Raw genomic sequence first — 58304 nt, 5'->3', positions numbered from 1 at the left:
GATTGCAAAGTGACCCAGGATCAAAGGATATATTACAAAGTGACCCGCATGAGGTCTGATTCTTTCTACATCCATAAAGTTCCGTCATGAGATTCACATCCCTTCCAAATAGCCTTTATTTTACTAGTGCTAAATAACAAGAAACTCTTTAATCAAGAAAACCTCATACCAGGTAGTTTACATGTAAACATATTTAATGTACATAGTCCAATAGATTGACCTACATATACGCAAGTAGGAAGATGCAATATATCTTACATACATAAAGGATCAAGGAAATGAATGAATACCTGCTATTAAAGAGATGTATGAATTCCCTTCAACATGGATGGGTAGGCTCTAGGCACCAACCTTTTTTTTGTCTCAACATCCATTTCTAGAACAATCACAGTCCAATGTCAAAAGACTACAAGAGGTTGAATTTGAATTAAGAGTTCTAAATATTTTGCCCTCTTATAGAAATAGAAATCAAGACAGACCCATACATTGGATTAATTCATCTGAAGATTTATAACACCTGGTCATGGAAGTGTCCCTATGAAAGGTTGTTATGCAAATGGGCTACAAGTAAGTTCAGGCTCACAAAGGCTATCAAAGTGCAACTTTGATGCTTGTGCATTTTCACATTGATGCCAGTTTTGGGTTGCTGTGGAACTCCTAAATCAGCACAAACCAGATAATACCAAGAATAAAGCATATATTTCAGTTACAACTTTAAAAAAAAAATAGAACTTCAGAGTAGAAGGAAACAAACTATTTGAAAACTGTATCATCTACCTTGCTCGAGTTAAGTAAAGTGTGCATGTATCTAGTTTGATCCCTCCTTGCAGAGTCATTTTGTAGAGTAAAAAAAACCCGAAGAAAAATAAACATATAACTAAAAAATCATCAACTTTTCTGTTGATACGTTCAAGGTTACCTTAAATATAAAAATAAAATAAAATAGGAAATTAAGGGGCTAGAAAATACGCATAACAAAACAAAATTTGTTCACAATTGAGAAGCCGCGACAACTTGAAGCTGAAATTTGCTAGCCCAACCACAATTGAGGGAAAGGGAAGAGATGGGTTGCTTCGTGAGCAAAATCAAGTTCATTTAACACAGAAACCACCCCAACCACAATCGAGTTCATCGACTCGGATTTTGAAAGCCCCAACCACAATAACACAAATTAATCAACACTGGGAGCCGCCCCATTTCCCCAACCAGAATGGACTTCAATTACAACTAAAACTTGAAGCACTGATGAGAATCAACAGTAGCATTCAAAACCAATTTTAGTAAGATTCACCAAAACAATTTCAAAGACCCAACCGTAAGAGAGCCGTGAGATAGAAAGGTTGGAGAGAGAGAGATGATATCCAATTTTTGAAGTGAGAGAATAATAAACGTGGGGTTCTTTTCCTTTTTTCCTATTTTCTTTTTTCTTTTTTCTTTTTTCTTTTTTCTTTTGTTTAAAAGAAGTGGAGTCGTGGCGGCACCAGAAAAAAAGATATATTGGGTAGTTAATTTTTTTTGGTAAAGGATTGGGTAGTTAGTGAAGGCTTCTAAAACAGTCACATAAAAATCAAGGCTTATGTACGTAACTGTTTCCCTTTAAAATGTCACATATAAGCTGCTCGCATATAGAACAAGTGGTAAAAGAATACTTGTTACGGTTTAGAATACAAGAGTGACTAAAACTCTTTTAGAAACGTCACAAAAACTTTTTTCTGCCATTTGTAACCGTTTCGAACATGACAGTCACAAAGAACTTTTTAAAACAGTCACAAAAAACCCTTTTCTGTACTAGTGGCTGGGTATGAGTGTTGGCATATAACTTGCATCATCAGCTCCTGCTAAAGAGCAGCTTTGCCAACAAAAGCAACAACACTCAATGCTCGAAGAGCGGTTTGGAAGTTTGGAGCGACAAATGGTCACCCTCACCAAGGTCTTGCTGGACACAAGAGAAGAAGTGGCAGGTCACCAATTGCATAGAAGGATCATTGTAGATTCATTAGTGACATCAAATGTATGATTTTAATGTGAGACATTGTGCCTAGGGGCTTAAGCTAATTTATGAGATAACTAAATCGTGGTTTTGTCTTTGTTAACTTATTGCTTGTAGGCGAGGGATCCAACATGCTCACAATCACATGGTGATTCTTCTAGAGGGATGGAATTATGTGAATTGATTAACATGCATTGAGAAGTTGTTGCCAAGGGAAGGGCAACAAGGGCAAATATCATTCTTGATGCAACTCTAGATACCCCAATGGACATTTACAACGCCCGTGTATGCCATTTCATTGACTGCACTGAGCGCTTATTTGGATCCAAAAGAATATTCGGGGAGCTACACCTTCCTACAGCAATCAAATGGCCGAAGGATTTTACTTGTTTTCTTTAGGTACGACATTCTATTTGTCTTCATTATCATTTCTTTACTTCTTGTGTTTGTGTGTGTATGACTTGTCTTTACTTCTTGTGTGTGTGTATGACTTGTTTTTTTTTTTTTTTTTCTTTTAGTCCTGAACCATGCAAGGATAGAAATGGGGCGTAGATAGAGAATGCTTATTGTAAATATATATTAGACTATAGCTCTGGATATAATTCATAGAGAGGGATTCTGTATCAACCTGTCATTTTAATAGGAGTTTCTTGGTTCACTCAGAAAATTATGTGCAAGAAGGGAGACATTGCAAATACCTTCGATGGTTTGAAAGTGTTTATTTAGAATTTCAGACGCAATTCTTTATGTTACAGAAACTTTCTAATTTATTCATCTGCCAAAGGGACTCATCTCTTCAGAGTAAACTAGCTAGTGGAGGATCTGGAGTGTCAGAGTGTGCTAGGCACCAGAGAAGGTATATTGTCTTAAGCACTGGTGTCTAAGTCAGAGTACAAGATAGTGATATTGTTGGTTGCCATGCATGGCCCAACAACAGGTTCTAGAGGGTCAAAATGGTTTTATTTCCTACAAACATCACTTCATAAACTGATAGATCAATGCAGGGCTCCATATGTAGACACAAGTCATAGCCTGAGGAAAATATACAAATTTTGAACTTGGACGTGCACGGTTGTTTAAGTTTCCTATAGTAGACTATCATGTTTACATCCTAAATTTCTGGAAGTCAAATCTGTGGAAACTCTAAGGTTATATGAAAAAAGATAACCAACTTAACATACTTGATTTTAATTTAATGAAAAATAATACAAAGTTGCCAAGGAATACCCGAACAGTTAGGAGTCTGCCAATGAAGTCATCAGCCAATACAGAGAACGTTGGACTCTCGTATATCTCCCCACCATCGCTCCATGTTATTATGGTTGTACCTGGTTTTGATCCGCTGGTTGTTATGAAGGGCTTATCAGCAGGGACAACAATCTTTTGTTGGATTTTATTTAATCCGTAAAGATGTCCCACATGATGGACACATGTCATGTATAATTATTAGTTTACAAAACATGGGCTTACATGATAAAGTATCCAAATCCATATGAATATTTTGGCAATTAAAAATTGTTTCCAATTATAGTCTAATTTTTATGGGAAATTAGAATAATTGTCTAATTAAGGAAACTGTCATCTCCTCCCTTTTCTTTATATATACACATGCCTCATAGTTGTGTATGTTAGGTAAATAAAACACATTAGGATTAGAGAAAAGGCTTTGGGTGAGAAACAAGTTCTTCTTCGCCGTTCTACACGTTTCATTCATCTAAAGCTATGGATTAAGGTATGTCTATTTACGTTTAATTATTGATTTATGATTATTATGATGTTGGTGAGTTCATGCTATTCAAGATCCTTAGTTTAAATTTAAGAATTGGTTTGCAGTTGGTATCAGTCGCTTTGTGAATCATATGTTTCTACTATGAAGAAAACTTTTATTGAATTTATGATGTGTGTTGGATTATAATTTTGTTTTTGAATGCATTCCTATTACTATTGTATGACTTGAAGTCAACCAGCGTAAGAAAGTTTGACTTAACCATATACGTAAAAGGGTGGTCAGTTGATTATTTGCTGGTTGGTCGTGTAATTGTGTTAGATCCAATTAAAGCATTCAATTACAACATTCCAGATATGTTTTTTCATCCAAAGTTTGAGTTTTTGAAACCCAAATTCAAAGAGTGGTCGATCTATCCTATTAATTCGATCAATAAGGCGAATAATGGTGAAAACTCGTCGGAAAAGTGCAGATTGTTTATGACTTTGGTTTGGGTTTTATGAAGATTAATTTGTACCACTAGATCATGGTCAATCGGTGAAGAACGTTGCTGGAATTGTGTCAGTTCAATCTTCATAAAACGAAGGTTTACTTGATGTGATCTTAAGTTTTAATAATCAATTAAGAATGATTGTGGTTGATAGTATTAAGGGTTTAAAAACCCGTTAAAGGTTCTGTGCGTATCATTCTGATGAGAGGAAGATGATGTGACGTCATCACTCCTTAAGATTCTTTTTTGGGCTTTAAGATTTGAATTCTGCTTTTTATGCTAAATATTGATTTGTTTTACTTCCTACGGACACTTATTATGTAAGACACGAAAACAGATTAACTTTGATATTTAACGAGGTACTTAGAGAGAGAGAGGGGGTAGAGGATTATGGTACTCATGCAAGGTCTCACTATATTCTCTTAGAATCAGATTACTACCATCTCTAATCCATTTTGGCTTCATTATCAAACCCCAAACGGATTGAGAATCGATCCCTAGCGAGATGAACTCATCTCTAAGTCCATCTTACTAGCATGAGGAGTTGAACTGATATTTCATCTTTGAAATACCATCTCAACTCTTGAACTCATGAAATAGACTCCTGTCAATTAGAGGAATATGAGGTTAAATGTGACTCATGAGCCGACTATCAGTGAATTGGGTGATGACGCGAGTCATTCTCAACTTCAGGGCCTCAAGTTTGGTGGGACACTACCATTTTGGGGTAGGGTGCTACATGGGTCCTAAGTTCTAAGCAGTGAATCCTACTTCTAAAAAAACATATAAGAATCCTCACATGAGCATCATTAACCCTCCACTTTGGAGGGTTTTAGTTCATGATCCTTAGATTAATGAAAGACTACAAGTTATATATGCTAATGAGAGAGGGGAAAAAAGTAGAAGAAGAAGAATACTCAATCTTTACCTAAAGGAATGTAATTTTATTTCAATAACTAGTGAAAGGTTCGACCATTAAAATGTTATACAAGCTTGAGCACATGAAAAGAAAAAAATATGAAAAAGTGAGAGAATTACAAAAATGAGAGAATGAATGTAAAATAAAAAATGTGGCTAAGGACTTAACTCCCTATTTGCCTACACTTAAGCTTTCTCTCATTTTCTCCCTCGTGAAATCACTTCCCACATTTATTACATTTATTACAAACCTATCTTCTCAAACCAAATCATGCCAAAATTACACTATTTTGGATAACTATACATTTAACCACATGCAAGGTGTCCATTTGTGCCAATAATTTGGAACTTTTGTCTTGACATACTCCATGATTGATGACTCATCTCTTCTTATAGGCCCGAAAGGTGAGTCCATGTGCTATGTCCATTGGTGGGCCCAGACGTCGATTTCTGCAAATTCTGGCTTGAGGTAAAGCTAGTCGTACTGATCATCTGGACAACTTACTTGCCGAAATTGGAGTCCAAGTTCAAGAGATATGAGCTCCGTAAGTTTACGCTTTTCTTCTCCGTCTTTGTTGAGCTTCACACGACTAATTTGGAAGACTTCAGATATACACTGTTCCTGTGCTTTAATGCAGGTTTAACCAATATTTTTACGTCTACTGCGAAAACTTGTAAAAGTATGAGAATATAATTATTTCATGATTATTAAACACATAATTAACCAAATTGTTATGTTTATATGGGGTTTAATATTACAGTTTTGGGTGCTTATCATAGCCCAATAAATGTGTAGAGAAATAAGCACTAATAAGATCAGTTGCAATCTACCTGCATGAGAGAGTAGCTTAGCTTTCCAGTCCTTGATTCTGCTTGTTACCTTATCTATCAGTGGTTGACATTCTTTGACACCAAGTCGAGTAGAGAAAAGAGGAAGTCCTAGGTATCTTACTGGAGGAGTAACAAGTTCAATACCTAGAATCTGAGCCAAATCCAAAGAATCTTGTTGTCCCATGGCACCAGTCATAATAGTGGTCTTGTTCAAATTTATCTGTAAACCAGTAGCTGCACTGAATTCCACCAAACAATTTCTGAGAGCGTATATAGAATTCACTCCACCTTTGCAGAAAATGAGGACATCATCAGCAAATGTCAGGTGTGTGAGTTAATTCCTCCTACATTTAGAGTGATATTGTATAAGCTTGTTTTTAATACTCTCTCTAATTAGACAACCCAAAACTTCCACGATGAGCACAAACAAATAGGGAGACATGGTGTCTGTTTCAACCCCTACCTACGTGGCAAACGTCCATTAGTAGGGGTCTCTATTTTATTCATTTAATCAACAAGGCTAAAGCCCAATTCGCAATATCATGGATCAATGTACAGGCCCATTTACTCATGTGTCTAAGGCTGAACCTTAGCCACATGGCTTGCCACTAATATACGTTGATTTATGTCCAGATTCATTTCTTATCAAAGAGATAGTTATCAGTTGACAGTTATACTCTATCACAATTACTCAAGATACAAGATTACTTGAGCTACAAGGACTCTCTACTCTACCTCTATAAATATCAAACTATTTTTCATAAGGAACTACGTGGAAACTTGATCCCTAGAGAATAGATCTTGGGTACGGAGGGCAGCCATTATTTGGTTCAGTTTCATCTCCCCCAACATCAAATTCCTCTGTTTCTTAGTGCGTTCGTCAGCATTGCTCTCGTTGTGTTGAAGCAGTTTATTGCCGAAACATAATTGGCGCCGTCTGTGGGGACAGAGAATTCATTATCACGTGAAACAATCAAGATGGTAAGCACGAGAAGTAGACCAAATAGTCAACATATTCCTCCTACTAGCAAGAATCGCAACCCTCGAAATTCAAATCGGCCGATGCATGAACCGTTGAACAATCAAGTTGCTCCTAGTAGTAGAATCAATTCTCAACATCCGACTGTAGCAGCGCAACCGCCACCGCCTCCGCCTCCGCAAAAGGCAGTATAAGTGCCGCCACCCTTAGCAGCCTTGCAACAAGAAAATCGACAAGTCAGTAATCCTCCATGCGGTCCGCCGTCTGTCCATGTCGATCCTTCAGTTGACATGGATATGGACGTGGACATTATTCTCACGCCAACTAGCGGAAAAGGTGATAGTAACAGCCAATTCACCCCTAATTCGGTTGAGCGGGAGTTACGACGAGTCAAAAATTTAAATAGGAATTTGAGAAGGAAGTCGGCAAAAGGCAAAAGCGGGTGGACGATGTTGCAAATTCAACAACATCAAGGCGACCACGGGGGACGCAGCCATTCCAATGTATGGGACCGTCTTGACGATCCACTTCTTCGTCCTCAGCAACGTGCTATTTCTCAAGCACAATCAACCAGCGCACGCTCTAGGAGTAATGACCCTATTACCCGTGCTTATGGGGAGAATCGGATTGGCAGGGATAACTACTATCCTAGACATGTCCGATCTCAAAGGGAAGATTTACCTCCGAGAAGCAATTTCAGGGAAGACCGCCGTCCTCCGAGATATGTCCGACATGACTGGGAAGGCGGGCATCCCAGACAAGAGCTACAAAACATGGAGAAGGGGTATAATTATTCCGACCACCCGGCCAAGGGTGACTACCGGCCTATACAGGCTGGTTACAGGGATAGACAAAGACAATCACCGGTCGGAGCTCGATCGCGGCACCGCCAAAGATCTCTAACTCCAATAAGAGATAATGGAAGGTATCCTTCTCCACATGGGCACGACCGGGGGCGTCCAGTTGTTCGAGCCAATACTTTAACTCTAACAGAACAACAGCTGAAAGAGTTGATTGCAAAAGAACTTAATGATAGAGAGTCAAGGGATGTAAGAATGAAAAACTTGCGATCAATGATGGCGGATTATTTTTGATAAGTTTTCGGTCGACATTCAAGAAGCTTACCACCATCCCGACTTCAAACAACCCGATTTTGAACTTTATGATGAGTCGGAAGGAGATCCTGGCTTGCATGTTCTATCATTCAAAAATAAGTTGGTGTTATGGGGTGGAGATGATCCGCTCATATGTAAGCTCTTTCCATCGACTCTAAAGGGAGAAGCATTACGCTGGTTTAGTGAGTTGCCTTCAAGATCGATTCACCAATTCAATGAACTAGAGAAAAATCAGTTTGTTAATCGTTTCCGCCACAATTGCAAGACGCCAAAGGATGTCGACTCACTTCGAACATCAAGCAACAACGCGGACGGAGAAGTTACGTACTTTTGTTACTAGGTTCCGAAAGGCAGCAGCAGATGTTCCAGAAGTTTCTGATGGGATGCTTCTTTTCGCCTTTAAAGAAGCATTATATTATGAAAGAGACAGAAGTTCGAACTTCATTGTAAGGGATCTTTACCACTCTCTAATTAAAGATGTCCCTAAAACTCGATACGATCTGCATGTTAGGGCTGAACAACATATCCGTATCGAAGAGAACCTATCGGCGAAAGCAGCAAGGGACAAAGATATTCGGAGTAAAGATTTTTCTGAAAGTAAAAATTTTAAGCCGAAGCAAGGACAGTCAGATCAACAACATAACGATGGAAAGAATGACAATCAGAAGCAAGTCAATTTCAATCGTGATGGAAAAACTCTACCTGAGCTAAAACCGACCCCGCCAATGCCAAGTACTGCTATATATGAGAAGTTGAAAAGTGGGAATCTTCTTTCCCCCGATCCATCCATTTTCAGAAGATACCAAAGCGACAAGGGACAAAGCCTTGTGGTGTAAATTTCATAATGACTATGGCCATGAGACAGAACTTTGTCGCTCTCTCCGGGGTCGGATTCAGAAATTAGTGGAGAAAGGACTTTTGAACGAATATCTTACGAAAAACTCTCAACAGGCATTTGTTGCAACTTATGAGCATGTCATTAATGTCTCCCATTCTCATGTTGAGTCTCTTTCCAAAAGTCGAGTAAGAATCAAAAGCGTTTGAAAGTTAGTTATGTTGGTGAATTTAACCAGATCAACAAAGTCGATTTTGTCAAAGGAATCCGCACCGAGACTTCGAAGAAGAGCCCCTCCCATTCAACGATGATGATCTCCGTGGTGTATATCACCCTCACTATGACGCAGCTTATAATTTCTGTGTCTATAGGTGCTTCTCGCGGTTCAACGGGTAATGATCGACACGGGGCCACTTCCAGCGCCATTTTCAGGTGGATGTTATTCTCGATGCAACTTCGAGGGTATGATCATCGCCGAAGACAATCCTATCATCGGTTTTGATGGGACAACATCTTCAGCCGGTTGGAAGAATTACCTTACCAATCAAATTAATGAACAAAGAAGTTGAGCTCGATTTCTTATTGATGGACTGTCGATCCCACTATAACACAATTTTGGGCGAGATTGGATACATTCCATGGGGGCTGTCTCCACATTTCATCATCGGTGTCAAGTTCCCATTCTCTCGGGCATATTTGCAAGGTTCAGTAGTGACAGGTATCTGCCCATTCTGTCATGACAAAGCAATGGATGACTATAAAAAATCTGAAGTTCGAGGTAATACGATCCTTGCAAGTGCCCTGCCCAAGTTACAGTTACCAAGCGGCGTGCCCTCCATCTATAATATTGAGGCTCATGTGCAAGGGCCGCCGACAGTGGATCGACTTTTGGAAGTGCAAGTAGGAGATTCAGCGGATGAAACCACTTTTATTTCCGCTGAACTTTCGAGCATAGAACAACAAGAGTTGGTTTCCCTTTTACAGCGAAATAAGCGTATCTTCGCTTGGAAAATTGAGGAAATGCCGGGAATAGACCCTTCTGTTGCCTGTCATAAACTTGACATTGATCCAAGTTTCAGGCCAGTTCGCCAAAAACCAAGAAGAATGGCACCTGATCGGAAGCTCAAAGTTAAAGAGGAGATTGACAAGCTACTTGCGGTTAACTTTATCCGACGAAGTTACTTACTCAAAATGGCTTGCTAATGTCATCCGCAGTGCCAAAAAGAACGGACAAATCAGAATTTGTATTGACTTTACAAACCTTAACGCAAATTTTGTCCGATTCATCCGTATCCATTGCCACGAATTTCCGAACTAGTGGATGCCACTTCGGGATTCCAACGCCTATCTTTCATGGATGCTTCTTCAGGGTACTACCAGATCTCTTTGAATGTTGATGACCAAGAGTTCACCGCTTTCATTACCGACCAAGGGCATTTGCTGCTAATCGCTATGCCTTTTGGTCTGAAAAATGCCGCGTGCAACCTACCAAAAGCTTGTCAATACAATTTTTCCGACTGTTGGGGATAATAATGGAGGCTTATATTGATGATATAGTCGTTAAATCGAAGCTTACTGGTGATCATCTTTCCGATCTTCAACTTGTTTTTGATAGGCTTAACAAGTATAACATGAGACTCAATCCCGCCAAATGTTCTTTTGGCCTCTCTTCCGAAAATTTCGGGATACCTCATGACTCGTAGAGGTATTGAGGCTAATCCCCGATCAGATCCGTGCCATTATTGATATGCCATCACCAAAAATAAGAAGGAAATTCAACGGCTTATCGGGTCGGATTGCCGCTTCTTCATAGATTTATTTCTAAATATTCGATCGTTGTCATCCCTTCTTCGGACTTTAAAGGGGCGCAACTTGGAACATTGATTGTGAGATGGCATTGCAACACCTGAAGAAATACTTGGTTAGCCCTCCTATATTGACAAGTCCTTCAACGGGTCAACCCATTGGCATGTACCTAGCAGCCTACAACTCAAGCCGTTAGTCTTTTTTTTTCGTCGATGATGGTAGACCCGTCTTTTTATCAAGAAGACGCGTTAACCGAGCCGAGTCTCGTTATTCAAAGATGGAAAAATGGCACTTGCATTGGTTCATGCATTTCGTCGGTTAAAACCATACTTCCGGGGAGGTTGGTCGAGTTTATATCGAAAGTATCCCTTACGCAAGATCTTTCAGAATGCACGTGAATCAAGCAGATTAAATTTAATGGGAAAGTTATCTTAGTGCATATAGCATTGTCTTTGAAAGTCGCATCGCTGAAAAGGACATGCTCTAGCTTCTTTGATAGTTGATTTTCCGATTGATGATTCTCCTATTGACGATTTCTTGCGCCAAGAAGAATCTATGGAAGACATTCTGCCACCAATAACTGGGAGCGACGACGACCAACTTGCTAACGCAATTCCTAATCCAATTGACTTATGGATTGTTTATTCAGATGGCTCCCATAATAAACTGGTCTGGAATTGGATGCGTTTTTGTTAAACCCCGGAGAGAAGATTGAGAAATTCAGGCGACTTGGGCTTCGCTTCAAATAACGAAGCCGAAAGTATGAGGGCTGCCGTTTGTGCCTTGAGAACGCCTTTGAAACCGGGGGCTAAAGCTCCGCTTATACACGGATTCTCGCCTTTGTAGCCAATCGGTTTTGGTCTTTTGAAGCAAGAGATGACCGTATGGCGGCTTATCTTGGTTTGATACATAGCCTTGCTCGACAATTTGATAGCATCTCTATCACTCAAAGACTCGAAAATGACATACGCCATGCTGATTCATTGGCTTATCTATCCTCCGCCGTTAGAAGTTTAAGAGTCAAGACACATCACCGTGGAGTTCCAGAAAGAGCCAAGCATTGACTTTAAAAAAAGAATTGCATGACTTGTATGTACACGAAAGCAATTACTTGTTTTGTTTGTAACGCTAAACAAATAAAATACGACTCCACGATAATCGCACCAATCATGACTCGGAAGCGGAAAAGGGAGATGGAAAATTCACAACATGACCATACTTTGGATCTTCCATTAGAATCTGTAGATCCATTTGTTCCTCCTGAATTCGCTCCCGAAACAGATAGTGAGTTGGTACATGAAGCAGATGATAGTCCTGAAGTTCCCGATATGATACTATCAGAGCCAGTGATAATCTCCGATGCGCAAGATTGGCGTCTACCTTATATAGACTACTTGCAAGTTTCTTCGCTTCCGCCAGAACCAAAACTCGCTGAAAGAATCAAACGCGATGCATGGAAGTTTTTGGTGATATCTGTTACTGACGGAAGTTTGCACTTATATCGCAAAGGCTCGGACTTAAACCCTATGTTGCGATGCCTCTCAAAACAGGAATGACTTCAAGTTTTGGAAGAGATTCACTCCGGCTTATGCGGAAGCCACTCCAAGGGGCGAAGTTTAGCTCATAAGGCTATGACACAGGGCTATTGGTGGCCAGAGATGCAAAAGGATGCAAAACACCTATCTGAGAGGTGTGAGCCATGCCAAAAGCACGATAATATGAGTAAACTAATTGCATCGAAGTTGCATCCCATGCTAAGCCCGTGGCCATTTGCCAAATGGGGCTTAGACATTGTTGGTCCTTTTTACCTAAAGCTCCGGGTAGTATACGATTCCTTCTTGTGGCAACCGACATTTTTACCAAATGGGTAGAAGCAAAGCCTTTGGTCCAAATCCATGCTTCCAATGTCAAAATGTTTTTGTGGAGAAATATTGTTTGTCGTTTTGGCATCCTCAAGGCACTTGTATCAGATAATGGTAAACAATTTGATGTCAAGAAATTGGCCGGGTTCTGCGGCTAATTTGAAGATACGACATAACTTCTCCGCGACCTTATCATCCGCTAGTTAATGGGCAGCCGGGCCACCAATAAGGTGATTTTGGCCAACCTAAAGAGGCGCTTTGATCGGGCGCCAAAGGAAATTGGGTCAAGGAGTTACCAAATTGTCTTGTGGGCTTATAGGACAACGCAAAAGTATTCAACTGCATTATCACCTTTTAACCTTGCATATGGTGTCAAGCAGCCTTTTACCTACGTAACTGATTTCCAAGACATCTCGGTCGATTCTTTGTTGAAACAGTTCTAATGACACTGCTTTGGCTCACCAAAAGCTCTTATTGATGAGGTTCGCTCGAGGGACTACAACAGCCTTATTAAGTATCGTTCGACATGAAACGGAACTACGACAAGAAGATCCGCCCTAAGTCTTTTTTGCTCTCAAGACCGGGTTCTTTGTAGAAACCCAAAGCTTGTAGAATCAGGAAAGTTTGGGGAAAATTGGCAAGGACCCTACATCATAGATCGCCCAAAGATCTAAGGGGTCATATTTCCTCCGCACTATTTCTCGGAAGAATAATAGAGAAGCCATGGAATGCTTACCACCTTCGCAAGTTTTACCGTTAGGAAATTTTTGCAATTTTACATTACTCCATCAATAACAAATCTATCCATCTATGTAGTCCGCTCTATGTTATCCATCAATAAAGGCATTCAACTTCCATTCTCTTAGTTTGGTTGTCATTTTACATTTCTCTATTCGTCTGTACTTTTACTTTAAATAATGTCATTCATTAACGCTCATTTCTACGGAGGTCATTCATATTATGCCTTTTTCGGTCCAAGTAAGTCGCATTCATGCCTACTTGACGGAAATCTGAGTCAATAAGATGGTTATTCTTGCTCGGAACAATTATTGCAATACTCCCACAATACAATATCCATGCTAATTCCACTACTAAGGCAATGACGTTGTGTTTTAGTTTGGTCCCAGTGCACGGGTGACGACTTTGAACCTGTGACAACTCCAACAGTTGTCAGGCCGTGCTTTACGTTCGGTACAAATATTTTAACACCTGAATAGCTAGGTTCATGGAGGACGATCATGTCCCCTTTACCTTTCAATAACTTTCTCCAATGGTTCTATATTGGGAGGTTTTTCTCTCTACATGGGGGCGTCTCGTTCTTTTACATTCATAAATCAACCACACTAAGTTTTATACAGGTATGTTATCTAACATCACAATGATATTCAATAGCCAACACATACTTTATTTTTATTTTCATAAAAAGAATTTTTAGTTCTACGATATTATATACTCGCAATCACATGATCATTGGTTTGGAAAAATCTAATGGTTTCTTCCCAACTTTTTCGATATATACAACTCGCATAAATCCTTGTAATTCATCTTCTCACGCTCTAGTTCATCTCCGTTTCTATTAAAGTCTGTCAATTCTCTTACGGACGATTCACGATTGTTGCCATTTGCAAATTGATCTTGGCCGAGCCGCATTTCGCTTAAATCTGTCATTCGCTTGTTATTTTTCTACCTCTTTTTGCGACGCGTTTAAGTTCCCGATCTTTGGTCGCCACGAGTGACTTCAATTCTATCACATCTGCTTTTAAGTGTTTGTGTTCCTCCATTATCTCACGGGCTTTCCCAAATTCTTTCAGACGATCTCTCCTCCGCTTCTTCCGTCCGCTCGGTTAAGTTTTTGTTTTCGTCTTCTAACTCTCTGATGGTTCCGCTCAACGCTTTGTTTGCCTCTTCCAATTTTTGGTTGAGTATCTTCACTTTCTCTATCTCTTCTAAGGCATTGACTTCTTTCGTAACGATATTTTTCTTCGCGACTTTTTCATGAATTTCTTTGGCCCGTACTACCGCCGTTTTAACCTGCGGCCAAAAAAAAAAAAAAAATCTGATTTCATCATCTTTCAGACTTAAACACAAGTTTGCAATAACTGATTAAAAAAAAAAAATACTATCATACCTGTTTTATACTATCGAAAATCATTGACATCGCTTTCTCATATATTCTCCGATGTTCTCCGTGATTCGTCACATTTTTTGATATTTTTCGAGCCCTTCCATTGGTGTAATCCCGGGCGATCCCTTCACTTCGTCTTCCAAACTTGAACATCTCTGCTTCATCTACCAATTTCATCGGATTAGTGTTGGACACAAATTTCTTTACCGTCCTAACGCAATAGTAAAAATCAACGATCAACTTACCATTAACAGATTCTGTGGTTTTCCTCCATGAGTAGTATTACCCCTGACGCCACTTGCTAGTGGTTGTTGGATTCTTTGCTCCTGCATTTTGCTTTGCTGTTTATTTTCTTTCACCGACTTTGTGTTCTCCTCGCTGCACTATCTTTTGTAAGTATCACTGTTTCATTCTTTTCCTGTATATACCAAACTAGAACGAGATATTACATTTCACCACACTTTTACATATCTATGTTTTCTACGGTACATACCTTTTCCTCTTGATGTTGTGTATGTATTATATTTCGTCTGGGATGTTTGGTGCATTGTAGTCTCATCCCTCGAGGCATCATACATTGTAACGTTGGTTGTCTCTCTTGGTCTCCGTTCACCCGTTTTCTTGTGGCACATCTTCTTTTGTACAATTCGCTTTTTTTGCTTGGCAAACTCAGCACTAGTTCTCGCTGTGTTAACTCCATTCCATCTTCTTTTTCACTATCGCTATCGCTGCCAAATATTGCATTTCTGAGACTCTTACTCTTCTTCGCCATTTCACTATGTGTCTCCTTGGACCTATCGGCCTGTTGTTCTATACCCCCATAGTGACGGAAATCAACAATGTCATCAAAGTAGCTCAGATCTACCAATCTTTCATCAGAGCATTCATGAAAGAAGAAACAAAGGTTGTTCTCCACTTCCTTGTCCAATTCAATGTCTGGTAGTGTACTCGCGTTTTCTGTTAGACACAACATGACTCGTGTTAGTCAACAGTTTACTCGTAGTACAATTTTCAATACTTATATTTGGGCTTACCTCTAAATCTGTTCGGCACTTTAAACTCTGTCGGATTCCACTTCCCTCGCAAGCGTATGTAAATCTATCCCATCCGTGTATACTTTTTGGGAACCCTTTAAAACTTCGTTTGAATCTTTGAATTCAACTTCAAATTTTATGTACCCTTTCACAAGTATGACTTTTCGGTCAGTATCAATAGCGAAGATTTCTTGAGCCCCGAACCTTCGTTAAATTCATTTTGTAAACGGTGCGCTCTTGTAAAGATTTAACGTAACGATATTGGCAGTTGTCCCGTGCAATTTGCCACCACTCCAATAATTGCGCTTATTTCTTTGCTTTCAACGGATTGCATTTCTGCAATTTAATTGTGTAAGCCATTACTACTTCATCTTCTTCGACTTTCGTTTCAAATTCGTGACACTTCATCCATCTCAAATTTTCGACTCCTAGTATTTTTGTATTTCCTTCCGGCTGACCATCGACGCGGTTCCGTGTAGTCGCCAGATTCGTCACCTTCTTTCCACCTCACCAAGTCTGCGATCGTCATCGAAGTTTTCTTCTCGAGTGTTTTTTTTCGCCAGATAGTACGGTAGTTTCTACCTGAAAAAAAAAGAAAAATAAAATCGGGTCGAAAAGCTCAAAAATCGGGTTCACCGTGCCAAATCGGTTTAACATGTGCAAGCCTTCCTTTTACGGACCGCACCATATCACGAGTATTCTTTTTAAGTTCGGATGACCAGCCCATGTTAAAGCAAAGAAGGTACGGTGCCCTTCCTTTGTGGGAGATGCACCGTGATCATGTTTTAGTTCAAAACATAAAACAGTTTTGCAACTTTTGATACTGGCGCCTTCATCTTCTTCGTTCTTCACCATCTTTTCAACAGCATGACGAGTTCGCGCACAACACCAAAAAGGTTACTTTTTTCTCGTCTCCACATGTTCGGAACCGAGAGTTCCTAAGGACATAGTTCAGGCCAGCCGCATACAAAACAAAAAAAAAAAAACCAACAGCAGCATACCGCGCGAAGTTACCGCAAAAGTCGAAACACAACTATCTCTTGCAAAGAGGATAGCTAGATTTCGTCGGTTTTTTCTCACGTTCATTCAAGATCAAAGGTGAACAAACGTAAGGTATGATGTCTGCGGCTGTTGGGTGCGGTGTTAAGGTATGCTGTTTGGTGTTGGTGCTATGTTTAGAGGTAGATTACAAAGAGGACGGTATGCTGTTTGGTGCTGTGTTAAGGTCGATTCGCAGAGCGTGTGGCATCGTCTTTCGACTGCTATGCACCCAGCCCAACGCTGTGCCCTCCACTTGCGTTATGAGTTTTCGTTATGAGCCCTCGTTAACAAAGATGAAGATCAAGAGAGACGTACCTGCTAGTCCAAACGAAGACGGAAACAGTGCTGCGGTATGAGCCCTCGTTATGAGCCCTCAGCATGGACGCTTCTCTACTCTCTGTTTATATATTCTTTGAGCTGGTCCCGTATTGGAGTCCATGTGTGATTCTATTAGTTAACCCAAACCGACTTCATGTACACGCCTTGATGATAAGCGTTATCCAATCCGGATTTAATTTAGGAGTCCTAGTTTATGTAGTATTTTCACGTGGCATCTTTTCGTTATTTCGGAGATATATCGAATTCCAATTATTTAAGTTCACCGTAATTCGCCGATTTATGTCCGTTCCGTCGGATAATTCGCGGATTTTTCTCCATAGTTTTCAACGGTCTAATCCTAGTATTGCTATTCCGCTGGTACGCATCATCGACATCACTTTCGCTTTGTTACGACATGCATTCGGTACAGTATTAATCACTCAATTTCTTTTTGATATTTTCGCTCGTATTTTATTTATGTGCATTTTTCTTTTTATCGTGCATTTTTCGCCATTTTTTCTTTTAACTACGTCATTAAGGCGTCAAAGATTACCGTTAATTTAACATTATTTCGTTTCGATAATTCACTTCTTCGCCCGATTGTCCATTTTTTTCTCGATTCGTTCACACGACACTTTGTTATACACTCTCGCTTTACTTTTTCTTTGCCATGTGAACTTTGTTCACCGACAAAGAGGGGTGATGTTCAACCCCACCTACGTGGCAAACGCCCATTAGTAGGGGTCTCTATTTTATTCATTTAATCAACAGGGCTAAAGCCCAATTCGTAATATCATGGATCAATGTACAGGCCCATTTACTCATGTGTCTAAGGCTGAACCTTAGCTACTAATATACGTTGATTTATGTCCAGATTCATTTCTTATCAAAGAGATAGTTATCAGTTGACAGTTATACTCTATCACAATTACTCAAGATACAAGATTACTTGAGCTACAAGGACTATCTACTCTACCTCTATAAATATCAAACTATTTTTCATAAGGAACTACGTGGAAACTTGATCCCTAGAGAATAGATCTTAGATGCGCACGAGGCAGCCATTATTTGGTTCAGTTTCATCTCCCCCAACATCAAATTCCTCTGTTTCTTAGTGCGTTCGTCAGCATTGCTCTCGTTGTGTTGAAGCAGTTTATTGCCGAAACAGTGTCCCCTTGCCTTAAACCTCTGTCTTTGGGAAAAAAACCTTCAGGAGAGCCGTTTATGAGGATAGAATAAGAAGGGGAGCTAATGCGCATCTGAATCCACATTTTCATCTTCAGTGGGAACTGAAATCTATCCAGCATGTATATGATAGACTGCCAGCTCACCAAATCATAGGCCTTTCTGATATCCAGTTTCACCGAGCATCTGGGGGTGTCATGTCTTCTTTCATATCCTCTTAGAACTTCATGGGACATAAGGATATTTTCCTATATAGATCTATCTGGAATAAAAGCCGACTAATTTTCATGTACTAGCTCTGGCATCACCATCTTCAGTCGATTGGTAATGACTTTGGAAATACATTTGTAAATAGTGTTGCACAAAGCAATAGGTCTGAATTCTTCTACTTTGGAAGGGGAAACCACTTTTAGGATTAAACAGAGGAATGTTGCATTAGTACCCCGAGGCATCTTGTTAGTTCTAAACACATTCTTGATGGCGTTTGTAACATTCACCCCTACTGTATCCCAGGAATATTTAAATAAGAAAAGGTTATATCCATCAGGTCCTGGCGCCTTGTTATTTTCCATCTCAAAAAAAGCTTCCCTGATTTCTATGTCAGTCACATCAGCTTCTAATACATCACTCATACCTAGATCAATAGTATTTATGACATCCAACTCCATGAAAAAATCCCTATCACTAACTGGTGGAGTTGTAACACCCAACATCTGAGTGAAGTATTTCACAATACTCTGTGTTACTTGTGCTTGTCCATGAACTGTACTTCCAGTATCATTAGCTATAGCCCATATACCCTTCCTAGCTACCTTTTCCTTCAAGGAGTTGAAGAAAAAGTTTGAACATCTATCCCCTTCTGTCATCCACTATGCCTCAGACTTCTGGGCCAAATCTATGGCTTCAGCTCTGGCTAGATCAATATATTTTTTCATAGCATCCTTTTCACATTATCCCAAACCCACATCAGAAGAATTATTTTGGAGGAGAATATGTGCATCTTGTAGTTGCTGCCTTGCTGATATAACTCTACCATGTAAGTTGGAAATTTTTTTTCTAGCCCAATGTCTGATCCTTTCCTTAAGCATCTTGAGTTTTTGAATAAGAACATACATAGGATTAGCATATATCCTTGTATTCCAAACTTCCTCTAGAATGATTTTGAATTCCGATTGATAAACCCAAAAGTTGCAAAATCTAAATGGAATTGGAGACTAACAAAAATCATTCCATGTGAGTAGCATGGGGGAATGATTTGAAACTCCCTGAGGTAGGAGTTCAGCACCTGAGTTTGGATATGTTGTTAACCACAAACTATTCACTAAACATCTATCTATTCTTGACATAATGCTTGCAGTTCCAATAGATTTATTCCACCATGTATAGAAAAATCCGCTAGAATTGATATCCGTTAACCCAGAATTCTAGAGACAGAGTATAAAGTCATGGGCTTCTCTTGGATGCATAGGATCACCACCTATTCTTTCATTAGCAGTCCTGATATTGTTGAAATCTCCCACTACACACCACGATTTATGAATTGAGCCATGCAGCCTTATCAAATCTTTCCACAATACTAGCCTTTCTTGAAAAGAATTACTTGCATACACCACTGTAAGAAAAAATTCTTCTGCCTCAGGAAGGTATTCAACTCTACAATGAATGAATTGTTTAGTCATAGCAAGTTTTTGTATCTTCACAACAAAAGGGTCCCAACATATCCATATTCTACCTGACAAGGATTTCTCATAGTTATTCACATGCTCCCATGTAAGGCAGCAAACACAACGAATTCCATCATACTTTTCCTTCTTCACTTTTGTTTCAAGTAACCCAAACAAGCATAATTTCTTGTCTATTATCACCTTATTAATTTCCTTAGCTTTCCAAAAGTCATTTGCTCCTCTCACATTCCATATACATTTAGGACCTATCATTAATGATGATATTTTTTTTATTCTTTGATCCCTTGGGTCTCCCTTTGTTCCTACTACCTTGTTTTCTTTTTCCACTGGATGCTTGAGTCTGTTTGCCTTGACTTCGAGTTACTACTCCACCTTTAGTTGCTGGAGATAGAGGCCCTTCAGACAAAGGTAGAAGGTTTTTGTCTTTGAAATAAATGGTTTCCTCTTCTGACAAATCCCCAAGTCTTGTGCTTTCATTGTTGTTGTTGTACTCATTTTGCTCCACATCGTAGTGCATCAAAGGAGTGAACCTTATAGCATGTTCAAGGCCTTGTGTGAGCTCCACGTAAGGCACTATAGCATTAGCATTCTCTCCCAATTCCACCACTGAGTTACTCACCCTGTACACATTGCCCACCCTACTAGTCTGCTCATTCTCAGTTCTTGAACCACTTGTATAAGCTGATACCACTATATTTTGCTCATTTACCCTTTCTGGCCTTGTCTGATCACCCTGGTTCATCTCACAATTCCCATCCCTATTTTCACTGTTCAGAACTCTACTTTGCTCAGTCACAATGTCATTTTTGGCTTCTATTACTATCACTAACTCTGTACTAACCACTACCTCTATATCTGTCAGCATGTCAGCTCTATTTTATGTATCTACTACACTCTCTGGGTTCCCTGCTACCATTTCCTCATTGATGTTATTGTCTACAAATTCCTCTCTATCTAGTGGTATATCACCAGGGGCATGCCTTACTGTGGCCTCAGCAAAGCTTGTAATTTCTTCCCCTGCTTCATTTCTAAAACTATTGCTCTCGGGTATGGTGATTGAATTATCCGCCATCACCTCCTTTTGTCTCTCAGTTCCTCTTGTGTTGTCTTTTCGCAAATACCCGCCAATCTTATATCCAAATTTCTTGCAATGATCACACAACTTTGGTATCCAACCATATTCCACATAAATCTTTCTAATATCCTCACCACCCATGTCTATATCAAAGGTGTTAGGTAGTTCTGAATTAATCTCTAGCATAAGCCAATCTTTTCCTTGTGGTAGTGGCTTCATCCATCCTCTAAGGTTCACCTATTCTGCTTGCTAAAAACCCCAAGTCTTCACCAGTCCATAAATCTTTTGGCACATTATATAGATTCACCCATATCGGAATATCTTTCACTGTATTTTTCCTCTTCTCAATATCTTGAGTCCATTGGGTAACTATGAAGCACTTCCCTACCATATAGATTGTAGGGGATTTTCTGAGTTCCCACAATCCTCTGCTGATGTCTTCACACCGTGTTATAGTTCAAAGCGTATCTACCTAAACCAATAGGAGTATTTGATAATATGGACTGAATCACGAAGTGGTTGCCTACGTATCCTCTTTCAGGAATCAAGTTTGTCATAGATCTTTATGGGGCTGAATAGCATACTGAGTGGAGATGACCAGAAGTTTGCCTCTAGAGAGCCGCCTCTATATCTTGGCTATTAGGGATCCGTCCCCTATTCCCATACTGCTGCTTCCTATATATAGTGACTTATGGAAGGCCCTAGAATAAGGTTTCCTTGGCTACTAAGAAAACCATCCTCTTGCTAGGGTTTCCTCTTTTCTTGTCAAGATAGGATCAATATCAGAATCTAAGGTATCACATAGAAGGAGACATAGTTGGACTAGGTTTCCATAATAAGCCTTTAGACCTAGAAGTCTGCCCTAAATGGAACACCTCTTCTAAACACGTCCAAGAGTCCTTCTAATACTAAAGTACAATTGTACAAGGTCGTCATCCAGTTCTGGACCAATTCCGGAACTGACCTGCCTAGTTTCTGATCTACTTCGTAGAACTGACTAGTTAAACTAAAGGAACTATCATGAACTCGTAGGAATTGACCAGAACTGACCAAATCAGTTCTAAAGCTATTATCTTAGGATATATTCCCTTTCTAATAATGATCCTTCGGTGTAATCTCACTCTACCACGTGTCTTTAGGACACTGACGGAATATTACCCCTATAGATACCCCCTCTCATGTTAAGAGTCAGCTGACACCACTGAGGTGTGACTCTTAGTAGGAGATCTCATGTGAATTTTATATTTCACCTTAGAACTTTACTTTGATTGGCTTAGATCCATATTTAGCATATCTTGATCTCCAACAATAACTAGTCTAAATTCTGAGTGAATAAGTGTTACTAAAACCTCTAGTGCTCATATGAGGTGAACTCCAATCCACTCGTGGGATCAAGCTCAAACTCTTTGAGCCATTAAAGAAGTTCTCTATGAAAGTTGCCTACAACTTAGTGTATATGCTCTAATGAAAACTAGACTAAAACTGTTAAATAGCTTATTCTAGGATGCACTCGTGACTTCACATTTCAATCGGATATACCTAAAGTGGCACATTTCCGCACATAAATTGAGTACTTAAGTTCACTTTATCTTGCTCTTGAGTTCATGTCTAAATATATACATGGAGCTCAAACTAAACCCAAAAAACTTTACCAACTTCAAACCCTTGAGTCCAAATGCCTCTGATCTATAGCTTATTTGGAATAACTAGGAGTTAGTGAAGTGTAAAAGAAATAATGTGTTCAAATTAGTTCATGAGTCCGGTAGATCATCAAAAGAGACTAACTATAGGCAAAAGTAAGCTATCTTAGTAATGTAGGTGTGTCTCATGAACTGATTTGACCACCAATTATACTAACCATAGAGTTGAGTGTCATCACAAAACCAGTGTTTAAACCAAAGGAATTTGTACGCACAACACTTTTTAGAATATTAGTACATCAAATAAGATAAGAGACTAATAGTTAGTGATTTTGTAATTTTGGAACTTTGTAGCTCACTTAACTTCTGCTCTTATTTATGCATGCATTTAAATAATTTCGTTATTATACGACATAACATGGACTAATATGCATATTCTACCTTTGATGCCCCCAAAGTTTATTTGGAACAATATTGGTAACCCTAAAATGTTGAACTGTTAAAATAGAGGCATAACCAGAATCTGATCAGGATATAATGGGAGCCATCATGTTTAACCATTGTGGAGATCACGATCATAGGAGAGAAACAACAACGGATGGGATTATGACTTTGGTTTGGGTTTTATGAAGATTAATTTGGAACACTGGATCATGGTCACTCGGTGAAGAACGTTGCTGGAATTGTGTCGGTTCAATCTTCATAAAATGAAGGTTTACTTGATGTGATCTTAAGTTTTAATAATCAATTAAGAATGATTGTGGTTGATAGTATTAAGGGTTTAAAACCCGTTAAAAGGTTCTCAGGCGATCATTCTCGATGAGAGGAAGATGATGTGACGTCATCACTCATTAAGATTCTTTTTGGGCTTTAAGATCCGAACTAGTTTTGAACCCGGCCCTACTTAACGGTATCGTTATATTAAATTATTTTAAAAATATTAGCAATTATACAGAACTATGAGATATATATGATAATTATATTAATCACTCATTGAAATTTCTTGCACCACTCTCAATAAAAAGAAAACACCAAACCTTGATAAAACCTATTGACTTCTTTTTAGTTGTTAGGTTTAATAATTGAAGTTTTATGAGAATGTTCAATGTGGCTTAAGATGATATTGAAACTACTTGAATAGCAAGACACTCTCAATCATAATAAAAGAATTATGATAAACACTATTTAAAATGCAAAACTATACTTGTTGAGACATTATATTCCCCCTTATAAATAATACAATTATGTTTCGAGGTTAGTTCAATGCATTTGCATCAAGTTTATGATTTTACATTGTTAATTATTCATTGAGGCTAGTTCAATATAGTTATTGCATCTAGTTTATGATTCCCATTAATTATTCTTTTGAGGTTAGTTCAATGCAGTTGCATCAAGTTTTCGATTTTCCGTTAATTATTCTTTGAGGTTAATTCAGTGTAGTTGTATCAAGTTTATGATTTCTCGTTAGTTATTCATTAAGGTTAATTTAGTGCAGTTGCATCCAGTTTTCAATATTTCGTTAATTAGTTTTTGAGATTAGTTAATTGCATTTCCATCCAGGTTCTAATTTCTCATTAATTACTCTTTAAGATTAGTTCAATACATCTGCATCCAGTTTCTGATTTCCAGTTAATTATTTTTAGAGGTTAGTTTGATGTTCAATGCATTTGCATCTAGTTTCAAATTTCTAGTTATTTATGCTTTGAAGTTAGTTCGACCAGTTACATTCGATTTCTGATTTCTAGTTAACTATTATTTGAGGTTATTCCATTGCATTTGTATCAAGTTTCTGATTTCCCGTTAAATATTCCTCAAGATATTGCATCTAATTTCTGATTTACCATTAGTTAATCTCTGATTTTAGTTTTATGCAATTGCATCTAGTTTCTGATTTTCCGTTAATTATTCTTTGAGGTTAGCTCAATGTAGTTGCATCTAATTTTCGATTTCTAGTTAATTGTTCTTTGAGGTTAGTTCAATATCAAGTTTTTGATTTCCCGTTAATTATTTTTTTAGGTTAGTTCAATGTAGTTGCATCAAATTTATGATTTCCTGTTAATTATTCATTGAGATTAGTTCAGTACAGTTGCATCCATTTTTCGATGTTTCGTTAATTAGTCTTTGAGATTAGTTCATTGCATTTGCATACAGTTTCTGATTTCCCATTAATAACTCTGAGGTTAGTTCAATATATATGCATCAACCATCAAAAAATGTATATATGTGCATCTAGTTTTTTATTATTTATGCTTTGAGGTTAGTTCGATGCAATTACATCTAGTTTATGATTTTCCGCCAATTATTCTATGAGGTTAGTTCAACGCAGTTGCATTATGTTTTTGATTTTATGTTAATTATTTTTTGAGATTAGTTCAATGTATTTGCATCCAATTTTCGATTTCCCATTAATTATTATTTGAAGTTTGTTTGATGTATTTGCATACCGTTTCCAATTTCCCGTTAAATATTTTTCAAAGATTTGCATCCAATTTCTAATTTCTCGTTAGTTATTCTTTAACTTTAGTTTAATGCAGTTAAACATCCAGTTTTTTATTTTTAGTTAATTGCTTTTTGAGTCTGGTTTATTGTATTTACATAAAGTTTTCGATTTCCTGTTAATTACTCTTTGAGCTTAGTTCAATATATTTGAAGTCAGTTTCCGATTTCCTTTTAATTATCCAATGTGGTGTGTAATATCAACTTCAAACAGGGCATAAAAATAAATTATGTTTGATTTACTATGTGGGATCACAAAAAATTATCTAGTTCCCGATTTCCCGTTAATTATTCTTTAAATTATACATGACCCACTATGTGGGATTTTCAAAGATTATCTACGAACGTGTGATGTTATATTAATTATTCTGAAAAATATTTGCAACTATATATACATAACTATTATATATGAATATTATATTGATCACTCATCTAAATTTCTTATAACGTAAAACCTCATTATCCATTAAAAAAAAAAACTCACCCTTGATAAAACCCTTCAACTTCATTTTGTTGTTTAATAATATAAGTTTGATTAAAGTTTTGTGAGATTGCCTAATAAGGAGAAGTTCATATTGACACTACTTGAATAGCAAAGCGTTCCCAATCATACGAAAAGAGATAAGATAAACACTATTTTAAATGCAAAACTATACTTATTGGGACATTCCCATAATATATAACACAACTATATTTTGACATTAGTTTAATGCTTCATCCAATTGGTGATCAAATTAAGGTCAACACAGATGGGGCTTCTAGAGGAAACCCAGGTCCAACTGGGTTGGGTGGATCCTTTAGAAATGTTCATGGTGATTTTGTCTTACTCTTGAGCAAGGGTATCGGAATTGCAGACAACTATACAGCCGAGTGCATGGCTATATTGGAGAGTGTGGAGCTTGCCCTTTCAAAAGGATGGAGCAATCTTTAGGTGGAATTAGATTTGGCAGTAGTTGTCACAACTTTTAACTCAGGGGCATCCCTTGGCAACTCCGATGCAGATGGAAAATTTGCACGACGAAGGTGCAAAGCTTGAAAGTGTCGCACAACTGGAGAGAGGCTAACCTAGCTGCAGACCAGGCGGCAAAATTTGGATCTTTCTTAGCTGAGAATGAGGCTTTTGTATCAAATGGCAGACCCCCATGGCTATATGAATGGGAGGTTCCATATGGTTGCTATTTTAGAATATCTTGAGCCTACATCGTATAACATGTAGGTTCTACCACTCCTATACAGTGCTTTTATTTCGTTTCTTTCCTTAATTCAATTTACACTTCATCGAAAAAAAAAAGGTTAGTTTATTGCATTTGCATCCAGTTTCTGATTTTCAATTCCATTATTTATTTTTTGATGTTAGTTCAATGCAGTTGTATCTAGTTTCTGATTTCCCGTTATTTATTTTTTGAGGTTAGTTCAATGCATTTGTATTTAATTTCCTATTAATTGTTCTTTGAGGTTAGTTCAATGCATTTGTATCCAATTTCCGATTTTTCGTTAATTATTCTTTGAGATTATTTTAATGCATTTGCATCCAATTTTTGATTTCTCGTTTATTATTCGATAAGGTTGCATTTGCATTTAGTTTCCGATTTCCCGTTAATTATTGTTTGAGGTTAGTTCAATGAATTTGCATCCAAAGTGGATGATGCATTAAATCTATCCAACTTTATTTGTTTAGGCCCATATAGACATATAGTGCATACAATTCAATTTTATTTGTTATCCGCTTAGTTTTGATTGTACACCGTTAGTTATTTTATGATTATTTGACTTTTATTTTTCCTTTTTTGTCCTAGTCACATGTGTGGTTAACAAATATAGAAAGTAAATGTTCAGGCAACTCAATTTATTTTTTCCTTCGTTATTTCATTGTCTTTTTCTAAAAAGAAACTTTGTTATGTTAAACTTCACCTAAGATTAGTGTAGAAACTATTCTTCGTGGCGTAAAGGTTTTAGAAAAATCGTTTTCGGTGGAAACTATTGTTTTTAGCAATTTAGTTTTTTGTCTCCTATTTTTTCATAATTAGCTATAGTGTTTAGGAAAAGTTGGAGAATCTATGAAACTCTAGATGGGATTGTTTCCTTTTTTATATCATATTTTTTTTAGTAATTAGTAATAGAGTTTAGAAAAAAGTGGAGTCTAGTGAGTGCTCCAATTGTCTGATTTTTCCATATTAGTCTCCTACTTTTTCATAATTAGTCAAAGAGTTTTACAAATATTGGAAACTCTGTGAATGCTCAAAAAATAGAGCTAAGAGGGTACAACTATAATATATATCTAAAGATTCTGCTTTGGGCTTGTAGGCCTTTTGTTTCCGGGCCTAACTTCTTATATAACTCAACTTATATAGGTTTCTAGCCCATGAACCTAATCTGATTTGTGCTTAAACTCTTACGTTTTGTCTTATTTTCCAACCAACATTGTTCCCTTTTGGGCCTTATTTATTTCTATTTACAAGACCAGCCCATGAGCCTAATCTTTCTAGGGTCTAGACCAACCTGACTTGGTTCTGACTAGTTTGGACCGGGTCCAGTTCGATCTGTAATGACAAGGCTAGATCTGGCCCATAATAACAGGTCCACTTATGTAACATTTTATGTACCCATTTCGTTTTAAGTCCTCTCCTTTAGCCCTTGGACTACTCGGGTGCGGATCTGACTCTTTATGACTTGGTGGTCTAATTTGACCCATAAGGACTGGTCCTAATTTTGGCCCATTAAAGTGGCTTTTAAGTAGGCCTAATTGTTTTTAGGCCCATTAATCTTCTTTTGGACACAGATCACTCGTTCTAAGTCCGTTTTTGACGTATGAATAACCATTACGAAGCTTTTTTCAAACCCTACGTATTGAACAATCTTGAAAGTGATTTTGAAGATTTAAGAATTCTGATATTAAATCTTTATAGCTTGCTAAGTTGGGTTTTGATTTATAAACTTGCGTTGATTATTTGTTTTATTACGTTCAAAGCATGCAATATGATAGAATGAATATTTCTTTTGGTTTATTAATATTATTGATGTCTATTAATTTCCACTATAAAGCTTATTGCATAGTGGACTTTTGATCATGTACATTATGAAAATACACACGTTATTCTGCTGCATGTTTAGTTTTCCCTATGATTATATATGTATGTTAATCAATGTCATTTAACGATTTGGTACTCACAAATTAGGCTGCATTGGTAGCTGCCACAGTGGCCCAATAGTAAGATATTGTGAATACTTCATCGTATTATTGTTAGTGACATTGTATAATGTTATTTATGATGATGATTAAGGATCCATTGGGATTATAATAAAGTTAAAATAATTGATATAAAGCTGATCATTTGGTAGTCACCACAGTGACCCAACATTGAGAAGTTGTAAATATCATTAACGTTATAGTTCTAATTAATTTAGGGTGATAATGTGTACTAAAGAGTTAGATATGGAATTGACTACCCACATGTAGCATACCTATCTAATTTTGACATACTTAATGATTTAGCCCTAAATGTAAGTTAACTTTTTGTATGTTGTGATACACACCCACAGGTGGTTTCATAATTATAATGTATGTTCATCATCATAATATTATGGAGTGAACACCTCGTGTGTTGTAATACTCACCCACAGGTGGTATTGCAATGACACTATTATGTTCATCATTAGATTTTAATCTAAATTATAGATATTTGTGTTAATAATCAAAGTTTTAATGTAGTGAGCATTATTTTGTTTATTAAAGTCCCAATTCATATACCATAAAGTGTTACTTGTCGAAACCTAAAGTGTCGAATATTCATATTACGTATAAGTTGGTGTTCACCATAGTAATTTCAACTTTGTCCATGAATATTGACTTAAAATATTCACTTTAGGTATAGTTTGGTATTCACCACAGTGAACCAACTATATTCTTGAATGTTATAATTGTGACAATAATTGTTGTTTGTTTATTCGATTGTTTTGAGTTACCCACAGGTAGACCAACCATATAAGGTTGAATAAACATTAAGGGGTAATATGCATTCTTTGGTTAAATAAGTATAGGATATCCACATATAGCTTGTTTGATTATCGAATGGGGACTTTATTATTATGCATCTTAAAGTTAGAGTTGAACGTAGCTAAATGACTATCATGTCTTCTTAGTTGTGGCATGAAGAATGTATAAATCTTCAGAGAAAAAGTTTATAGAAAGATTAGCATATGATGTGATTCATTCGAATCTAAATTTGCTAATCTCATATGTGTGTGTGGAGTGTATTATAGGAAACAAACCAACACACAAGAAATGAAAGCCACAATAAGTATCGACATTTATATACATTTTTCCACTTTGTATTTCGTTGTGAGATACACCTCACATAAAGATGACAATTCACATTAAGATTATCTTTCTATCTTACATAATAAATCTCTACCAGTGTGAGTCGTTAAAATTTACATTATTGAGATTGTAAGCAATTAGACAAACAAATGAAAACTGTCAAACCAAATTGAAGTGGTGAAAATTAAGATAAAAGTCAATGTCATAGACTAATAATTGTTGGAGTTTTAGAACAGCGTTAGCCGTATTTGTGATAAATACACAATACTTAGAACGCGCCGGCACCGCAATATAATGATATGGTTGAAAGGCATAATCATACTTTATAGGACGTGGTTAGGATTATGTTAAGTTAGTCTAATTACCCTAGTTGTTGAGCTAAGGATATTTAAAGTTATAAAGACTGTTGTGTATATATTAAACTTGCTTTCCAGTAAGATAGTTCCAGAGACTCTTTTGAGTAGTTATGGAATAAAAGGAACTTAACCTAGTTCAAGTTACCTGCCTTTTTGGGGATACCAACAGGGTTTGTGCTCATAAATTATCCACATAAAAATATATTGGATTTGAGAAAAGTTACTGGTAACATTATTGGTTATCTTGAAAAATCCAAAGGGTATATAGATTTGACTTACCTAACCAAAGTACGAGAACAGTAGAAACCGATAACGTTGGATTCTTTGACAATGGTGAAATCAGTGAGAGTGACATATCATGATATGTGTCTATTAAAGAAAAACTGGGACACAATCATGAAATGTAGAAAGTAAAGAAGTTTGAATACAAGTCCTGATACTTGTAGCCTCTACAATCACTACAACATAAAAAACATTTAAAATCACTCCATAAGTGATGTCAAAAATATACGACGTCACTTTTGCAAGTGATGTAACTGGTGGCGACGTGAAAAGTAAGGGTTTTCCACATCACTTTTTAAACGATGTCCACAAGTGATGTTACTTTACATCACTTTTTAATTGATGTCCACAAGTGATGTTATAACTTTGCATCACTTTTTAATCGATGTCCACAAGTGATGTTATAACGTTTAACATCACTTTTTAAATGAAATCAATAAGGCCGATTAACATCACTTAAGAAGTGACGTTTCATTCAGATTCCAAATTACTTGTAAAGTGATGTGAAATAACTCTATAAATCACTTTAAAAGTGATGTCCCATTTATCAAAATAATAATAAAAAAAAATTGTCAATATCATCCCAATATAATACCATTTTCCGTGTCATTTATCATCAAATAAAGATAAAACGATCTTAAAATCACATTCATCACACAAATATCATCTCCAATTACAAATATTACACTATATACAAAAATTGTAACGAGCCAACATATACCAACAAAATCTAATTTGCAGTACCGAAATAAGCAAAAGAGAACCACAGTCACCCAACCAAGAACCTATCACAACCTGGCTTGATGCAATCAATTTAATCCAAGAACCTATCGCAGACTAACAAATCACTCTGTTTTCTTTTTTCTGCAGTATGAAACATTGTACTAGAAAATCAATGCAAATTTTATAAAAGGAAAATAAACCCTAAACCCTAAACCCTAAAATAAACAGACGGAACATCCGCATAATAGAGTACCTGAATGACAAAGGAAGTTCTACAGAAGATCAGGTCCAACCCTGTGCCAAAAGTTGGTTGAGGTTGACTTACAATAAAAACGTTGTCGTCTATTTTTCTGCATCACTAGCGGAGTAATCTAAAACTTGTGTCTGCCCAGAAAAAAATATTTAAATAGTTGTTAATGATTTGGGCAGTAACACCAATAGCATGTAAGCTGCACCAGTGCTTCAGGAAGTGTAAGAGAGCACCTCTTCATTACCTATCAACATGCTCAAAGACGGCATCTAAAATCTTATACAAGTCCTTGAATACAAACAGGATAACCATTACCTTGATTTTGCCATCAAGCTGTCCATCAAGTACAATAAACTCCACAATGTGGGACACAAATCCTCCCACGGATCCTTCCTCTACTGTTATCAAGAAGGTGTGTTCTTTGCATAGCTCCCTCACAAGCTTGATATCAAGGGGCTTGCAAAATCTTGCATCTGCAATAGTTACATGAATGTCAAGGTTGGCAAGAAGAGATCGAGCCCTAAGGCAATTTTGAACCATCACCCCGTACCCAAGCAGAGCAACATCTTTACCCTCTACAAGAACCCTGCCTTTTCCAATCTGGCAACCAGTAGAACCAGTGTCATGAGCTATGCCAAAGATATATCAGCTGTAAGTTCACATGCTGACACGTCCACACAAACAAACGTGTGTTCTGGAAGTCCATACATGAAAGACATTGTACAGTAATTACCTCCAGGGGTATTCCATTGCATTAAAAGCTGTTCATCCCACCAACGACACCTCTTGGATAGCGGAAGCAAATGGGTCTATCATCTACATGGGCAGCAGTCACCACCATGTTTACAAGCTCAACCTCATCCGCTGGAGCCATGACAATCATGTTTGGCAAGCATGACATGAATGTGATATCAAATGCCCCACCAAGCATGGGACCATCAGATCAAACCAGTCCAGCACTTGAAATTGCAAACCGCACTGGTACCTTTTGCTGATCCACGTCATGGACAACCTAAGACCACAACAAAACGTTGAGGGAGGGAGATAGAGTGTTACTTCCAACAAGAAGATTTTAAAAATATAGAACGGAGGAAATCAAGAAGTAACCATGCATTTTATATATATTCTATGCAAGAAATACTTGTGTATCCATTTGGGATATTAAAGCAAGTATGTTAAAGCACTAGAATATGAGTGATAAGAGCCCAAAACTGTAGTTTTAACCCTTTAACAGTCATACTTTTGGACCAATTATGTGAGTAATAATTAAAAGTTAACACTGATTACGTGTTTTTATGCATTTCAGGCTTCAAAGTCCATTATGTGCAGAAATGTGCCACTTTAGTGAGATAAAGGAGAAAAGGTCGGTTACTAAGGAGTTCCGTGATTAAAGGCCAAGATTCAAGAAGATAAAGCCTTCCTAAAGCCCGGTCAAAAGCTGAAAAGTCGACACGGGCTGAAAACAAAGACACAAGTCGTGAGAACTTCCGAAAGCCCGTATCTTTTGGACTCAGACCTCAGAATTGGGCCTACCTTATGTCAAAACGACCAGCTCGGAAAGAGCTTTCCAATGGTCTAAGCCTTGACCCAATCAGAGGAGCAGAAGTGGACGAAAAGTCTGTGGAAACCAACTGCAGCTGAAGAGGCCTTTTTGGATTGAAAGAATTGGGTTTGGGCCCGATTCATGGCCCAAAACATGGCTCCAAGCCCATGCACGATTTTTGATCTGAAAGTATAAAACCAAAGTTTAGCTCTTTGTTAATGGTAGCTAGTTAGACCTAAAATAATATAGATAATTCTAGATCTGTTTTCATTAATTAAATTAAGCTTTAGTTCCATTTTAAATTCTTGTTTTAGATTAAGTCTTTGAATCATTGTTCTTGATTGATTAGATAAATAAAATAGTTGTTTTTCAAATTTGAATTGTGTTATTTCAATTTATAGATCTGATTTTAATTCTTGTTGATTATCATTCCGTAGTTTAAATAGATTAAACCATTGTTAGTTAATTTAGTTAAGTTAGAATTTTAATATGATGGGTAGTTATAATGAAATGGGAAATGATGGTTTGATGACTCAAGGCTAAAACCTCCATTAGAGGGGTTGATGAAGCCTTGATGAAAACTTAGTGGTATAGTGTAAAAACATTGTAGAATCTATTCCAATCTAGAAGGTCGTGATTAAGCCATGAGAATGGGTGGACGACCTCACATGCTAGTTAGTACTCGGTAGAAATGCCATGAACACTAGGGATTAGAACTCAAATTTCTTGCCGTAAGAACGTAAGAATCGAGATACAAGAATCTATGTTAGGCTATTAAGTTGGATTCGAGGTGGATTCAATTCCCCTCTAATCCTTTATCTAGATTCAAGCACAATCATATTTCCATAGCATTCGTAGTTAAATTCAAGTAATCAAATTCAGTAAGTATCGTAGTATATCACCTTCGTAAAGCTCTCATTGACTTAAGACCGACTAATTAGATTAGAAAACAATTACATGCTAGAGCACTAGGAGTGGAACGAATTCGTTACTCCACTCTATTTCGATAGACTTGAGAGTAGGAAACTTTGATAAATATAAGCATCTTAAGATAGTTTTAGTTTACTTACGTTTTGAGTTTCATCGTTCATTTCGTAGGTAGACTATTCATTTTAACTTTTATCAAATGGCGCCGCTGCCATCTTAGTTGCACTTTAGCATTGTTTTCATAGTAGAATTAGTCATTTTTAAGTCCCATTAAACCCACCCACCCTTGTTTGATTCATACTGTGGTTATTTACGTTGAAAAAATTCGGGAAAAATTACACGGAGCGCCGATCGGCTTATAAGGAGCGCTACCGCTCTATAGTTCGGACTTTGAGCGACCGCCCTCTTCCCCGAAGCCCGACCCACTCACTTACTAGACTTCGAGCGACCGCCGGCCCTCTTACCAAAGCACTCCACGCACGCTCGCGTCTTTGGACTAGGAGCGACGGCGCGCCTCTCCGAAAAGCACACTGCTCTAAGCAAAATTTTGCGGATTTCTACAGTTTGTTTGAACTTCAATTTTGTAAGTTTTTTTCAGTGTTCTAACTTGTTATTTACACTGAACACGTAAACAAGACGCTATTCATAAGTTTTAAGCAAGGACGCTTTCAGGTATTCCTTTCTTCCATACCTCGCATCTCCAGTTAGAGGTTCATACTAATATATCAAGATTGTTTGGGTTGTTTTCGTATTTAGACTTAGACTTGCATGAGATTAAGGTCTGGTCGGAGAAAAACACCGAACATAATTAACCGTCAACAAACAAACATATCGAGTATACCAATCATAACACCTCTAACTACTATTCCACCAACCATACCTGACATAATGGGTGAAGAAAGAGAGACTCCTCTCTCCGACTTCTACAAAGCTTTGAGCGATAGCCCTAAATCTTGCATCATTCTAGCAGACCTAGTGGGGATTTTTGAATCCCCCCAAACATATTTAATTTGTTACCCGTTTTCCATGGTTTAGGCCATGAAAAACCTTACCAACACATGTGTCGGATTGAACAAGTCCTTATAACATTCCATCATCCTACGGTTAGTGCGGAACAAATTAAGCTGAGGGTATTTCCCTTCACCTTAGCCGATAAGGTAGCGTCTTGGTTAACTGCCCAAGCGCCTAACTCTGTGGACTCGTGGGCTAAACTTGTTCAACTATTTATGGAACATTTTTACCCACCCCTAAAGACGGATGAAATGCTTTCCAAGATTCATTTCTTCCAATGTAACCCTCATGAATCATTTTTCGAGGCTTGGAATCGTTTCACCGACCGCTAATAGAGTGTCCACACCATAACCTAGCAAAAGACACGTTAGTTCGTGGCTTTTTTGCAAAGGACTTCAACATCACCATAAAGAAGTCCTTGACATAATGAATGGGGTAGTTTCCTAAGTAAAGGGAGCCTCGAGGCTTATAAATTTTTAGAAGAACAAACTAAACGCAATAACAATTGGGAGTGATGATATCCCCGCTTCTACTAGTTCTTCTTCAACAGGTTAAGGCACGGTATGTTTGAGATGAAACCCGACCCTTAACTTAAAAATTTAATCGAATCTCTAACTAAAAAGTAGAGGCTATTTCTATTCAACAAAAGCCTATTCCCTTCATGAATGTCAACTCCAACCCATGTAATTTCTGTTTGAGTCCCCGAAAGCACCCCGACTCTATTATTGTCCTCTATGCCTATGAACAACAACAATTAGAGCAAGATAATGTTTGCTCCATTAATAACTATCCTATTCCTAATGCCCCATGGAGACAACATCCCAACTTTAGTTGGCTAAACAATCAACAAGTTACAACTCTGTGGTTTAATAACCAAAATGTTAGGCAAACAAACAACTATAATCAAGCTCCACCTAGGCAAGGACAAGGACAAGGTCGGGAAATTATAATAATTATAACAACCAAGCTTAAAAACCACGACAAGGTGTAGCACAAGGTCAGAATAATTATAATAATTATAATACCAATAGAGGTATCGTTAGGTTAACAATAGTAACTATCAAAACCCACCCATAAATAATCAACGTGAGATAGTTCAGTCGCACCACCGTGACTACTACACCTACACAACCGGACCGTATCAACGCCTTTATACAGGTTACCCAACAACTTTTCCAATCAATGACTCAATCAAACCAACAGATATTACAATCCATAAATCAGGGCATACAACAGTTAGCCCAAGAGAAAGCCCAACCAAAAGGCGTGTTTCCAGGACAAGCGATACCAAACCCTAAAACAACAAACACAGCCTTTGAGGTAAACGGTAATACTAGTACAGAAACGACAATAGTAGGTGACCTAAATGCCATCACCACTCTCCGCTCTGGAAAAGTGGTTGATAACAAAGTAACTATGCCTATAGTTACCCCATCAGTCCTCCCTACACCGGATATCGAACTAGATACTGAAATAGAAACCAAGAACCTACCACCGTAGAGGTACCGTTAAACCACAACCTAAGAAACAGAAAGCCAAGGTTACACATCAAGTCGAGCCATACGCTAAAAATATAGAGTGAAACCACCATTCCTCAAAAAATTAGCCATGCTAACCGGGGATACCAACTTCGAGGAGATTAGGAACGTTTTCAAAAATCTAACGATAAACCTTCCTTTTCTCAAAGCTATTAAAAAGCTACCTAATCACGCTTAAGTTTCTTAAAGAGTTGTGCACTACTAGGCGAAGGCCAACATACCGAAAAGACGCTTTTTAACCGAACAATTCCCAACTTTATCCGAAAATAATGGAATTGTTAAGTACAAGGACCCCGGTCGCCCCATCTTGTAAAATGCACCTTAGGAGATTCCTACACACGACGACCGGTTTATTAGACACGGGGCGAAAGTGTTAACTTACTCCCGTATTACTTGTATAAACAAATAGGTCTACAGGAAATGCAACCTACAAAAATAACGTTGCAATTAGCTTAACGTGTCTATTAAGTATCCTAAGGGTGTAGTGGAAAACGCGTGCTTGTTAAGGTCAGGATTTCTACTATCCCGCTGGATTTTGTTATCCTCGATACGAAGTTGCTAATGACTCTGTACCAATCATCTTAGGGCTCCCCTTTTAGCAACCGCCAACGACTTATTAATTGCCGCGATGGTAAAGATGTCCTTATCTTTTGGCCATCTCACAGTTGAGGTAAATGTTTTTAAAATGATGAAACAGTTACCAGATTCATCTATAGATGGGGAGGTTAGCATGATCGAGAGCTTAGCTCAAGATTATTTTAACAACACGCTTCCCGAAAACAATATGTACAAATTCCTTTCTTTTTGAAAGTCAGATTTTGTAAATGACTCCTACTTAGAGGAAGTCAACACCATCCTTGAGTCCACACCAATTGTAGACACTTTGGTTGCTCCACATATTGAGTATGAAGACTTGCTACCTAAGCAAGTATTCATTATGCAAAATGAGGACCCCGACTTTTAAACATCTATTGATTTTCCTCCCACCCCGCTTAAACCCCTTCCCCGTGAGTTAAAATATATTCAACTCGATCCGGATGGTAGTCATCCGTAATTATATATCTTCTGTTATCTATTGATGAAGAGACACGCGTTTAATCCGGGTGATTAGGGAACATCGGTCTGTGATTGGTTGGTCCCTAGTTGACATTAAGGGAATTGACCCTAATGTTTGCACTCATCGTGATCCATTTGGAGGATAACGCCAAGACTTTCGCGAACCTCGCCGCTTGAACCCCGCCATGAAAGAGGTGGTGAGGGAAGAAGTCTTACGATTACTCGATGCGGGTATCATATACCCCATCTCTGATAGCGAATGGGTAAGCCCCATTCATGTAGTTCCTAAGAAATCAGGAGTTACCATGGTTCGTAACGGAAAGGGTGACTATGTTGTCACACAAGGTCCTATGAAATGGAGGATCCGTATTGATTCTGACGCGTTTAAATGCTATGACACGAAAGGATCACTTTCCTTTACCTTTTATAGATCAAATGCTCGAACGCCTAGCTGGTCATGCTTTTTATTGTTTTCTGGATGGCTACTCAGGCTATTTTCAGATTATTATTGATCTTGATGACCAAGAAAAGACTACCTTCACATGTCCCTTTGGAACGTATGCCTATAAACGAATGCCTTTTGGCCTTTGTAATGCTCATGGAACCTTCCAGCGGTGTATGCTTCATATATTTAGTGACATGGTAGAGCGCTTTATGGAATTTTTCATGGATGATTTTTCTATCTATGGAGACTCCTTCACAGACTGTTTGTCTAACCTGTCTAAGGTTTTGACAAGGTGTGAAGAAAAGAGCCTCATTTTAAAGTGGGAAAAGTGTCATTTCATGGTGAAAAAGGGCATAGTACTAGGTCACATTGTATCTAGTGATGGCATCGAAGTGGATAAGGCCAAACTAGATAAGATAGCGACTTTACCTAAACCACGGACTGTCCGCGGATATTAGAGCCTTTCTAGGCCATGGGGTTTTATAGGCGATTTATTAAAGACTTCTCGAAAAATAGCTAGGCCTTTAACTAATCTGCTTTTTGAAAGATGCAATCTTTGATTTTAATTTTAACGTAAGCAGGCTTTTGAAACTTTAAAAGCCGCCCTAACCTCTGCACCAATTATATGACCTCCCGATTGGTCTAAACCTTCGAACTCATGTGTGATGCTAGTGATTATGCAGGTTGGTGCGTCTTTGGGACAAAACTAGATAATAAGTCCACTGTCATTTATTATGCTAGTAAAACATTAAACGATGCTCAATCTAAATTATTCAACTACAAAAAAGAATTCTTAGCCGCCATTTATGCTTTAGATAAGTTTCGTCCTTATTTGGTTGGTTCTAAAACTTTAGTTTACACGGACCATGCAGCCTTTAAGTACCTTCTTTGCAGAGAAGGATGCTAAGCGAGATTAATCCGATGGATCCTTCTCCCGCAAGAGTTCACATTATAAATAAAGGACAAAAGAGGGTCAAAAACGAAGTTGCCGACCACTTATCTAGACTCACAAACGACGATCGATCGATTTCGAGTCCATACGGACTCTTTTCCCCGATGAGCATCCAGATGCCATTTTTTAGCACCATGGTATGCCGACATTGTAAATTATCTAGCGGCTGATGTTATGCCTTATAATTGGTCAAGAAATGAACGAAAGAAGTTTTTGGCCGAGTTAAGTTATACTCTTTGGGATGAGCCCTACCTTTTTAAGTATCAGCGGATCGATTATTCGCCGTTGTATTCCCGATTGGGAATACAATGAAGTTCTATCGTTCTGCCATGACAAAGAGTGTGGTGGCCATTTTAGTGGGATGAAAACAGCCGCTAAAGTTCTTCAATGTGGATTTTATTGGCCTACCTTTTTAAGGATGCCCAAGTGCATTGCAAGAGGCGTGTATTCGTTGCCAACAACTTGGGCTTAATCACTTAAAACGTAATATGATGCCATTAAATCCAATCTTGATCGTAGAAATTTTCGACGTTTGGGGCATTGATTTCATGGGTCCTTTCCCGGTTTCCCACGGTTTCATTTATATTCTAGTTGCCGTGGACTACGGTCTAAATGGATAGAGGCCCTAGCTTGCAGAAGCAATGACCATAAGACCGTTGTATTTTTATTAAAGAATATATTTTCTGTCGGTTTGGCATTCCTAAAGCCATCATTAGTGATGGTGGAACACATTTTGCAACAGAGTTGTTGCATCTCTAGTGAAAAAAGTATGGAGTTACACACAAAGTAGCAACTCCTTATCATCCACAAACTAGCGGACAAGTAGAAGTTTCTAATAGGGAAATCAAAAAGATTTTAGAAACAACTATAAACCCTGATAGGAAAGACTGGTCAAAGCGTCTATCGGATGCCTTATGGGCGTATAGAACTGCTTTCAAAACTCCTATAGGTATGTCTCCCTTTAGACTTGTATTTGGGAAACCATGTCATTTGCCCGTTGAATTAGAGCACCGTGCTCTGTGGGCTATAAAAAGCCTTAACTTCAATATTGATGAGGCAGGTGTCAAACGCAAGTTGCAATTGAATGAGCTTGAAGAAATCCGTAGCGATTCGTACGATCTCGCGAAGGATTATAAAGCTAACATGAAACGTGTTCATGATAAGCATATCTTTGCGAAAGAGTTTGTGGTCGGTCAAAAGGTTTTGTTTTACAACTCCCGCCTACATGTTTTCCTGTGCAAACTAAAACCCGTTGGTCCGGCCCTTTTCTAGTTATGAAGTCACCCCTTACGGGCAATCACCTTGGTAAATCCAAATGACAACAAGTACCTTCCAAGTTAATGGTCAACGGTTAAAACATTTTCACGAACTTCTCGTCCCCCACGATGTAGGAAGTCCTTTTACAGACCCGTGTTTATGAGGATCGACCTTGTCATTTGGTGTACTTACTTTCATTTCCATATACCGATAAGTACACCATTCAGGTAACGGGCCCTCCCTATGGAGTGTGTGGCTGTAAGTACCGGATCCTAAGTCCACAGGTTTACATAATTCACGTTTTCCACTTTTGCATGTTTTCTCGGTTTTGAGTCATGTTCCTCTGGAGTGAATTATGTATTTATTGTTTTTCGTGTTTCTTATAATAAACATATAAAAATAAAATTAAAATTCTTTAAATCATAGAAATAGCAATCCAACAAGTCTTGGGAATCTGACTTTAAACGACCCACGTTGTAAACAAATTTTGTGTTTAAAAATTTGTTTGGGGGTGGGCAGTCGATCTTTCCATCGGGATTGCTCGAACTTTCCATTGGTTTTGTTTAGGCCCATTAGTTCAATTGGGTTGACGTAATCTAAACTTAGATTTCCTTCGTTCGCATAACTTACGTCACACACGCACTTCGAGGCGTTCTTCCACCCTCTTATACGTCACCCATGGTTGGAATTGAGTGTTTTATGGATCATTGGATTGGAAATTCTCTACTGATCATTTCCATAACTCATTCGGCAAAATCGGGCCAGTAACAAAGCGGCAAATTGAGTTTGAAATTGCGCGAAAAATTGGAAAATTTCGAAATTCAAACTGGGCTTGGGCCCAAACCGCACGCACGTTGCGCGTCTCCTTCCTTCCCAACCCACACGCATAGTGTTTCCACTTCAATCCCAAACCGCCGGTTACAAGTTTTGGAAACCAAAATAATAAAAAAAAAAAAAAAATAAATATATAGAGAGGGAAGAAAACCTAACTACACCTACAACAAGGAAATCAAATCCACCTTAAATCTTCTCTAAACAATCATCACCACCAACCCAACGAAAAAACACCCACCAATTACAGTTTCCACCACCACCACCAACGCCACCAACGCCGTTTTAGTAGTTTTCTTCAAAACTTCCTCCCCCCAGTCTACAAACCGTTAGTAGTCTAAGAAATTTCAATGGCGCTTACGACGTAGAATTTTGCCGAAAACGCGTTTGCTTTCCGACGATTTCAAGGCCATTTTATGACGCGGAGATGTTCAAGAGACATTGGAACGGACTGTGGTACTCAACTGAGGAGTTCTATCACTATGATTTGGTAGAACAGTTTTATAAAAAGCGAGAATTGGAAGGGGATAGGATTTTCATAAAGTTAGGAGGAACGCGGAGAGAAGTAACGCGACAGTTGTTAGCTGAACTATTAGGAATTACGCTTGAAAGCAACCTAGTAACGACAATTCAAGAACCCCAGTATACTGGAGTTCCTGCTTTGATGAAGGATACTGTCGTGGAGGGTGAATACAATCCGACATCCCATTGCGTCTGCCAGACCACCCTGAGAACCAATCAACCGGTCAGAGTAGCTCGATGGATTGGTAGGAACGCCCCCGGGAAAGAAAGACAAAGTCAGTGATATCGGCCGCGCAATGTCCGCGTTCTCGGATTTTGCAAACAAAGAAGTATAATTTCTGCATCCTTGATTTAATGTTTAATGTGATTCGAGGAGTGGGGAAGAGTTTAGCTTCTTCCCCGTATTGATCACTAAGATCATGCTCTCCTTTAGAGCTGTCGCAAGATCTGCTCCTATTAAGATCAAATTGCATTCTAATGCAAGTATCTATACGGATTGCATCCAAGAGACTTGGCCGTTGTCTGAAGAAAAAATGGATGAGTCGGAGGATGAAAGGGAAGATATGACATGGATGGATGAAGATACATTAGAGAAGTGTAATTCTAATGTAGAACGCATGCAAGTGTTGCAAACTGCCTTGCGGTGCGTTTATGGTATTTGTGGTGATATCCGAAATAGACAGATAGTAGTTCAAAAGAAGCAAGGGAACCTTCAGAGGAGATTTGAAATGCTCGAAGGGGTTCTGGACGATATCTTGTATAACATAGAGACTATCCACCAGGAACAACAAACCCAGTATGCAGTACTCGGTACTGAGATGGAAGCCCAACGCTTGTTCCGAATAGAGATGCTACGACGCATGCCACCCGTAGAGGACTCTGTTTCAGCCGAGTCCCGACAGCATGATGCGCCGTCGCCAAAAGCGACGAGGGTTCAAGCCAATCTCCATCTCAGGGTCCATCATCATCACAAAACTAGGTGTTCACCCCAGTTGGAGTTCGCTGTTATTTCATAATTTCGTTTTATTAGAAGGATTTTAATTCAGTAGTTAAATTTAAATAGTAATGTGTTTATTTAATGTTGTTTGGATTTATATTTTATTTTATTTTTAATATAATGGGTTATTTTCAAGTACTGCTTGTTTTATCATTTATCCCACCTTCCCGACTTGGTTGGGGGTGGAAATATTTAGACCGAGCATAAGTCGTTATATGATCATATATATGTTACGTTGTCTTGGAGGAAAGGTTGATAATTTGGCCGATATCGGCATATCTATGACTTGTGTGGTGGTAGCAGGAAATCTAGGAGAGTTTAGAAGTTACTATTCTAAATCCAGTATGAAAGATACCAGGATTTTTAGGAAATCATGAAAATGGCTTGTTTCCATTTTCGGTTTTGGGAATTTTCCTATTTCCGGAAATTGCCTTCAAACAAATAGGGAACTTCCCGATTCGTTTTGGAAGCTCATAACCTATTTAAACTCCATTCTTTCTACACTAACAAACCACAATACATTCCACCATCATCCCGCACCATCCACTCCAAGTTTTACTTTCTTTTTCATCTAAACTCCGGTTTTGGTAATTTTACGGCGGCTGCTTTGTCGAGCGCTGCGCTTTTTTTTTTTGAAGAATTTTGTTAGAGCGAAGCCGACCGCCGACCGAGCTCTTGGACTAGAAGCGACCAGCCCTCGCTCTTGGACCCATACCAAGCGACCATAACCAGCCCTCATACCAAAATCGTGATTTACACATTAATCGCATTTACACAAAGCCAGCGACCGACCCTACCGGCAGCGCGGTTTCGCGGAACGCGGAAATTTCCAATTTTCAGACGGTCATTCCAGGATTTTTGTGGAACTGTTCAAAGAGTTATTGTGATGACATCTCCTATAGTCATACCGAACAGTCTTTCAAAGATGTGTTGGGCAACGAGACCTATGGACACCGGTTTCCAACGGGGATCCCCGATTAGGATGGCGCCATCATCGGTAAGTGATGACGAGTCATATTCACCACAACTTACTGCTTATTTCTATGACCACGTTAAATTTTATTGTAATAAGGATGGAGATCAAGAATTCTTCGTTGTAGTCGATGACACGACACATGAATTCAATAAAAATTTGGTCGCCTTAGTTTTAGGAATACCAATACCTGATCCTGTTCACACATGGGCATATATGACTGATAATGCATATCTTTATGATTATACATATTTCCATGATTATTATGGGGGAGGGGTATTTCGAGTAATGGACCAGGGGTGATATAGCATTGCCCTTGGTAGCCTTTCCTTAAACGTAGGCACCACTATGTTATTCATCCTGATGAATATTTTGGGGGAATGGCAGTTCATTTCTGCAAAACAGTACTGCTGGTGACATTTTCCTCGCTTTAGAATGAGGGGGACGCCGCCATTATGACATTCCCCGAAGTTTTGGTCACTAGTCTTAAGAGAGCCCAAACCATGAGGCGTAAGTATCTTCTTATGCCTGTGTTGGTAAGCCGCATCATCGCGTAGTTGTTTACGTCAGACGTGGCAATTCCACAGATTGAAAAGGGTTGAAGTCATGAGACCCACCATAGGTGGTGGTTCGCTCATTGCGAATAATGACTTGGTTGGGATGGCAGGTGCAGCCTCATTTGGTCGCCCCGTACATCCCATCAGACATAATAACACTTAACAGGTTAGCATTAGTAGATGATAAATGGCGGCAAGCTTGGCAAGTTATAATGGACTTGGCAGATGCGAAGGAACCTCATATCTTTAATGAGGAGGAGGATGCTTAAAGCGGGAGATAAGGTAAGTTTTTAGTTTTTTAGTGTCTGCTTATGTCCCAAGCAATTTCATTTTTGTTAACCCCATAATGGGTGGAACTCGTATAGAGTTGCGTCAGTTTATTTCCTATAGTAGTACGTTCTAACTTTGTTTTGTAGATGTTCCTGAATTTCACATGTTTCAATGGTATTTTTCCTACCCTCTTTATTTACAATACTTTGAGGACAAAGCATGATTCTTGTTTGGGGGCATAGAAACACATATAATTGAGGCATCTGTTAGGATATAAATATGTATAATATGCATTTGTTTTCTAGTTAAAAAATTTTAAAAAAAAATCAAAAATATAAATAAATAAGTTATGCTATAAACTTAGGAATATTGGTATTGTTTTCTTTCTCCATGCTCTTAACAATCTAGAAGTCTCACGTAGCTTTTGCATCAGAATAATTGTTAGAAACTTAGGTTAATATATAGGTAATAATATTTGCGTCTATCTATAAATATATTACATGAGTATCTATGATTGTTAGCAGTAAGTTTATGAAATCTAGGCTAGAGTACTTATTCTACAAATCCTGTGAGAATATAGCCTAAAGCCTTATATGAGCGAAACATTTGAGAAATGACACAAGGGAGAAGTAAAATCCGGATAGAGATATCACACGTCCACTTGCTTGATCACTATGCCATATCCTAAGTAAGAATTTAGGCCCTTTTTGGATCGATATAGCCAGAAATTCAAACCTATGAATTATTTTTTCCGCTAGTAAGCCCCTCACGAGCCTTTCTTTAGCCTTCCATAAACCACAATTCCTTTACCCTGTTACAAAAACAAAAACAAAATAAAAAAAAATAAATCAACCTACCCAATTTAGAATAAGTCTGAGAATAGAATGAGTGAAGAAAGAAGAAGAGAAAAACTTGTGTAAACAAAAATTAGTTAGTTGCTTCAGAAAATGAAAAGAAGTTTCCATCCAAGGAAAAGAAAAAAAATAATATAGAAATAAATAAAAACTCCAATAAAAGGGAGTCAAAAGCCAAAGGAAAAGAAAAATATGGCTAAGGATGGAAACAAAGTATAGAAGCAAAAGAAAATAACAAGGTTTTCTCTAAGTTACATAATATGAAGACTCTATTATCTCAGACTTGTCCTTTTGAATATCCATTTCCTTCCTTCTTAAACCATCTCCTAATCCCATGAACACCTAATAAAGACCTCTAGCTCAATTAGGAATAGGTTAGTGTGATAGTAAGTGGCAGATGTGTTTGATCGACCCGGCTTCCTTGTTGTCATTGAGATTGTAAGGTAAAGTGTGCCCATCGCATTAATTTGGAGCAGGGAAACTTGAGTGGAAAAATCAGAGTGGTTTTTGTCTTGACATTTATGTGAGGACCTACTTAAGGACGCTATTCCGAGTTTTCAGAAACGAACCTGCTAGGCATTTCATAGTATTACTCATAGTATATATATTTGTATCATAGATGATTGATTATTATGCATATATTAGTTTAGGTTTTTGACTTGGTTATTCTTATTCAATTGCTAGTGAGATGTATAGATAGTTGGGACATGAATGAGGAAAACAATAGTTTTATTTCTTAGTCGTTGTAGTATAGTTGAAGTTTGTGAGTACCTTCACTGGAAAACTCTCACGAGGCTATAACTCGTCCACTAGGGAATTCATAGTGGTTTAAGGCCTTGTTGCATATGGTCAATGCAATCACACTCAGCGAAACGAGAGTAGATAGAACTCCATTTTTGGTCACTTATTCTAATTTCTCATCTTTGCTTGAGGACAAGCAAAATGCTGTTTGGGGGTGGTTTGATAAGAGCCCAAAACTGTAGTTTTAACCCTTTAACAGTCATACTTTTGGACCAATTATGTGAGTAATAATTAAGAGTTAACACTGATTACGTGTTTTTATGCATTTCAGGCTTCAAAGTCCATTATGTGCAGAAATGTGCCACTTTAGTGAGATAAAGGAGAAAAGGTCGGTTACTAAGGAGTTCCGTGATTAAAGGCCAAGATTCAAGAAGATAAAGCCTTCCTAAAGACCGGTCAAAAGCTGAAAAGTCGACACGGGCTGAAACAACACACAAGTCAGCAGAACTTCCGAAAGCCATATCTTTAGACTCAAACCTCGGAATTGGGCCTACCTTATGTCAAAACGACCGGCTCAGAAAGAGCTTTCCAATGGTCTAAGCCTTGACCCAATCAGAGGAGCAGAAGTGGACGAAAAGTCTGTGGAAACCAACTGCAGCTGAAGAGGCCTTTTTAGACTGAAAGAATTGGGTTTTGGGCCTGATTCTCTGGCCCAAAACATGGCTCCAAGCCCATGCACGATTTTTGGATCTGAAAGTATAAAAACCAAAGTTTAGCTCTTTGTTAATGGTAGCTAGTTAGACCTAAAATAATATAGATAATTCTAGATCTGTTTTCATTAATTAAATTAAGCTTTAGTTCCATTTTAAATTCTTGTTTTAGATTAAGTCTTTGAATCATTGTTCTTGATTGATTAGATAAATAAAATAGTTGTTTTCGCAATTTCGAATTGTGTTATTTCAATTTATAGATCTGATTTTAATTCTTGTTGATTATCATTCCGTAGTTTAAATAGATTAAACCATTGTTAGTTAATTTAGTTAAGTTAGAATTTTAATATGATGGGTAGTTATAATGAAATGGGAAATGATGGTTTGATGACTCAAGGCTAAAACCTCCATTAGAGGGGTTGATGAAGCCTTGATGAAAACTTAGTGGTATAGTGTAGAAACATTGTAGAATCTATTCCAATCTAGAAGGTCGTGATTCGCCATGAGAATGGGTGGACGACCTCACATGCTAGTTAGTACTCAGTAGAAATGCCATGAACACTAGGGATTAGAACTCGAATTTCTTGCCGTAAGAACATAAGAATCGAGATACAAGAATCTATGTTAGGCTATTAAGTTGGATTCGAGGTGGATTCAATTCCCCTCTAATCCTTTATCTAGATTCAAGCACAATCATATTTCCATAGCATTTGTAGTTAAATTCAAGTAATCAAATTCAGTAAGTATCGTAGTATATCACCTTCGTAAAGCTCTCATTGACTTAAGACCGACTAATTAGATTAGAAAACAATTACATGCTAGAGCACTAGGAGTGGAACGAATTCGTTACTCCACTCTATTTCGATAGACTTGAGAGTAGGAAACTTTGATAAATATAAGCATCTTAAGATAGTTTTAGTTTACTTACGTTTTGAGTTTCATCGTTCATTTCATAGGTAGACTATTCATTTTAACTTTTATCAATGAGGCATCATGATATTGATGTAGTGGATCCAATATGTGAAACTATCCAATATTTGTGCATGGAATTGTTCGATCAGTATGGTACAGATTCTACTTGCATATAAAAAGGAAAGTGGAATTTGGCTGTTTTTTGTTGGCATAGAAATATCACATTATTACTTTTAGAATATTTGATTTATTTCACGATAGAAGTTACTTTATCCCTAATCATGACTTCTTTATCCCTCACCATAAGTATTTAATGAGAAAAAAATTTCATAGAGAAGGCAAAGTTATATTTTCTTGTCTACAAGCTCGAAAAAATTCCTGCTGTTCCAAGTAGATTAAGTAGAACCAGTAGTTTAGCATAGATATAACATTGCAGATGTCATCGGAAGTCTCTAATTAATCAAACACATGCTCAAGTTTAGAATAATAAGAAGGATAACCTGATCATAAGCTCTCTGTAGAAATGTGGATGGAACAACACGTAACGGCTTGATCCCCCACAAGACAAACCAAAGAACAAAAGTCATTGCATGTTGCTCACCATCCCCACATCAAAACCTATCCGGGAAGCTTGCATGAAATAATTGAAGTGATGGATCCATTTCCATGCCCCATGAACAACCACAAGTTCTTTGTCCCTCTTGCACAACAGAAATGGCATGAGATTGAACCTGAGCCCAATCTAGTAAATTCGTGATGAAAACCACTCCAATATGCTCTAAGGAAAACTGAGAAGAGTACCTTAGCAGCCTCTCTAAACTTTCGAAAAGGATTTCTTTGGATTGGAGCTTGCTAAGAAAGTAGTAGATAAAGCAATCGATTGTTATCTTGGAGCCCTCTTCTAGCTTTGGGTGTAAAGAGTGTCGGCTATCATTTAAGATCACTACCATATTGAAATCCAAGTATTCAGCATTGCTCGTTGCCTCATTCCTTTCTTAAAGAACCACTCCATATAAGTCGCATTAACCGTTCCATCAAGACAGCGTTCACGAAGCTCGTCAAAGAGCTCATTCGCTCTCTTTAAATTACCCAACTCAAGGAACCCAGAAATGAGATTATTATAAACAAGGGAGTCAGTTCCATGACCCTTATTGAGCATTTCTCTAAAAAGGTTCATAGCATCAGAAATCCTATCTGCCTCAACAAGCCCTTTTGTCAAATGGCGATAAGTAGCAGACGGAGGACCAAAGGGGGCATTAGCAAGAATATGAGCATAGACATCGAGAACAGCATCGACTCGACCAGCATCACAATGGGTATTAATTAGAACATTATAAGAAACAATATTAGGAACTATATTGGACTGATTAAAGAAAAATTGGAATAGACTAATTACCTCTTTATACCAAGTAGCGCGATACATTGAAGCCATGATAGCATTACAAGTGAATACTGAGGGATTATTGTTGAAAAAACAGCATGTCTAGCACATATTTTGCGGGGGTTTCAGAGATTCTGCAAGGAATTCCATTGGATCCATACACAAAAAGATACTCACCACTTTTGACGAGTTTGAGGTCGATTTGTTGTGTTCTACCTCGGCGTGCAACAACAGTATTTCTGCAATTTCAGGACCTTCCATTTTCATTGTAACATCCGGACAAGGGACAATGCAAATGGAATCATCCAAAGAACGAATAATTAAAAAGGGCAGTGTTATCTTTGTTTCACGACACCCGGATAACCATAGCTTGTATATCGACCTACTGTTGTATAGAGAAATGGTATAAATAGCAAGTTCTTGTGAAATGAGAAGCACCATTATAGTTTTGTATCTTATAAAGTCGGTGTTGTTTCTTACTCTCAGATATCGCCTCTTATGTATCACCTTGTAAAAGTACCAATCACATATACTACTAGAAAAACATTTTACCCAAAATACCATACTACTAAGAATAAAGATTACATCGAAAAGAGTTTCATACTTGTCTTGTAGTAATATCTTCTCTTCATTTGATCTTCTCTCAACTTCTCAAGTTATCTAGTGGTAACAAATAGTAGGCAAAAGGGAATTCACAGCATGTCACCAGCACGTATTAAAGACTGGACTCTATTGTGAAGACTAAGGCGAGGACCGATGAGTAAAGAAGTGGATCGGGTAAACGAGGGCATTTGGATCTGGGCATGGGCTTGGGGTAGATGGGTCACGGCGAAGAGCGTGGAGTGGGGGTTCGATACGGTTACGACGCTCTATTGCGGCTTCTTCGGCGGAAGAGTATGCAAATGAATGCGTAAAAGTGGCAGTGATGGAGGCTAGGGTGGTATTTTGTGTGGGTTTGGAGAGAGGTGATGATCTTGAAGTAGGGATTGGAGGCGGTAAACAGTCATGGTGATTTGCAAAACAAAGCGGGGTTGGGTTTGGGAGGCGAGAGTGAAGAGTAGTGGTTTAGGGCTTTAGAAGGGGTTTTTCCTCCTTTGTTGAACTTGAACTAGTACAACAACAATTTCGTCAAATACCAGAATTTAGGATTTTTCGGTTAACATTTCTTGAAATTTCAGAAATTCCAAGAAAAAATTCCTAAATGTTTTTTTTTCACTACAACACATACACATATATATATTATAAAATTAAAGGGATACACTGAAAGTCTGTGCAACATTTTGGTAGAGTACTCATGTCAGACAAGTTATAAGCCCATTTAGCTAGATCATGAGCCTCACCATTAAAACATCAAATTCGCGGTTTTTATTTCTAATTTTCGTTTAAGGCTAGTAGAGCAAATGGCTGGTTAATTTCTATTTAAACTAATTTTTCGATGGTCTTTAGATTCTAACTAGGGAAACCAAAATATATTCAGTAGAAAAAATTGCAGTCTTTTATTTTTTATTTCTCATTTAAGAGCGGCTAGTCTAGCAAACCAATCACGCGCCTGTTTCATTTCTATTTAACCTATTTTTTTTTTAGATGATTTTTTCTAACTAATTAACTTAATAATTAATAGGTATATCAATAATAACACTTCTGGAAATCACATCACAAGTGATTTCGAAAACTTGGCAAAGTCACTCTTAAAGTGATGTTGAATACATAGATATTACATTACTTTATAAGTGACACGATGAGTGACGTAAAAAGGTGTTATTATATCACTATCACAACATCACTTATTAAAATGATGTTGTACAACTCTACTACATCAGCCTTCCAAATAAGTGATGTTAAAAAAAGATTGTAATAATTATTACATCACATGCTGAGAAAAGTGATGTCATAGTTTTCATATGACATCACTTCGCTGAAAGTGATCTAAAATTAGTGATGTCATATGTCATATTTGTTGTAGTGAATAGTTGTTGTTTCCTTATGATATTGATTTATTCAATATGAATGAACAATGATTGTATGATCAAACACTCCATAATGGGATTCTCATTAATGAAGCGTTCGTAGAAAAACCACAAGTAATGGTATTTGGAAAATCATATATAACATAGAAATATACAATTCCGATTGACTTTGTGGAATATCTACAAGAATCTGATTATGATTTAAGGTCTATGAAGACTCGATTTCATTTCTATAAGCCAAGATAATTATTGATTCTACTAATTATATTGACACCATAAAAAGTTAAAATCAATGGAACATAATGAAGTTAAAGATATTGTCACATTGCCCAAAGGATAAAAGAAAGTCAGCTTTAAATGTGTCTTGAAGATAGAGCGTGACTATAAATACAATAATAAAAGACATAGCCAGACTTGTTCCAAAGATTCCACCGTCAAAGGTGTTAGCAATATAATGTGATACACTATTTTGTGTCCCAAAGTAGGTATCACTTAGAATCATTATAGCTTTAGTGACTCATTACGATTTAGAGCTTCACTAAATGAATGTCAAAATCGCTTTTCTATATGTAACTTCATGATGAAAAGAACACATAGTTTGCAAACTTAAGAGTCATATTATGGACTTAAATGAACTTTCCAATGATGATATTTTAAGTTGAACAATATCATTAGTCTTTTCAGCTTTAACGAAAGCACTATTGATTAGTGTGTATACCTGAAGGCCAGTGGGAGCATATTTTTGGTTGGTCTTGTATGCTATGACGTTTTGCTAACTAGTAGTAATCTTGGTTTATTGCACAAAAATAAACAATTCTCTCTTAATGAACTTTGAAATGAAAGATATTGATAAGGCAACATGTGTGATTGAAATCAAAAATTTTCGAGATCAATAGCAATGATTCTTAGCGTTATCTCATAAAGCACATCTTAATAAAGTTCTAGAGATATTATCTATATTAAGTTTTTTAGCTACTGATGCATTTTAAAGTAATTAGCTCACATTTATTACGATGAATCACTTACTTCGTGATTGAATGTTCAAACTCAGATTATGTTGATTCCCTTTTATAGTAAATTTGAGTTTTGTTACTATATTTATGAATGAGCAAGTTTGTGGAATAATGTGAGGCAAATTATCTTGTTACTTCCACTAATAAAGTTGAGTTCGTGGTTGGCTTTTGAGGCCACAATTTACGATGTATAGCGTGTATATTATCTTAGAATTTGGAGTTGTTAACTTTATTTCCAACTTGTTGAGAACTTAAGTTGCACCTATTTCTCTAAGAATGACAAACCATAGTTATTGAGGTGTTAAACTGGTGAACTTGGAGAGAACTTATGGAATGCAAAAACAATAAGTGTCTATGAATTATAATAGCGCCAACTTATGAACTAACGTGTCCATAACCATTTGCAGGTTACTATCAAAGACGATTATGGATTATGTCGACAATACAAGCTTTTGATACAACCAATGACATTATGGTTATACGGATACATAGATGATTTATGCTTCTTCTATTAGACATTTTAAGAGCTTAATTTTGTGTTTTTGCCAACTCTGTTTTATTAGTGGGAGTTTGTATATATTATGAATGAAACGAGTTATTACTGCTGGACATTTTAGGCAATTATACATTGACCTAAACTTCTTACTTATGCGTTATATTAAACAAGTTACTATTGACGTAGTATATGGAAGGAATGGTGTCGCACACATACATAAATGACACACGACCACTATGACTCGCATTAGTAGATTGTTTGATAATGACATTATGATGGCCAAATTAATGAGAAAATTGGATTGGATACATTTTCTAAAATCGCATACGCATGTCAGTTATTTTAAGTTAAACCCATGATGAGTCGTTTTACAAAACTATTATAAAGTATATATTTTCGATAACACTTGTCATGTGGGTCAAGTGGGAGACTGTTGGATTTTATTTAATCCCTAAAGATGTCCCACATGATGGACACATGTTGTCAGTTATTTTAAGTTAAACCTATGATGAGTCGTTTTACAAAACTATTATAAAGTATATATTTTCGATAACACTTGTCATGTGGGTCAAGTAGGAAACTGTTGGATTTTATTTAATCCCTAAAGATGTCCCACATGATGGACACATGTCATGTATAATTATTGGTTTACAAAACATGGGCTTACATGATGAAGTATCCAAATCCATATGAATATTTTGGCAATTAGAAGTTGTTTCCAATTATAGTCCAATTTTTATGAGAAATTAGAATAATTGTCCAATGATGAAGTAAATAGACATGATGAAGTATCCAAATCATGTCTATTTACGTTTAATTATTGATTTCCGTCTCGTGTGTTTTTTTTTTAAAAAAATGGGGGGTTTTTTTTTTCGGACGGAATGTTTCATTCCATCTCGCGTGATTTTTTTTTTTTTTTTTTTTTTTTTTTTTTTTTTTTTTTTTTTCAGACGAGATGTTTCATTCCGTCCGGAGCGTTTTTTCGATTTTTACATCCAGACAGAATCTAACATCCCGTCCGAGATTAATATTCACCTTTGCATTGGGCAACTTCACCTTGCTTTTCGCCAAAATGGTGGAAAAGAGGGGAAATACTACCTACGTGGAGGTGAAAAGAGGGAAATTCGACTGCATTGGGAATGCTCTAAGTGTGATGTACATTAACCTAAACCAATTCAAAGTTATGTAAACAACTAAAATTATAACAAGACTTAAGAGTGACCTGTAAACTCCTGGCTTAACCCATGCAAATAAGATTAGCTCTGTATTGTTAGAAGGGACATAATCAATGGCGTCTTGTTGTACCTTCTTAAAATTGCCTTTACCCGACTGGGATCAACTCTTGTGAGAATTGTCGTATACATATCTGATGGACCTACATGAGTAATGACTATAAAAGAACACAAGCCTAGTGCAACAACCAAGAAAAGAACATAAGTATGAATCGTCATTGTCCCAAAATGCATGTGTTTTTGTACTTGTTTGTCTCTATGAAACTGAAGGATAAGCTTATTAAATTGAATGAAATGAAGCAAATCGGTACAAAATGCACTATGGACGGACAGCTGGGGTTTTAAGACTTTCTAATTTATTTGTAATAGAACTGGGCAGTGAGTTTATAGGGAAGCCCTCTTCTCCTTATCGTAAGTCAGCTGAATTTTAATTATTAGTTCTATTCTATAAGATGGAAAGAATAAAAATGTATGTTGGGAGAGTAAGAGAAGTGCAGTAAGAATGGGATCATTCCTACTTAGCTTGTTGCACAGAACTTTAGCATCCCATCCAAGTGTTCTAGTGGGCCTTTGGTCATATCTGTTTGTCTCAAACCTTGAGTTAGCTTACGGATTATGTATGTAATTTTGGGGTATGACATCTCACATTAATCAATAATACTAGGACATAACAGAGCATAATAAATATTTATGCCGATTTTGTTGATCAATAATACTTGTGTGTACCCTATCTTGTATCTATGTTTACATTTGTTTATGAAATGATTGATTTTGATTTTGTTCCAGGGAGATGCTGATAGTGCAGTTGATAGGCTTTCGCATAAAAAGAAACTCGAAGTTGGACAACAGTAAGATTCACCTATTGGAGGAGTGTCACTATTTTCTGTTTTGTTTCTATGGATGGAATATCCTCAACTTTTTAGGAACTTAGTACCATTTAATGACTAAATGTTTTGGTTGAGTTTTCTTATCTTTTATGAGAATTAAGTATACTATCTGAAAGATAATAAATCCTTTTGTTGGTTGGTACTTGGTAGTTCTATGTGCTAGGTATAGTTTGGGCTTCTACAAGAGATTTTGTGTTAGGATATAAATTGATCCAATTGAATGGGCTTGTACTGGGCATTCTTTGTAGTAGGCTTTGTTCTTATTTGGGCTTCTACAGAGATTTTGGGCTAAGGAAGAATTGGGCTCAATTGACATGAACTGGGCTTTGTATGTAGTAGGTTTTGTTCTGATTTGCGTTTCTACAGAGATTTTGGGTTAAAGCAGAATTGGGCTCAATCGACTTAGACTGGGCTTTTTCTGTATGTATTAGACTTTGTTAGGCCATGATTTAGTAGATTTTGGGCTAGGGGTTTTTTTTGGCCCTGATTCGGCATTTTCTTTAAAAAAAATGACACTTGTCAAGTGTGGTGTTGTAGAAAAAAAACGACTACAAAAAAAAGCGGGTCACCATACGACACCCAAAAGTGTATATTTTTTTTGGAAAAATGACGCATCTGTCATGTCTTTTTTCAACAAATATGGTGTAGTGATCACACCTTAGAAATGGCATCAAACTTACCTATCTTTGCCTTAGTTTCTAGCAGCCCCAAATTAAAAGCCAGTTTATTCTCTTTTTTGAACTTATATATTCATTCACATGTTCATGTTTATTTTTCTCATTTACTCCTCTTATATGCCAGCTACATAATTTATATAATCATCTATAATTTCTTTTCTTTTTGTTACCAGACCCTTTGGGTTTATTACCACCCTTATTTTGAGATCGATTGTTGACAACTAAACTGAGAACTAACCCTGGTTATGTGTCTGAGACTATGCTCTTGCTCTTGTTGCAGGCCCCAGGCCGGAGTAAAGGGGGTTAATCCCGGTTGAACGACCACCCATTAATCTCTGGAAAGCTCCTGTTATGGCTCTGATATATAGGTTATCTTCCAATACACTTTGATAAGAGCCCAAAACTGTAGTTTTAACCCCTTAATAATCATACTTTTAGACCAATTATGTGAGTAATAAATAAGAGTTAACACTGATTACGTGTTTTTTATGTATTTCAGGCAGTAAAGTCAATTATGTGCAGAAATGTGCTACTTTGGCGAGATAAAGGAGCAAGGATTGGTTGCTAAGAAATTCTGTGATAAAGGCCAAGATTCAAGGAGACAAAGCCTTTCTAAAAGCTCGGTAAAAGCTAAGAAGTCAAAGTCAACGCGGGCAGAAACAGCACACAAAGTCAACAGAACTTCCGAAGGCCGTATCTTTGGACTCAGACCTCGGAATTGGGTCTACCTTATGTCAAAACGACTGGCTCGGGAAGAGCTTTCTAATGGTCTAAGTCTTGACCCAATCAGAGGAGCAGAAGTGGACGAAAAGTCTGTTGAAGCCAAATCCAGTTGAAGAGCCCTTTTCGGACTAAAAGAATTGGGTTTTGGGCCCGATTTTCCGGCCCAAAACATGGCTCCAAGCCCATGCACGATTTTTGGATCTGAAGCATATAAAAACAAAAGCTTAGCTCTTTGTTAATGGTAGCTAATTAGACCTAAACTATAGATAATTCTAGATCTAGTTTTAATTGTTTTAAATTAAGTATAGTTTCAATTCAATTCTTGTTTTAGATTAAACTCTTAAATCATTGTTCTTCATCGATTAGATAAATAAAATAGTAGATTCTTGTTCATTTCGATTTTGTCATTTACAATTGTTTAGATCTAAATTCCTTTATTACTTGTTATTCATTTCCCAGTTATTACCTAAGATTTCAATTATTGTTTAGACAAATTGCATAAAGATAGACTTTTTATATGATGTCTAGTTTTAATTCAATGGGAAGTGATAGTTGTATGAATCAAGGCTAAACCTCCATTAGAGGGGTTGAAGAAGCCTTGATGAAGCTTGATCTTTGTTAAACTTAGAAATCGTCGTGATAGTTATTCCACTCTAGAAACGATTAATTCACCATGAGAATGGGTTTAATCGCTCACATGCTAGTTATGAATTGGTAGAAATGCCATGTATAATTAGGGATTAGAATTACTATTTTGATATGCGAAGCATTCAATTTGGATCACGACGAGTCTTTGTTAGTAGGATTAAGTCGAGTTAAGGTGGATTCAATTCCCTTTAATTCTTTATCTAGATTCAACCCCTTAGCATTCTATCATTTCGTTACTTGTTAATTGAATTCACCTCGTAGTATAGAATTCCCCTCGTAAATCTTTCACTAGACTTATGATTGATTAATTGACACGAAACCATCGCATGCTAAAGAACTAGGAGTGGAACGAACTTCCTACTCCACTATATCTTAATTTGATTGAGAGTAGAACAATCTTTGATAAACTAGGCTTGTAATCTCGTTTAGTTTTACTTACGTTTTGAGTTTTATCCTTCATTTCGTAGGTAAACTATCATTTTTACATTTATCAAATGGCGCCGCTGCCATCTTAGTTCCCTTTAGCTTTGGTTTCATAGTATAGTTAGTCATTTTTAAGTCCCATTAAACCCACCCACCCTTGTTTGATTCATACTGTGGTTGTCCGTTTCAGCATTGAAAAGTTCCTCGAAAAATTACACGGAGCGCACCTGCGACCAAACGGAGCGCACCTGCGCCCAAATGCCTGGAACCCCCGAAAGCTTGACACAAACCAAACCCGGCGACCAAGACTCAAACACTGTAACTTGAAGTTACACGGAGCACACCTGCGCCCTCTGCTGAAATTGCCCGATTTCCTCAGGTTTGTTTCAAACTTTCCATTTCTTCAAGTTTTCAGTGTTATAACTTGTTATACACACTGATCACGCGTAAACAAGACGCTATTCGTAAGCGAAGCAAGGAGGCATTCAGGTACTCTTTTCTTCCACACCTCGCATCTCTAGTTAGAGGTTTATACTAGTATATCAAGATTGTTTGGAGTGTTGTCGTGTTTAGACTTAGACTTGCATGAGATTGAATCGTTTCACCGATCTCCTTATAGAGTGTCCACATCATAACCTAGCTTAAAGACACGTTAGTTCGTGCCTTTTCAAAGGACTTCTACACCACCATAAAGAAGTCCTTGACATAATGAATGGGGGTAGTTTCCTAAGTAAAGGAGCCTCACGAGGGCTTACAAATTTTAGAAGATCAAACTAAAGCTTAATAATAATTGGGGGTAGTTATGATATCCCCGCTCTGCTAGTTCTTCTTCAATGATTAAGGCGCGGTATGTTTGAGATGAAACCCGATCTAGAACTTAAAATTTAATCGAATCTCTAATGATAAGAGCCCAAAACTGTAGTTTTAACCCCTTAATAATCATCTTTGTTAGACCAATTATGTGAATAATAAGTAAGAGTTAATATCGATTACGTGTTTTATGCATTTCGGGTTTCAAAGTCCATTATCTGCGTGAGAAATGTGCCACTTTAGCGAGATAAAGGAGCAAAAGGCAAAGAGAACTTCGAATGCCATATCTTTGGACTCAGACCTCGGATTGAGGCCTACCTTATGTCAAAACGACCGGCTCGGAAAGAGCTTTGCAATAGTCCAAGCCTTGACCCAATCAGAGGAGCAGAAGTGGACGAAAAGTCTGTGGAAGCCAACTGCAGCTGAAGAGGCCTTTTGGATCGAAGAATTGGGTTTTGGGCCCGATTCTCCGCCCAACCCATGGCTCCAAGCCCATGCACGAATTTTGGATCTGGATGTATAAAAACAAAAGCTTAGCTCTTTGTTAATGGTAGCTAGTTAGACCTAAATTAAGATATAGAATTATAGATCTAGTTTTATTAATTAAATTAAGTTTTAGTTCCATTTAAATTCTTGTTTTAGATTAAATCTCTGAATCATTGTTCTTGATTGATTAGATAAATAAAGTAGTATTTTTTATCAAGTTCGAATTTGTCATTTCCATTAGATCTAAATTCAATTCTTGTCATTGTTTTATTCCAGCCATTAAATTAGATTCATTCTTGCTAAATTAAGTAATTCTCAATTTCTCACATTATGTTTAGTTTAGATTCAATGGTAAATGTTAGATTGATGACTCAAGGCTAAACCT

At 37.5% G+C, this 58304-nt stretch overlaps 1 pseudogene across 1 annotated transcript; it reads right to left on the bottom strand.

The window, feature by feature from the left end:
• Window positions 1-31083: 31083 nt before the first annotated feature.
• On the bottom strand, window positions 31084-47897 carry LOC147475112 (putative 1-deoxy-D-xylulose-5-phosphate synthase, chloroplastic; annotated as a pseudogene). Its single transcript, XR_015209697.1, has 4 exons — window positions 47677-47897; window positions 31814-32092; window positions 31396-31680; window positions 31084-31214 (listed from the first exon to the last, which is right to left on the bottom strand). The product of XR_015209697.1 is annotated as a putative 1-deoxy-D-xylulose-5-phosphate synthase, chloroplastic (transcript).
• Between the last annotated feature and the right edge of the window lie 10407 nt (window positions 47898-58304).

The sequence above is a fragment of the Coptis chinensis genome, chromosome 9, assembly GCF_015680905.1.
Source record: "Coptis chinensis isolate HL-2020 chromosome 9, ASM1568090v1, whole genome shotgun sequence".
Taxonomy (NCBI): Eukaryota; Viridiplantae; Streptophyta; class Magnoliopsida; order Ranunculales; family Ranunculaceae; genus Coptis; species Coptis chinensis.
The sequence above is the reverse complement of the archived record's forward strand: the minus strand, read 5'-3'. Positions and strand labels throughout refer to the sequence as shown.